The sequence below is a fragment of the Tenrec ecaudatus genome, chromosome 3, assembly GCF_050624435.1.
Source record: "Tenrec ecaudatus isolate mTenEca1 chromosome 3, mTenEca1.hap1, whole genome shotgun sequence".
Lineage (NCBI taxonomy): Eukaryota > Metazoa > Chordata > Mammalia > Afrosoricida > Tenrecidae > Tenrec > Tenrec ecaudatus.
The window spans coordinates 44,462,473-44,534,561 of record NC_134532.1 but is presented as its reverse complement, the minus strand read 5'-3'; the positions used below and the strand labels follow the sequence as shown (position 1 = coordinate 44,534,561).

General features: G+C 41.8%; 1 protein-coding gene, 1 non-coding gene and 1 pseudogene across 2 annotated transcripts; 1 reads left to right on the top strand and 2 right to left on the bottom strand.

Annotated features, from left to right (window-relative positions):
- Positions 1-23,638: 23,638 nt before the first annotated feature.
- On the bottom strand, positions 23,639-23,829 carry LOC142443896 (U2 spliceosomal RNA). The gene has a single exon (XR_012783622.1). It is a non-coding gene; the product is annotated as a U2 spliceosomal RNA (small nuclear RNA).
- Positions 23,830-40,589: 16,760 nt separating this feature from the next.
- LOC142442253 (uncharacterized) lies at positions 40,590-47,977 on the top strand. The gene is given in 3 exon segments (XM_075543517.1): positions 40,590-40,631; positions 46,564-47,921; positions 47,923-47,977. Coding segments are annotated over 3 exon segments (1,455 nt in total).
- An 11,317-nt stretch (positions 47,978-59,294) lies between these two features.
- Positions 59,295-61,374, bottom strand: LOC142442252 (xylosyl- and glucuronyltransferase LARGE2 pseudogene; annotated as a pseudogene).
- Positions 61,375-72,089: the final 10,715 nt, after the last annotated feature.

Genomic DNA, 72,089 nt, shown 5'->3' with positions numbered 1-72,089 from the left:
GTTTCTCCCCACCCCAATTCTCCCTCCACCTGCCCCACTTCCCAGTCTTACTCTCCTCTCTGTAGTTCTTTATAAAGATAAAATTTTAGTGTGTTTTTTATGTTAACTCAGCAAATTAGATTCTTATTTGACATTTTTCTCACACATATTTAGGGACACTAATTATATAAATTATTACCATGTTGTTATTGTTTCTTGCTAATCTCCACTTGCTCTTCTCATCTTTTCCTTATAATAATCACTTGCTTTCTGTACCCATGTGTGTACATATCATTTTAGATTTTAAATGGAGTCCTGTACTAAATAGTAATATTCTTTATTTTTGTGCCATCTTTGTTTGTTTTTCAACAAAAGTTGATTCCAGGGGGCAATTTCTGTTCAAATTCGAAAGAGAATTTGAGAAAACCATATCAGTGTCCTCCAACTTTAAAGAGAGGTGAAATAATTCTGAAAGTGGTAAAGAAATTGATTTCTGCTATACATTTTTCTCTCCCATCCTGATCCATACTGATCTTATCAGGGTGTTTTGTAGTGATATTCAGCATCATCAGTTTTCCTCATCTTTTTATTGTTTTTATTGACTATTGTTCCTGTCAATTAGTTTCTTTTCTGAGACTTTCATTTGCTCCTTTCTCAAGCAGTTACCACTAGTTCCATCTCACAGGGCTGCTCAAATGCTCTTAACACCACAGCCTCTACTTATCCATATCATGCATTTTCCTATTATAATCTATCAGTAATGGATAAGGGTCCCACTATTAAGTCATCCTTTTCAAAACTTGTAATCACGTTTTAAAAAGTGATTGCCATTTGAATTGGTGTAATATGATATCTAATCCCTGATTTTGATTTATATTTCTCTAATGACTAATGAAAGGAGATCTGCTGTCTTAGTGGGTTAAGTCAAAAACAGCCAAATGAGTGGGCTAAACACATCAGCTACTGTAATGAAGGGAGATGAGGCTGTTTGCTTACAGAAAGACAGTTTTGAAAGCCATAAGATACTATCCTTTAGGATCCTATGAGCGACAATGGATTGGACAGTATTGTCTCCACTTTAACAAAGGCTGACTGTGAGTCAGAACTGAGGATAAGGATGAGTCAGGACAGAGTCCATGGCTCTTAACAAGAAATGCATAAAGCACTGTGTCAGAGATAGGCATTTTAGGATCCATAAATAGAATTCAATATATGAATTATGCTTCTAAATGAAATATTCTCACCACATTAATTCAAATTTCCTAACACAATTCTTATTGGGTTACACCTACCCAGATTCTAATGTGAAAATTCTATCACAGTGTCTTATTTAAGCCTATGTTATCTCCACCCACCTTCTAATTGATCCACTCTTATGCCACAGCTAACAAGCATCTCAGAAACATTAGTAAGAGCAAACTGAATGCAACGTCTTTTTCCTAAAACCTTAGAGAATTTTACTAGACAATCAAACAAATATAAATGCAAACACAAAAATCTTAAATGGAACAACTTTGTTAGAAAAAGTTAACACCCCCTTCAAATTAAAGCATCACAATGTTTCATTTTCCTTCTTGAAATAAATTTGAAATTCATAGTAATTCTTTAAACTTGGAGCCCCTAATTATTCAAATAGTTACCATATTTAACAGCTAACTGAGAAGTTGGTGCATTTCTCCTCAGAGAAAATTTAAAAGATAGGTCTGGTGAGTTATTTTGAAAAATCAACCTTTGAAAACACTATGAGGCATGGTTCTTCTCTGACAAACATAAATTAAAAGCAACTGAATGTCAAATGTTATCTAAACACTCTTAAACTGAGAATACGAAGACAATTGCCTCTCACAAGCAAAAGGTGGCCTGTGAGAATGTCACTAGAACAACCAGGGGCAGCGAGATGAAGGGCCAGGACTCCACCGTGACTTCCACTGTCTCCCTATATCTCTGGGCAACAGCTGCTATGAACAATGGTGGGAAAGTTCTATGGTCAGCCATTCCAGAGAGGCCATGGGTAAAGCCTCATTTTTCAACAAACACAGGATGGCAAATTCCAAAATACTGGGTCCCTGAACTCATTCTGATGAATCTGCTCCAAAAGGAATCCTGCCTGTGAATGGTAAGTTGTGTCTTCTGAGACCTCAGAGAGAGCCAAGCTGGTTACTGCGGCCCTCCATAATCTTGCCCTCAACATCCTTATTCACTCTATTGAGTCAATGCTTACTCATAAAAACCCTATAGAAAAGATAAATGGCCCCATGTGAGTTTCTGAGCCTCTACCCCAAAACAAAGCCCTGTTTTCTCCTGTCCTGCCATGCCTACAGAGTCTCACAAATAGGAAGAATTCTATTCACAGTACTCACCTTTTCAATTCACAGTTGTAGAGGCCAGAGAGGCTCAGATATCAGTCTGGACCCTTGTCTTGATTCAAGTAAGTCCAGTGCCTCATGAACCCAAAATGGGTGGATCAGGTGGCAGGCTGCTTCCTCTTGGGTTGTGCAGATGGATGAATCCAAGCTAAATAGGAAATATGGCAAGATGCTGTCTCATGTCTGGAGATCCACCCATCTGGTGAGGTCCTGGACATGGCCAAAAGCTACACAGCTAACAGAGAGGATTCACTTACCAATCTACTGGGGAAAACCACACCCACCAGGATAACACCTCCAACTCTTTGGCTGCTGTCAGAAAATCTCTTCATTGAAGTGATGGCATTATATCAAGCATAGTCACCCGGGCTGCTGTTATCATAATTGCTAACTCTCTGAGAATCCTGGCCTAGAGAAGTTGATACCCAGCCTCAGGCATTACACATTACCAACCCAAGTGGTTTAAGTAACAGAAAAATGTGAAAGAGAAGGAGGTGTGAGCAATACCCTTCCAGAAATAGCTTTATCAAACTGAATCTCATGCCATATGCTTTTGATATTTTGAATATTTATCTATCTGGCCTCTGCACTTAGCACAAATTTACTGCCATCTTGTCTATTGCTAGTCAGAGCAGTTTTATAGAAAGTAGGAGAAGTGTCCCTTTGGTTTTCAAGAAAACTCAGATTCTCAGCTACTCATTCAATTCTCCAGCAAGACAACCCTGTAAGACAGCTGTTCTCAACCAGTGGGTCATGACCCCTTTTGGGGGTCGAACGACCCCCTTGAAGGGGCCACCCAATTAATAACAATAGCTAAGTTAGTTATGAAGTAGCAACAAAAATGACTTTATGGTTGGGGATCACCACAATATGAGGAACTGTATTAAAGTATCGAGGCATTAGGAAGGTTGAAAAACACTGCTATAGGAGGTGTGATAGTTAAGGTTTATTGTTCCAACATGCCTATAAACACAAGTGGGATTAAAGGGTACTTTAATTGAAGGGCAGAGAGATAAATGGCTTGGTGATCCTAGCCCATCTTGTCCCTTGTTCTCTGATGACCGGACAAATGTGCAGCTGCCATACCTAGTTCTCTGCCTCAGCTGGCAAGGCTCACTTCCTGAGATATCCCTGAGAAGCCACATGGACCTACCCTGATGCAGTTTTCATGCTGGAGAAGCCTCATGGAGACCCCTCCCAGTGCTGAGATGCTTACATACTCACTGATTTGGCTTTCTTCCCACATTCGGTGTCATTAGGTGTATTTTGTGAGATTAAGGAGAACTTTGTAGATCGGTGTTGGACATATGGGCTAATGTCAGACTTATGGGCTTGGACAGCACTGGGTTGGGATGTTTTCTTAATGTACACTTAACCTTTACATAAAATTCTCTTATACACATATGAGTTTCTGTGGATTCGCTTCTATAGTCTACCTAGACTAAGTCATTATGGTTTCAGGAGTGGGATACTGGAGAAACAAATCATAAAGATGGAGAGTGGATGTGCTTCTACTTTAGTTAGCCAGAAGTCATATCAAAGCAGTTTACTGAATCGTTTTCTGGAAATATGAGGTTAAAGTTTTGATTATTACATTTGGTTGTAGCCTTTGGTTATTCCTGTGTGAAATGGCAAAATATGAATGTTAATATATATATTGAGCTCAGAAACAATGCTGCTCAAGGAAAATGGCTGATAGAAGATCAAAATGCCTGACAAAAAGCCTGGATCTGGGCAAAAAGCGATCCTTGAACTAACTACAAGCTTTTCTTTCTCGATGTCTTTTGTTTTGATCGTCAGTGGTTTGTTGTTGTTTTGTTGTATACAGTTGCGTTGTTTTCCTCTGTCTTGTTTCTGTGCATGTTATTATCTCTACAGGTCTGTCTAAATAAGATAGGCTGAACTATCTGGAGGAAAAACAACGGAGCCGACAGTTCCGGGGGGACTGGGGATAGGGGATAGTGGGGGGTAAGGAAGTGGTGTTAACAAACCAAGGGACAAGAGAACAACAAGGGATCCAAATTGGTGGTGAGGTGGGAGTGGCAGGCCTGGTAGGGAGTGATCAAGGGTAAGGTAACGAAGAGGTATAGCTGTAACCCAGGTGGGTATGGAGCATGCTAGTGGGGCAGGAGGAAAGTCAAGGGAAATAGAGGAAAGAGCTAGGAGGCAAAGGGCATTTATAGAGGACGAGACAAAGACATGTACATATGCAAATATATACATGAGGATGGGGAAATAAATCTATGTGCCTATATTTATAGGTTTAGTATTAAGGTGGCAGAAGGACCTTGGGCCTCTACTCAAGCACTCCCTCAATGCATGAATACTTTCTTCTATTAAATTGGCATTCTATGATGCTCACCCTCCCTACACAACCGCTGAAGCTAAAGCAGGTGAACAAGCAAATGTGGTGAAGAAAGCTGATGGTGCCTGGCGATCAAAAGAGATAACATCTGGGGTCTTAAAGACTTGAAGATAAACAAGCGGCCATCTAGCTCAGAAGTAACAAAGCCCACATGGAAGAACATACCAGCCAGTGTGATCACGTGGTTCCAAAGGGAACAGATATGAGGCATCAAAGAACAAAAAAATCATATCATTGGCTGCACACCTCCATGATACGATCGTCATGGACAAACGGGTACATAAGCGAATGAGGCGAAGAAATCTGATGGTGCCCGGCTATCAAAAGAGATAGTGTCTGGGGTCGGCTTGAAGGTGAACAAGTAGCCATCTAGCTCAGAAGCAACAAAGCCCACATGAAAGAAGCACACCAGCCTGTGCGATCACAAGGTATTGAAGGGATCAGGTATAAGGCATCATCAAAACAAATGTTACCATAGTGAATGAAGGGGGACGTGCAGAGCGGAGACCCAAAGCCCATTCGTCAGCCACTGGAGATGCCCTCACAGAAGGGTATACTGGAGGAGATGAGTCAGTCAGGGTGCGATGTAGCACAGATGAAGAATACAGCATTCCTCTAGTTCCTAAATGCTTCCTCCCCGCCCCCCCCTGCCCCCCCAACTACCATGATCCGAATTTTACCTTGCAAATCTGGATAGAGCAGAGTAGGTACACTGGTGCAGATAGGAGCTGAAGGCACTGGGAATCCAGGGTGGATGATACCTTCAGGACTAGGGGTGTGAGGGGCAATAAGGGGAGGGTAGAGGGTGAGTGGGTTGGAAAGAGGGAACCAAATACAAGAATCTACATGTGACGTCTTCCCTGGGGGATGGACAACAGAGAAGGAGGTGAAGGGAGATGCCGGACAGGGCAAGATATGACAAAATAATAATTGATAAATTATCAAGGGCTCATGAGGGAGGAGGGAGAAAAAGAGGACTCGATACAAAGGGCTTAAGTGGAGGGCAAATGCTTTGAAAATGATGAGGGCAAAGAATGTACAGATATGCTTTATATAATTGATGTATGTATGGAATCCTGGAATGATTTTTTAAAATGTGCCAAGCAGAAAGATCTCCATGTGATTTTAGCAAATTCCCACACAGGACCTTTGTTGACAACTAAGGGTAGTGCAGTAGCTAGCCCAGGATCCAATCCCTAAGGTAGTTTACCCTACTCTTCCCAGGGAGTCTGACCTTCCCCAGCCTTATGTTAAACCCTGCAGGAAGGAAGTGCCCCATTGACTCCTGGAGAATCAAAAGACCAGGGTTTGTCTCCTCTACACACCCATAGTGAGGCCCCTCACAATGTCCAAGTTCAGTGCCTGAAAGAGGCACTACCCAGCACCAAAAACACCAACCCTTGTTAGTTTTTTTCCCTCCAAAAGCTAGGAAAAATTAACTTGCCTTTGCCTTTGTAAAAGGAGAGTCGAGTCCTCAGCCTCTCCCTGCTTACCCACTGAAAGAAACGTAATACCCTCAGCCCCTCGACTGCCAAACTGGCTTTCGGAGACACATGGATCTTCCCAGAGCTCACTGGCTAGAATAGTCTCCCAATTTAGACATAAATAAATCACACCACTTATGCGCATCAAAAGACAGCATTAGAAGAGTGAAATGGGAGCCCACGGATTAGGAAAACGTTTATTTATTTTTAACCAAAGACACATCAGACAAAGGGCTGATTAAGAAAATATACAGATTTTTACAACATCTCAAAAAGAAAATAACAAGAGACCCAATCAAGTAATGTGAAAAGATATGAACACAGTTCACTAAAAATGAAGGACAAATGATTAACAGATGTAAAAAAAAATGCCCATGATCACTAGCCTTCAGTGAGATGCAAATTCAAACCACAATGAGAGCACTTAACACCTAATTCCAGCCAAAACCAAAGAAGCAAAACGACAAATGCTGGCGGATATGGAAGGATTGGGAGTCATATATACTGCGGGTGGACTTATAAATACATACAGACACACACAAGTACCATGCAGCCACTGTGAAAAACCATCTCACTACTTAAAACAACCAGTACTTGAAATCCCATATAATCCAGCAATACCACTAGTAGACATCATGGAAGTCTTATACCGAGGAATATATTTTTAAAAACAACAAAGGAAAAAAGATAAAGGTCCATCAAAAAGGAATATTAAACACTACATATTTTAAATGAGTCAAAAGGATCTCAAAGGATAAAGGTTTATATTTTACCTTAACTGCATCTGAAATCATCCAATTTCCAAAGAATTCTGCATGACAACAAGGCCATTCACATTCTTGTTTAATAGTACAGTATCTCTCCAATTAACGGAATTAACATGGGTCAAGAGAGATCAAATGTAAAATCAGACATTGGACTTGGTACATATGCACACAGGATGAGTCCATCAGCTTTCCCAGTCTCTGTACTCATGTGGTTTCCTGGAGGATTTACATTGTACTCAAACAATGTGGCAGACATTTTGTTCAGGCCTTTTGTCCAATTATTACATCACAGTTTTTCCTATGGGCTTTCTGGAACATAAAATAAAATGTAATTGGATACTGGAGGCACTGCCAGTCACCAAAAGCATATGCATGGTAACGTTTCATGTATTCATGAGGTGTCTGCTATACAAATCCCAAACCAGAACTATGTCAGTTAGAATCCTAATGTAGTTTACTGACAGATGAGGCCAAAAAATTTGCAGTCACTATATTGCCAGAGCTTTCCTCCTGCATGGGATCAGTGTTATGTGATGTCAAGTGATTCCCTGTGGGGAGTTTTCCCATCTTGACTGAACTTAAGCCTTTTCACTGTCGTGTGTTTATGTCAAGAACACTGGTAAAAGTTTACCTACACTCACTACAGCTACATGGGACTATCCTACAAGAAATAATTGATGAGACATGAACTCTTAATTTTTAAAAAAACTTTAGAGAGTAAATTGGTTTTCCATTCAAAACTTCCTATGTAGATTGCAATCCCCAAGATGTACCAGCATGCTCCCCACTTTCGCCCTCCATGTGTTTTACCATCATTATTCATCCTTTTCTGTTCTGTCTTGCTTTTAAGATTTTTTAACCATAAGCAAATGCTGTTCTTTTTATTTGGAATGATTGATTTTTTTAAGGAGTGTATACTTCTTGGATATTATTCTTCCCCTCCAAGCGTGTATATTGTTGGGTTTAAACCTGAGTCAGAGGAGTGAGGACAGTTCTAGGAGTGAAGGGCTATAGTCTTGGTATTCCACTACTTTCCATCAGACCAGTAAGTCTGGTCTGTTTTATGATACTGAGTTTTGTTCCACTTTGTTCTCCCAGTCTAACAAGGACCCTCTTTTGAGATCCTCTTCAGAGTATTTAACAGTGGTAGCTGGGTACCACTTAGTTCTTCTGGTCTCAGGGTCGTGGAGACTGAGGTTTGCTGTAGTCCATTCAGCCTCTGAACTAATTGTCCCATACATCTTCTATTTTCTCCAGTCTTATTTTATGATACTGTTGTGCTGTGTCTGGGTGGTAACAAAGAGCATGCAGATGGAGTGGACACTACTGACATCTGGGAGGGCACTCTGCTGCTTGGCATAGCTGTGATCCAGAAACACCAAATTCAGCTCTCGTTTGGGTACTGAAAGCCTGAAGAGCAAGGAGGTGCCCATGCGCTGTGCAGAACTTTGGAAGACCCTCTCTCCACAACAGTGGGCCATGTCAGTAAAGTGACAGCCATTCAGAGAATGTGTAGTCACATGGTAAGTTACAATTATCTGGTCCCACAATCAGCCCAGACCAAGCCCTAGGACCTCTTTGTTTGGGAAGATTTGTTACACTTGCCCCATTGAAAGGTTTTCTCATTAAGAATTTTCTCATGTTGAATTATACTTGACTTCTGCATATTAGATATTCCACATTTAAAGGTTTTCATGTGTGAAAAATCTGATGTATTGTAAGGCACAGTTTCTGGCTGAAAGATTTACCACCATCACCATATATATAAAGTTTTTAAGCAGAATGAATGCGTAGATGAGTTTTGAGATGTGATGTCTGGATAAAGGCTTTTCCACATTCACCACATGCATGGGGTTTCTCCCCAGTATGAGTTCGCTGATGAAGAGTGAGGCCCTTCTTCCAGGTAAAGGCTTTTCCACATTCACCACATACATGGGGTTTCTTTCCTGTGTGACACAGCTGATGTGCTCTAAGGTATCACTTCTGGCTGAAAGCTTTACCACACACATCACATACATAAGGGTTTTCTCCATTATGAGTTCCTAGATGAGTTCTGAGATGTGCTATCTGAATAAAGCCTTTGCCACATTCATAGGATTTCTCTCCAGCATGAGTTCGCTGATGAGCAATGAGATCACTGTTAGTACTGAAGGCTTTCCCTCATTCACTGCATACACAGGGCATCCCTGCCACATGCATTTTCTCATATTTCTTGAGGTATGATTTTCTATGAAAAGTTTGGCCACGTTCCAAGCATTCATATGGTTTTTTTCCTTTATCAGTTATTCGATAATGTGCAGTGAGTTTGAATACTTTGTCGAATTCTTGCCCACACTGACTACATTCGTAATTCTTATTTAGTATATGAATGAACTGATGCTCACAGAGGATAGACTCCTTGATGAAGGTTTTCCCACATTTATCACCTATGTGTGGTTTCTCAATTTTGTCAGATTCCTGATGCTGAATGCATTGTGACTTCATACCACTGGATTTTTCACACTCTGAGAATTTCATTCCAGTACAAAATTGCTCTTGTTCAATTTCAAGAAAACGTTTCTCATCCCCATTGAGCACAACTGACTTCTTTATTTTGCTGCTATTCTTCAGATTTAATGCAAGAATGATTAAACCTAATTCTACATTTTTTTCATGTAAGCCAAATATCTCATAATTTTCCTGTAGAGGAAAATTATTTTGTGATGAAAAATATTTTCCAATGTATTAAATTTATAGCATTTTTGGTTTTGTCCAGATTTCTTTTATGTTGCGAGTGCTGCAGCGCATGATCATCAACGTTTTGGATCTCTGTAAAGGAAAAGAACATTGAATCTTTTCATCATCTCGATTTACAATGGAACCTAAAACATGCATTGATGCAAGGTAGATCTTTAGTGACAACGCTCATATGAATGTCAATAAAATACTATGCTTAATGCTTCTTGCCCACCATTACAAATGTAATTGTGTAAACAATCCAAATTGTAAAAACAGTTACTGTAGAAACCGGGTTAAATTTGAAAATGATGAATGAACCGATATTTAGTAGTTGCTTAAATATGCCCAAGAAAATATACAAAGAACGTAATACAAGCATGACACTGAGACCCTTAGACCATAGGGGTGGTAAGGACTGCTAATTTCAGTTGCTAGACGTCAGATATTCATTCTACCAATCTTTACTGGAAGACAGCTAAGTACTAGACAAAGTTGGGAATGTGAAAAATGGAGACTGTTCTAGTTAGGAGAAAAAATTTTATAAGTATATATGAAAGTTATTATAGTACACAAAGATATTCCTTATGTTAATGGAGAGCCTACACTCTAGCTTACAAAACTCAATTTCCAGTGTCCTGTGGTGTCTTGCATGTTGCTGTGATGTTGGAAGCAATGCCATCCAGTATTTCAAATTCAAGCAGGATCAACCATGGTGCCCAGGTCTTAGTGGAATATCCAGAAAGACAGACTGGGAGCAGGAACTGGTAATTTACTTCTAGAACATGAGCCCCTCGGGTTTACTGGCACCAGAATAACATTTTAGAAGTACTAACTTCTCAAAGTACAGTCAACAGCAATGATGTGAATGGAGTAACGCTTTGGGGACCTTCAGTGGGTGACATGGCATCAAAGAAAATGAGAAAAAATGAGTGAAAATAATTAGAAGATGAAATTTATGAAGTATTATCAAGAATAATTTTAAGTTGTCAAAAGCAAAATGAAATGTTCAAATGCTTACAGTATATGTATTATTGGACATTAAGTTGTAGCCATTTTAATTAGATAATCAAGTGGTTTATATGGCTGAGATTGACAAATTCAAGAAGACTAGTGTTATACTCAACATCAAAAAAAACATTGCAAAATCTTTCCTGAAGTTCAATGTTGTCAGTGGTAGGTTAAGAGTTATGTGCCTGCAAAACCAGTTACTACAAGTGTTATTTAAATTTTTTCACCAAGTGTTAAATCAAAGTGTGGGATCAAGCCCCATAGTCAAATGAGTCCTTAGGAGCAGCATGTGAAATTAAGGAAGACGAAGCAGACAGCAAAGACAGGGTACTGAGGCCTCATCTGCAATGCCGAATAAGTGATTGAGTTCATTTAATGTCCGGAGCCATGAGGCCTGGCCATTGCCTGGAATTTATTAGGACTTGCCTGGAGCCATGAGGCCCGGCCATTACTTGGAATTTATTAGCCTGAGCTCTGGGCATTCTTCTACCCCAGCCTACGTGACAGAGCACTGCAGCTGTAAAGCTTGAGCAAGCAAGGGGTGATGCTCTTTAGATAAGCACCTGTGTCCTGCATCCCTTTGATTGGGCAAAAGATCGTCTTCCCCTATGCTTGATTTGCATGTACATGCCACTCCTCTGCGTACCTAATTGAAGACTGTAAGCCCTAACTGACTCATGGGCAGGGCATGCTCCCCTGAACTCCCTGATTGGCCTGTTGCCACTGTAGCCTAATCTGCATGTGCAGCTGAGGCTGCCCCCTTGGCTGGCCCTTATAAGCTGTGACTCTTTGTTCATTAAAACAGGACTTGATCAGGATATTGTCTTGTCCTCATTCTCCGTGCCTCTTGTACCCCCCAATTCCCACTCTCTCCTCCAGGACCCACAGTGAACGTCCCGCGGGATGGGACAATTTAACAGTGAATTTATACAGTAGCAAGGCATGCAAGCCTTCAGCAGGCATATACAACAAAATGGGCAAAATATGAATCTGGGATAGACTGATTCTTTTAGGAGAACGCTTCATGACAAGTATCAAGCTGTGGGAATTGAGGACCAGGAAGAGAATAGAAGCAGACAAATTCGCTATTGTCAGAATTAAAGAAGCCTGTAAGACCAGGATTCTGGGTGGAGGGAGCCTTCGCATTGGTGGGCTACAGAAGACTCGCAGTCATAATTTTTCTATTAAACTTCATCACCATCATCCTCACAATATCTTCCCATTAAAGTGATACCTTAATGATTTCTCATAAAAGCGCATGGCTAATCACGAGCAGCCCCAGCTTTTTCTGTAAGAACAGAAGTGTTATTGTTCTCCCTGTTCAAGGAATAAGTCACTCCCCTCTATCTGCTCTCAGCACTGGGGCTAAGTAACTCAACCAACTAGTTCAGGGACCTCCATGGTCAGACACTGACCACCTTGTTAGGTATGTATGTGTATGTAAGTTTGTATAGTAAACTAGTTTATATATGGTTGGGGGAAGGGAGACACCTGTTTTGGGGTGGGGGGATGGCTTGCATGGCCCTAGACTATGTAAATTGGTGATAGAATACAGTCTCTTTCTCTATCCCACTCAGACCAGGCATCAAGGAGGTGGGGAGTGCCTACATGCTTTTGTCTGCCTTTTTAGAGCTGCGGTTCAATTACACAACTATCCCTTAGCACTCATCCAGAAGGCATTTAAGAGACAAAGAAACAGTTGACTCCTAGAGTGACAGCAACAAAGGGAACCTGTTTAGTCTATTACCCAGGTTCTGTTTTCCACAAAAAGGAAATTTAAGGGGTGGGGTGCGGTTGATAAAGGTGAGTTGATATCAAGGAGTTCAAGAAGAAATTGTTTTGAAACTGATTGTGGTATCAGTTGTAAAATGCTGCTTGATGTGATTTAACTATAGAATGTTCTGATATGTATAAGAGCTCCCAATAGAATGATTTAAAAATATAATCAAAATTTGACCTGACTTTTGCAGACTGAAATTGCAGACATGCATTTAATGACAGAACCAAGAATACAGGATTTTTAAAATGTCTCATTTTCACTGACAAAATTATCAGAGAAGTAAACAACTTTAAAGATAATCTCACAGGTGGAAAAACATTGAAGGTAGAATGCTAAGGGATAGCCTACATTGATAACTTTTCTGCTGGGAAGATGGCCTTAAATACCTTAAAATAGTATATCAAACCAAACAAAAAAAAATACCTTAAAATAACACAAGTCATAAACGTGTTGCATCAAAAGGAGTAAAATATAGAGAAACGTGTATGTTAAGAAATCCCAACAGTGAAGGCAATTTGACCATCTCTATTCAAAAAAGGAAAGAATAAAGAAAACTTTAAAGGGACAGGAGAACCAATGAGAAAATGGAAATGAAAACCTTTAGGGAAAATCCAAGTGGGGAAGCTAAGGAAGCACAAGAGAGACCCATTTATGGCGGGAGCTCCAAGCTGGGGGTGGAGAGATACTACAAAGGGAAATCCATTCTTATTCAATGGGGGAGGAATGTGCTGTATTTGGAGGATGGTTAAGAATTAAAAGTTCTAAAAAAAAAAAAAAGACTTAAAAGTTCTCTGTTTGGAGAGAAGCTTGCAAGTTAAGACTTTCATAGTAAGGTGGGAGAACATAAAAAAGGGAAAGGTCTGAGAATCTCCAAGAAAGAAAATTGTGTAACCAAACATACAAATCAATGGAAATCTAATCTCACAGAGCTAGAGGAGTTTTTCTCTGTACAGCTCTGAAAAGTGAGGACTCACATTGAAGCATGGAGTTTCAGTGTATGATCTGATACCTAGCATGGATGCGAGGCCTTATGCCAGTTGAATCAACTCCCCCAGAAAATTCCCCTTAAGGTTTTTTGCTCACACACCTGAAAAACTTCCACTACAGCTTTTTTCTCATACCACAGTTGTTCTTGTTCCAATTGAGACAAAGCTTCTGGGTTGACAACAAAATAACCAATTCATAAGAAATTGCAAAATATTAGACACACCAAAATTAAACATAGGTTTGTGAAGCCTGTAGTGGTGTATTTCTGGGGAAATAATATTCAAAGCAACAAAGCAAAGGGTGTTCGTTCAAGTGTATTAGACTGCACCCTCTAACCTAGGACCAGAGGATGCAATGAGAATCTACCTCTTGAGTTCACTACAGACACTGCAAAGATTTTAATACGTAAGGTGGGAATTCTCCTCACCAATGCAAACCAAGTTGCAATAGTTCTCTAACATCACATCCTGATACAGGGTCTTCTAAGCAGAGTTCAGGAGCTGCCATTCCTCCCAGGTGAACTTTACAGCCACATCATTGAATGTCAGTGATTCCTGTAGAAAGAGGAGACTATTTAATGAGGTATTTTCCATTTGAAGATTTAAAAGAGTGTATCTTACATTAAAGAAAGCAAGAGAGTAATAAAAACTATTCTGTGATAGTGCATTCCATAATTTGTGGTAAACTGAAGGTTGGGAGAAACTATTTGAACTTATCGCTAAACTCGCAACCACGGGCACAAAAAACTAGCCCTATTTTGAGAAAGATCTCATTGTTCTGAGATAAAAATGGTTTCAATACACGTTCTTCAGGCCAAATAAAGTGCCCCTGCAAAAGCACTCCATTACGGAGCAGTCTTAAAGGAGCTACCATAGTAGATGCCTCATTTCTGTCTCTGGAGAAGTCGCTATGCCTGAAGGCTGTCTGCAGATAAGAGCAATCTTGTTCTATAGCAAACAATCCATAATTGTAGCAAAACCTGGGAAGGTTTGGGAGTGGGGGTGGAAGGTTTGAGGTCAGCTACCACTAGGTCAAAGTGGTGACTCACCTCCATTTTTTTATTGTTACCTGCTTATATTACCCATTGACTATATAAGTTAACTGTAACATGTACTTGACTTATGAGAGATTTGTAAGCCCCTTTATTTATACCCATTGGAAAATATATTCACTCTCAGTTTTGACATGGGAAGAGGAGTCCCTGTGCCTGTTGTCTGTCTTGTCTTTAATATTTTCCACAATCGCAAAGTTGCTCCTGAGGACCCGTCTGAGTGTTGGGGCCACCCAAGCCCCAACAATAATGCACCCACTCATAAAACTAGAATTTTCAGAAGTGAAATTATCTGAATGATCTAGAAAGAGCTCAGATTTATACTCGCACACAGTAGATAAACACAGACCTGTTTATATTAACAAGCATGTTAACAGTATATGTGAAATGGAATTAGGAGTCCTAACAGCATCTCAATTATGAGATGTTCTATACCTTCAGTGCTGACAGGTATCTGGCTCGATTCAGAACTGATCCCTATGATGGAAGTTCAAAGATACCTCAGTTGTCCAAAATTTGTTGTCAATTCTTACATAAGTCATTCTGCCCATAGCATTGTCTCTCTTCTGGGTTTATTAATCCTTTGCTATGGTCACACAAAACTCAAAGATAAAAGTGATTTATTAATGAACAAGGTACAACTCAGGATCAGGAACAAGATGCTATAACTCAGGACCAAGAACAGAAAGTTTATAGGCAATATCTACCTTCCTGAGTGCAGAACAACGTTCTATACTCCTAAAGGCCACTTTAGAACAAGGTCCTCTTGCCTACCTTCGGACAAATTCTTCTCAGACACCTTTGGAGAGTATTGCCTTAACTTTAATTACAATGTCCTCTTGGACCTCCCATCTTTCACTATATGCTCTCCAATGGGCCTCTCCTAGTTCTGTTGCCATTCTAATCTTGCCTAGGCGGGAAAGGTGCTAGATGGGCCCAAGAAGCCATCATGTCAAGATGGAGAGACAGAAAGAGTGAGGGGCGGGATAGAAAGAACTGCCTGCAGGCATGGTTGAGAAGAGACAGTGGAATATTGGCCTGTCATCTGACCTGCTGGTTTGGTTTTGTTAGCTCTTGCAGGCACATGGTTCAGCTTGAACTCTTGAATTGGGAATTTTCCAGCTTCCAGAAATGCAGGAGCCATTTCCTTGACATCCCTGTAACTGGGAGTCACCTGTGTGACCTAATTTCAGAGTTTCCACCACTCTGTGAACCAAAAGCCTGCTATGTGACCTTCCCATTTGGGTTCCTCAGCCTGCAACCTATTAGCTGACCAGATTCAACAACTTCACTTTGCGAGGCAGTGGACTGTGGTCTCACCTGATGATCTGGTTCATCAGCCTTTGTAAACACATCAATGAGGTGAATCCACCAGACCAGCGGTTCTCAATCTATGGGTCTCAACCCCTTTGGGGATCGAATGGCACGTTCACAGGGGCCGCCTAAGACCATCAGAAAACACATATTTCCAATGTCTTAGGAACCAAAACACCGCTCCTCTATCTGTATCCAGGCAGGTCCACCCACGTGCAGATACTCCCACATATGAGTATCAGGTGTGAAGACTATTACCCATACTACACATTGCTTCAAAACAAAATTTCATTTATTTGTCATTAGAAACAAATATTTCACAATATCTAATTACATATTGTTTTGTGATTAAACACTATGCTTTAATTATGATCAATTTGTAACAATGAAAACACATCCTGTTTACATTATGATTCCTAACAGCAGCAAAATTACTCTTATGAAGAAGGAAGGAAAATAATTTTATGATTGGGGGTCACAACGTAAGGAACTGTATTAAAAGGTTGCCGTATTAGGAAGGTTGAGAACCACTGCTCCAGAGTGATAACTGACCTATGGATTTGGGACTCACCAGCTTCCACATCTTGAAGAGTTATTTACTTGGTGGCTATTTAGTTTTGCGAGATACTGCAGGGCAAATCATGGAACATCCTGAACCTCTACCTCATAGGGACAGGTCTACTGCTGGTCCTGCAAAATGAACTGTAATATTCATGGCGCAAGAGATATACAAATGAAGATAATGACCAGGGCAGATGGGACACAGTGACAGAGCCAATGGTGAGAGATCCACAAAGAGCTTTTCAGCCAAGATTGTTGGACAGGCAGGAAAGATCAAGAGGACCATATCATCAAGGAGCTGAGAGGAGACTGTAAAGATGGAACTAAGAAATGAGCCTATATTGAGAAGGCACAATGGCTGAGAGGGGCAGAAAGAACAGGCCTGCTCTGAAGAGGAGCAAATCTGCCTACATGTTTCCTTAATATGAATCCCAATGTCTATCCTATTGATTCTGAAAGCAAGTTACATTTTGTTACTTAATAAAACTTGTACCTATGATTGTGGACTGTAATTTATATGTGCCCACTGCAAAAAATTAATGAACTGAGAAGGAGATAACTGTGGTAAAGATAACTGCTGTTAGAACTGGAAAACCATTGGAGAGTACATGTATGTTTAAGTTCTTCCTCACATGAATCAGGGCTGAAGCTGATGGTTGATTCTCTCTCCTACATCTAGAATTAGAGGAGGTAAAAAGCTGTCACCCATTTTTAAATTAGTATTGCTACAAGGCCCATTCAGATGCACTAATGAGAATGCTGCAGTTTGGGAGACTATTTAATACCACCTTCAGAAAGAAACTTACTCAGACAAAAAACCCATGGAATAATGGACTTTCCTAAAGAAGTGATCTTATTTCTCCTTAAAAAACAAAGCATAGTGTTAAATTTGAATGATTCTCATGGATTGCCCATAGAATAATGAATTATCAGTTGAAAGCTCATATCATCCAAAGAATCCGTAGTGATGTATTATGTTCAATGTCAGTAGTTTAGTGTTACTCCTATAATCAATATATTCCTAATCTTCTCCATCCCAATGTTGAAGTCAGAGTCAAAGTTCATCTCTAACTTCTACTATTTCAAATTTCCACTTTCCAAGGAACCGAATCAGTTATTATACAGGTTCTGCACTTCCAGTAGGAAATACAGAAAAGGATAAAACACATCAGAATTACCTGAGCCTTGGTCATTTTCTTTGGTCCTTGTAACACTGCCAGGAACTGGGATGCTCTATGTTTGTCTTATGTGGATCAGCTCCAATGATGCTCACGAATTTCAGTCTCTCAGGAGGACATCTCAGAAATAATAATACCCAAACCAGGCACTTCTTCCTCCTGCAGGCTGATGGGAGGATACAATGTGAGTAGTTTAGGTCCAGATGCTGTAAGTGTTCCTGTCCGGCTTCTTAACACAGTCCCCAATACTGTTAACGGTCTCCTACTGAGTGACGGAAAACACGTTAATACCATGAGCAATAAAAGCTAAAACTCATAATTTTCAGACCTATGAGTAAAAGATGACTTTATAATAAATAGAGATTGGACAACCAAATACACATGTCAAAAAGAAGAAACAATAAAGCTGGACCGCTACCTCAAAGCACATGGACTATCAATTCCTTACTGTGGGACTCTCAAGGAGAATGACAAATCAATGAACCTTTATGATGATGGTGTTAATTAAAGCATCTGGAAAGTTTGAAATGGGCTATATAAAGAACTATTATAAACGGAATGCTATTTTTCTACAGGAGCTGTAAATTGTACAATCACTTTAGAAACACTTTCAAAGTCACCATCAAGTAGAGTTACACATATAAGCACCGATAGGACAGAGGAGAACTGTTCTATAGTTTCTGAGACTAGAAAGCCACGGCAGGCAGCTGATGAGTTTGTACCTCTAACCTTGAGGTTAGCAATCCAACACTTAACACATGTCAAAACCAGGGCTCCAAATTAAACACTTATACATCATCTATTAGTTTAAAATCTATATACATGTATGTATATAAGAATGAAGAAGTAAATATCCCCCCATAGTGAGTGCACTTTTGAACTCCAAGACAAATGACATTTTAATTGTAGTATTATTTGCAGTAACCCAATGCAGTTAGTTGACCTGTACGTCTTTCTAGCGATGGTCCCTTAACTCCTTCCAAATGTTTAGGTGGGTGTGTCATCTGACAATGTGAATGAGGAAAAGGAGATCTGGTGGCACAGTGGTTACTGTTGGGCTTCTCACAGCAAGGTCAGCAGTTGGAAACCACCAATTTCTCCTAGAACGAAAGATGGGGATTTCTTCTTTCACGAGTGACATGGCTTTCTAGTCCACTAAAGAGTGACAGTCTTGGAAACCCACGTGGGGCAGTTGTACCCTGTCATACAGGCTCGCTATAAGTCAGTGTTAACTTGATGGCAGTGAGTTTGGTTTTTTTGGTTTAAGAGAATGGTGAAAATTGCCAAACAATAGATTGGTACCCTTGAGACTTGGGCTATGCAAGTAAGCTGCCTGAAAACCCAACCTGGAAATGAGTCACATTGGACGTCTGTTAGGTTTAATTGAGGCATTTCTCAGACAGAAATTGGGATCTCACTACCATCAAAAAAAGAGAGAGAAAGAGCCAGGAGTAGGGGCCTTTGAAACTCAGATTCTTGACTGAAACTCTTCAATCCAGCAGACAGGCAGCTGTGACACAAGAGAGGAAGTGATGGGGAGAAGCAGCAACAGAGACATGGTGGCTGCAGAACCAAGAGACTGAAACAGAGCAGTGCAATTCCCAGACCACAGAACAAGAGAGCTGAGTGCCTCTGGGCAGGAGGTTAATACGTGAAGTGGCATACATCTGAGTATTTATCTGGGGAACCAGATCTGCCAACCTACATAGAGGTCCGTGAGGCTAAGGGACAGAGTGGGCACTTATCTGCAGAACTAAAAGACCTTTGTAACACTTGCCCATTCAGGACAGAAGCCAAGGGGCTGCAGGGCCGCATTTTAGCTGCAGGTATGGCTGTCAAGATGCTGTCCCAAAGTAGAACTGTATCTTGAGTCATTTAGGATCCACATTGTGTATTAGGGTACAAAAGTTACCCCTATGCCAAATATAATTTAAGGAGAATATTTATGGAACTTTAAGAGACAACAAAAGACACACACCATATGGATAAGGGAGACCACTAGCACGAGGTCAAAATAACACCTGAGGATTCACAGCCTGGACCCTGGATAACAGGGCATAGAACAAAAGGCATGTCGCAGATCATGACTGGAGGCAGATCAATACATCACAGGTACAGGTGGGACTTCAGAAGCAGGAAAGGGACCATGAGTAGAACATGCACCTCATTCAATAGAAGGACTTACAAGACTGGTCCAGGGCTTTCATACAAAGCCAGTCAAGGCAACAGTCACGACAATGTCCCTTGTTCTGTGCTCAGTAAGGTGACCTGCATCAGGCATACACCGAGGCAGGCCCGCAAAGAGGGCTGGCTGCAAAGTTCAGACGATCTACTTTCTAATGCATTTTCCCAGTGGGAGGGATGATCTATATACTTCGTTAATGATCAGAGAGAATTTAATGGCGGCTTAATCAAAGTTGGGTGCAGCAAATGGACACTGTTATCACTGTCATCAGCAATAGAAACCTAAAACCCAATTCACTGCCATTGAGTGGATTTCAATTATAGCGACCTTTTAGGAACAGTTGGAACTGCCCCGGGTGGGTTCCTGAGACTGTAACTCTTGACAAGAGTAGAAACCCTGCTTTTCTGTCCAGGTGTGGCTCATAATCCTGAACTGCTGACCTTGCAGTTAGCAGCCCAATCTGTAACCACTGAGGCCACCACTTTTTGCAAATTGGAGCGCTCAGAATTTAAGAAGCTCTCATAAAATTATAAACGGTTGTCCATCCAGTGAATTCTGTCGTTCAGGGAGAGGCGCAAAGCCCTCTGGCCCTGACGGGCAGGACAGCCCGGCGATTGCAGTGGGTGCTCTCCCTGTCGGACCCCAGAAAGCATGGCTCCCGCCTGCTGCCCACCGAGCTCCTCTGCCCAGCCTCGCCCTCAGGTGCCCGGGTCCTGACGCTGCCCGTCCCCGCGTCACTCACCCAGTTTCAGACAGAAACGCACTTGTTCTCCTCACTCACCACCGTCCCGACAACTTACACTTACTTCCCAAAGGCTCCACCGCCCCGCTGGTGCTCAGGACCCTCTTCAAATTCCTGCGGCAGCTCCGAGTGTCCGGGGATGGTGTGTGTGACTAAGGCGGCCGCCAAAGGCCAAAATACACGCCAGACGCTGGTGACACGCACTTCCGGCCCTGCCCTGCACAGACTTGGAGGAGGGCGCCATGCTTAGATTGTTCTAGCTTCATACACCTTATTTGCATGGCCGTAAAGGGGTGGTGGTGTGTGTGCGCGCGCGTGTGTGTGTGTGTGTGTCCCACTTGTTCTAGTTTCGTATACCTTATTTACATGGCCTTACGCATTCATTTGGAGGGAAAGACAAAGTGTAATAGCCTGAGTGGAACCATCTTGTAGCAGTCTCCATTTTGTGTCAAGCTATGGGATTCCCCAGAGGTTAAGGTCAAGCAAACATTTGCCAGAAAAAGCAGCTGCAAGATAAGACCACACATCTATCTCAAAGGAAAAACGACGTTTCAAAATGTCAAGGCTAACTGCAAAGTCTGCTTCTGTTCTTGCATATTCGCACAGCTGAAAAGGCCCCATTGTTTACCCCCCCTATAAAAACCCAAGTCCGTGAGCGATGGAGACCAGCCATTCTCCCTCTCTTCAGGGAGCTGGTCCCTGCGCAGGTTTTTTCTCTTTTCGGTCCCCCTTAAATAAACTGTTTAGCTTCTTACCAGAGACTGAGTTGTTCTTGTCCGGTTCATGTAAAACACCTTGACTTCCACTAATGATCTCCTTCATCCGGGTGACTTCTGTTTGTGTCTTTGTATTCTTTGTCTCTATTATGACTTAATAAATGTTCTCCTTAAATTATGTTTGAGATTGGAGTCGCTTTTGCAGTTTGTAACAGGGCACAAGCTAGTTTCTGGTGGCAGAAATGAGTGAGGAGGCTCACACAGGACAGATCTGTTCTGGAGACCCATTTTCAGTGTAGTTTAAAGGGAACACTTGTTAACTCTTAAGAGATACAGGCAGCACAAAGACACAAACACATCATCTGGGTGAGGGAAGCCACCTACAAGTGGAAATGGCTTCCCAGGTTCACAATTGAGATGTGAGCTAAAGAGGGTGTGGGGGAGGGGCAGGGCAAAGGAAATGGTCATAAAAGCATGATTGGTGGCCAATCAATACTTCACAATGACAGACACTTCTTTAATATTGGTCCAGGGCCTCTGAGACCCCTGTACAGTCTCGTTTGGTTACCTCCATCAAGGATCCACAGGCTTGTAAGCTTATAAGCAAGACCGCCCTCCCCAGCTGCCTGGAGAGAGGTGAAGGTAATCCACACTCCAAAGCCCTCTGCCTGAGGGCCATGTTACCTACAACCTTGCTTCCTAGACAGAAAGCACTCCATGGAAGCTTCCTCTGTGTGGGGTTCTGCAACCTATGTGAGGACTAAATCTATCCGGGGATCTGGGGCTGTCATTGCTACTGTGCCCTTTTGCAAAGCAAGGTGCTGAGAAGTTAAGCTCTAATACAGACCTCGGCCATAGGGGAGTGGCCTGATGGCTGCAAGGCTGGCCTCTCCTTGCAGTAAAGGCCACGCTGGGGTCCCCTGCTCTCCTGCCTGATGATTGACAAGGAGGGATCGAGCCCCAGGCAAGAACCCACCCTCAATCAGGCCTTTCTGGCGTGAGATGTGAGGGTGAATGAGGGGCTCTGGGCAGGAAAAGGGGACCGGCATATTCCCAAGACCTAAGGCAAAGAGGCTTGTAACCAGCTCAGAAAGGATTTAACTGGAAATATGCCAGGGGGTCGTGGCGACCTGGAACGCAGGCAGACAGGATGCAGGAATAGTAATATCCGTGGGGATCGGGGCACAGCTGGGGATGCAGGGTCTGTAGGGGACTCAGAGCCTGGGTTGAGCATAGAAACAGAGACTCACTTACTCTTGGGGGACGCTCAGGCTGCACCTTCTCAGTCAGAGGAAGTGAGTTCTGCAGGAAATTGTGTCACCTGGGTAGGGGTGGGGTGTTTCCCAAGGGGCGGGGTCTGGAGGTAATGAGGGCCTCTTGGAGGGAGGGGCCTGGAAGTGAAGCTCAAAGCCTGGAGTGGCAACCATTCCCTTCTTAGTATCTTCTTAGTCTGGAAGTTCTGCTAAAAGCTCTTCACTCTGGGTGACCCGGCTTGCATTTGAAACACCTTGCATTTGAATCACAATAACACACAAGCCTGGAGAGAAAGGCAACCTGACAGAAAAGTGGTGGGTGGAGGGCTTGCTTCCCAACTTCTTAGACTTTTGTTAATTAGCAATTCAGGAAAAGTACATCATATTAAAACAAAAAAAAAATGAATGGGCTAAGGCTTTCCTTTAAGAACAGTTCTAAGTAGACAGAGGTAATAAAGTGAGCACAAACCTGATAAAAATGGACCTTGTCTTAGTGACAATAGAACACATCACTGAGTGATTGAAATTAGCAATTCAGAGAGAAAGAACACCTCATTAAATTAGCTGAGGAGGTTTCTGATCTATTTCATTGTTTCACCTATAATCACATGGGTTGTCTTTTCTTTATCTGAATTCATCTAATGTCCCATTCAATACCTTATGGACATTGGTCTGTCCTTGATAGTCAATGATCCACAAGATTTTTACTTTCCCAATCTTTAGTGTGGCCAGGATTGTTTATCATTGCTATTGAAACAGCAAGTGAAAAAGCAGAATTTGGACTCACAATGAAAAGTAGTCAGTGATCATCAGGCAACCACGGAAAAAAAGGACTTAAAAGACTTTTGACAGAGGACAATTTCTATTGGACACTGAGATAGAATGAATTTCTCTGCCATGGGAATGTGTTCCTTATCAACTCTGGAAGAAAGCATATTGCAATTTAAAAACCAGCAACAACAGTTTCTTCCCTCTTTTCTCTTGTCCCAAGTCTTAGTCTGCTTCTTAACTTATGTCTATTTGTCTAAGCGTTTTACTATGCTGCTCTCAGTTTCCAGCATAATTGATAAAGTGACTTATGGGGAAGGTCGGTGGGGTGTGGGGGAGGTTCTTGGGTTCTTGAATCAAAATTTGGTCTATATGGAGCAACAAAAATTTTCTTTCTTTCTTTCTTTTTTTTTTTTTTTTGGTGCACCGTTCCTGGAAGCACTGCAATACCAGGTCGATGCGTGGAGTGGACGGAGTAAGCTCCTATTCCAACTCCCTGCTCCAAAAATCCATTTAATATATTGTCCTCGGATAGAGAACATATCAGATATTAAACTGATAAGAACAGATACTACACTTGATCTTAGCCAAAAGGCCGAGAAGCGATCATAGAATGCAAAAACAGTATTGTAATATATTTTTTCAAATTTCAACATAAGTACAATTTACAAATATAACACATTAAAATTATGTATAGTATTATTTTTTTCTTGGACACATTTCTCATTTGATTGAAGTTTTTGAGTAGATTGCTGTCGTTGTTTAAAAGGTCATGAAATTTTTCCCAAGAATTTGTAAAATTATGTCACACATGAAATTGCTTTCAAAGTCTCAACACTTAATTGTGATTTTTCTGATGTACACACTTTATTTTAACATAGAAAAAACACATTCAGTCGCAGCATTAGTTCCTGGTAAGGACAGCAGGTATTTCACAATTTATAGTGCATTATTGTATGGAACATGGTTTGTTTCAAAATGTTGAAATATTTCTAACCATTTGTTCTCTATTGTGAGTTTTGCTGATGCCCAAGGTTTAAACTTTTCCTTATCAATATATTTTTAATAATAATACCTCATTAAAAAGATCGTTTTCGGAAATAATACTATATGGGAAATTTTGAGTAATATGATCGAATGATTTTTGCACATAATTCCATTTAAGTTCTTGTTTTAATGAAACCCAATGAAAATGTTCAATATCATTATAATGTACTGTCCACTCTTCTAAATAATCTATGCAGTTACTATAGAACTTTTCAGCGTGATTCATGATATTTGCACGATTTATCGCACACCGTGCTCTTCTAGTTGGCTTATACTATTATGGATTGTTAACGGAAGAAAAATATTCTCTAACTGCTCTTGCCACTGAAATTCTAAATTATTAACTTCATTTGCTACTTCGATTACCAAAATTTTGTCACCTTTAATAAGTTTTATAGTATTTTGAAAAAGAGCTGCTTGATTGTGTGAAAACTCTAGCCAAATGTTTGAAGATTCCTTTTAAAAAAATTCTTCTAAAATTCTAGGACATTTATCCTGTGATAGAAAGTAAGATTTCAAAGGATCATATATTTTCAAAATTCTTTTGACAGCGGGCAAAACAGCTAACCAGCACGTTTTACTGTATCCAAGTATTTTCAGATATTCGACTTCTGCAGTTTCACAAAACCCTTTAAGCATTTTAATGTGCACATCGTATATATAGCAATAAGAATATATTTTATATATATATATATATATTTTTACATATTTTTAGGGGCTCATACAACTCTTATCACAATCCATACATATACATACATCAATTGTATAAAGCTATAAAGCACATCTATACATTCTTTGCCCTAATCACTTTCAAAGCCTTTGCTCTCCACTTAAGCCCTTTGCATCAAGTCCTCTTTTTTCCCCCTCCCTCCCTGATCCCCCCTCCCTCATGAGCCCTTGATAATTTATAGATTGTTATTTTGTCATATCTTGCCCTATCTGGAGTCTTCCTTCCCCCCCTTCTCTGCTGTCCCTCTCCCAGGGAGGAGGTCACATGTGGATCCTTGTAATCAGTTCCCCCTTTCCAAGCCACTCATCCTCCACTCTCCCAGCATCGCCCCTCACACCCCTGGTCCTGAAGGTATCTTCCACCCTGGATTCCCTGTGCCTCCAGCTCCCATATGCACCAGTGTACAACCTCTGCCCTATCCAGTCCTGCAAGGTAGAATTCGGATCATGGTAGTTGTGGGGAGGAAGCATGCAGGATCTGGGGGAAAGCTGTGTTCTTCATCGGTACTACATCACACCCTGACTCCTCTCCTAACCCTCTCTATGAGGGAATCTCCAGTGACCGACAAATGGGCCTTGGGTCTCCACTCTGCACATCCCCCTTCATTCACCATGGTGTGTGTGTGTATATATTCTTTTTTTTTTTTTTTTTTTTTGCATGTTGCCTTATACCTGGTCCCTTTGGCACCTTGTGATCGCACATGTGGGCATTGTTTCTTTTGAGCTAGATGGCCGCTTGTTTATCTTTAAGCCTTTAAGACCCCAGACGCTATAAGGTGATTCCTCAGTCACTTTAAAAATGGGTCTCTTACAATCCTTGTCTTACAATCCTCACAGCTGTGCATAGGGCCAGGAAAGACAATTAATATACATCAACCATATCAACACTGTGGGGGGAGGTCAGATGCTTACAGACATCCTCCCTGAAGAAAGTCAGTCACCAACCAGTAAGCCCAGCTCCCTGCTATTAAAGACAATGGACACCTGCAGTCACCTATTTGGTTCCTGTAGGTGGAGTTCACACCCTACTGATAATGGTTCCTATGGAGATCCAGAGAACAGATCATCCTAAATCTAGGATCCGCCCATCTTGTCACATGTATACCCCAATCCCTCTCTTCCTGTCTCTTCCTGTTGGGTGTATGTCCCTAGACCACCCCTTCTCACTGCTGTATAACCTATAGGGCAAATTCTTCCTGTGACGTATGTCTTTACCTGTAATCAGTGGGCTTGCATGCCCCCAAAAGGTATATAGGCCTGGATTAGCAGTGATCTCTCTCTCTCTCTCTCTATGTCTCTCTCTCTCTCTCTTTCTCTCTGCTCTTCTCTTCTCTCCCATCCTCCCTCCCTTTCCCCTTGTCCTTCTGTCTTCCTTCCCTTCCCCCTCTCTCCATGTGGATCACCAAGAGGCACTGAGGTGAGCAATGCTACCATGAAATGTGTGTCTGACTCTATTATTTGACTCTCTCTTCTAGCTCTCATGTTCTTGATGACTTTAATATAATACTTATATATCTCAACCATGCAATTGTTCTTACTGAACCCATGATTACTTGTGGGGGGCTGGCACCCCCCAACTCATACCATACAACACAATTTTAATTTTATACAAAATAAAAGGAATATTTTCTTCATCTCTTGGATACTCAAGTACAATTTAACTTCCATTTGGAGCTTACCCACGTGTGAGGACCACGAAAATAAACCACTACAGCACCTGCTTGCTTTTGGACTATTTTTATAAGGACACTACCTGCTGTGGTAAAGATGAAACATTATGGTTTATAAAATATAAAAAACAAAAGCCTAAGGAGCTTTTACTCTGCTCCCTATGGTTCTATGAGTCAGAATTCACATGACAGCTCTGACTTTATTGTTCTTTTAAATGCATTCTCTTATGCCATATAAGTAAAACCTTAGAGTTTTTGTGTATTTGCAAACCAGAGACAAATACAAGAGATAAATCACTGCAACCGTGGTGCTTGGTAGAGGGGAAGCAAACAAGAGGAAAACTTTTTAGATTGACAAAGGCTAAAACAACGGGCTCAAATATAAGAACAATCTGAGGCTGATCCAGGACAGGACAGTGTTTCTCCCTGTGGCACATGGGGTCACTATGATTTGGAACTCACTGAGTGACCCCTAACGACCACCTCCCTTGTATAAGTACTGAAATGTTAGAGTGCTTCTTCTTTAAATAAGCAATAAAGTAATAATCATTCTAGAATCATTGTTGAAAATATATAATCATGATTTTAATATATATACCTGCAAGATGAAGCAATAATCAAGGACAAAATTGAACAAGGGTAGTAGATTGGTATGAGAAACTTTATTTATTTATTACTTTAATGCCTGAGGAACTACAAAAGAAAATTTTAAGACTACAGAGTATATAGGGTAAAATTATTTATAAAACACACCACAACAGGATATATTATACTGGTGTTTTAATACTAAAGCAACATATTTCATGATTACACAATTTTATTGGATTAGAAGAGTGATTAGATCATATATCAGAGCAGTGTATATCTACATTTGTGGAAATGGGATGGATTGAGTTTGAGAGCACCTGTCCTTGACTTTGAGTTCATATTTCAACTTGACTCAGTGGGATTATTACCAGGGACGCAAATATGATTCAGTATTATAAAAACTATTATGTAACCAACTACATAAACAGACTAAGGATAAGAAACATACGATCATATTAATAGGTGCAGAAAGGGCATTTGACAATATCTAACACCCATTCCTGATAAAAACACTCAATGACACAGAAGTAGCTAGGAGAGACCTCAACATATGAAATGTATTAAAGGAAACACTGTCCGTGAAGGACAATTTGTTGACTGGAACTTGCTGAAAATAAGACACTTATTCACACAGAAAGTTTCATCGAAAGAGTCATACAGAACCCACAGATTATGGGGAAATAGATCTTTAGCAGTGAGGAGAGGGAGAGAGCTGGGGAGGAGAAGGAGAGGAAGAGGAGATGACAACTGGACAACTGTGGCATTTTCAGGAATTCCCATCTTGATGCTCACTGGGCATGCATCAAGGGACAGGAGTCTCGGGTGCGTGTTGTAGCACAGGGAGCAGGACCTGAAATCCGTGTCTGAGGATGAAGCAGGTTGAGAAGGGTCTCCCCGTTGTGCCTCTTGATTCTACAGGGCTTAGGCCTGTTCTTTGAGTTGGGTGGTTGAGAGGCGTTCAGGTGGACGCCAGAATTGAGGTGGTCAAGTGCAGCAGATGGAATCAGATCCTATCAAGTGAAGTGGGTGTCTCTGTGGCCCTAGGTGCTGGAGTGTCTCTCAGGGGTAATTTCCACTTGGAAAGTATGCCTTCCACCCACCACTTTTCTTACAGTTTGTCTTTCTGTCTGGGCTTGTGTGTTGCTGTGATTCAAAAGCAAACGCGTTTCAAATACAAGCAGGAGCACCCAAATGGCACAGGTTTCTGCAGGATTTCCAGACTAAGAAGAAACTAAGAATGGATCCTTAGCCCTGAGCCTCACCTCCAGGCCCCTCCCTCCAGGCCCCTCCCTCCAGGCCCCTCCCTCCAGGCCCCTCCCTCCAGGCCCCTCCCTCCAGGCCCCTCCCTCCAGGCCCCTCCCTCCAGGCCGCCCTCATTATCTCCAGGCCCCGCCCCTTCGCACAGACACCACCCCACCCCCTCCCCAGGTGATAAGAGTTTCCTGCTGACTCCATTTCCTCTGAGTGAGAAGGATCCTGTGAGCATCCATGAGTTTCTAAGGGTAAGTGAGTTTCTGTGTTTCTGGGCTGATCCCAGGCACGGAATCCCCGCAGGCCTGGCGTCCCCAACTGTGTCTGGGTTCCAGGGGAAATTACAGTTCCCGCACCCTGTCCGCCAGTGTTCCAGCTCACTGCGACCCCTGGGACAATTCCTGTTAAATCCTTTCTGAGCTGGCTACAGGCCTCAGCCTTTGGGGCTGGGAATACTCGGGCGTCTTTTTTTTGCTCAGAGCTCCTCCTGCACCCTCAGCTCTACCCCAGAAAGACGTGATTGGGGGTGGGTTCTTGCCTGGGGTGGCTCCCTTCCATGTCAGGTCGCGGGCATGAGAGCATGGGGACCCCAGAGTGGCCTTTACTGAAAGGAGAGGCAGCCTTGCAGTCATCAGGCCACCCCACTGATGACCGAGGTCTGTATTAGAGCTTAACTTCTCAGCACCTTGCTTTGCAAAAGGGCACCAGAGCAGTGACAGCCCCAAATCCCCGCATAGATAAGTCCTCATGTGGATTGCAGAGCCCCACATAGAATAAGCCTCCACTGAATGCTTTCTGCCCAGGAAACAAGGTAGTAGGTAGTCTGGCCCTCAGGCAGAGGGCTTTGGGGTGTGGCTGACCTTCACCTCCCCACTCAGACCAGGGAGGGGCAGTCTCTCTTGGAGGTTTGCCTGTGTGTGTGCCCTTGATGGCGGTCACCAAACTGGAGACAGTACAGGGGGTCTCCTAGACAGGGAGCCATGTGCTATCCCCCTTGCCTGGACTGCATTGGTCAGGAGGCCCTGGACCCATCTTCTAAACCCGCTATCTAAGGATGGAATGTCTGTCAGTGTGATGGACTGATTGGCCACCAATCATGCTTTTGTGACAATTTCCTTTGCCCTCCCCCTCCCCCACACCTTCTTCATCTCACATCTGAATTGGGAACCAGGGAAGCCATTTCCACTTCCTGTTGGTGGTGAATTCCCTCATCCAGAGGATGTGTGTGTGTCTTTGCGTTGTCTTTGTCTCATAGATTTAATAAATGTTCTCTTTGAGCTCTATTTGAAGAGGATCTCCTCTTTACCCTGATCTTGACTGCATGTCCCTCAACCATTTCTGCCCATCGGAGGCTAGCTTGTGCTCTGCTTTAGACTGTAAAATGGAATTCCAATCTCAAATATCATTTAGGGTTAACATTTATTAAGTCTTACAAGAGACAAAGCCTCTTCCCCCAGCATTCTGGGAAGCAGGTCTGCAGAAAACCAACATGATTTATTCACAGAGACATCCTGACTCAAGGCCTTGCAGCTGTAGCGCTAAAAGCGTTCCCCTTATCAACACATACTCCTTGACCTAGCTCCTTGGATTGTGGAATCTGCCTGCAATTTCTTTCCCTGCCTAAATAAAGCCTTTCTTAACTTCACATTCCTGGCTGAATTCAATCTCTGCTCTGCAACTCAGTTTTCACCTCTCAGGGTGCTCTATCTCTAATAGAGCTCCTGAGATTTGTGTGCTGCTGCTGTAGCTTTCTTTCCACTTGGAGTGTGAAGAGTCCCACGTGGGGATGTTTCCCCTAATAAGCCTCACCTCAGAGATTGGTTGTGTTAATGGCTCATCTCTCTAACACTGCGCTCTTCCACCCCTGCCAACACCCCGTTATCATCCCTCTTCGCTCTTAGAGTATTGCTGGCCCAGATTTAATATCCACTAATTTTCTTAATAGAGAATTTTGGTTTCCCTTGTCATCCTTTTGATTTGCAGAATCTAGCAATTATTTTATTTATTTTCAGGTCCTTCTCTGTATTAATCTGGAGAAATAATAGATTTTCTTCACCTGTAGTGTTTCAGTGTTGAAAATCCACCGGGCAGTTCTACACTACCCTATAGTGTCACTATGTGTGAGAATTGGTATATTTTAGTGGCACATGCCCTCAAGATCAGCACTTTTTAAAAAATTTGAGTTATTTTCACAGTTACATAGAATTTAAATCGGTCATTTGTCCTAGTGGATACAGAAAACGTTTTGAAATATCCTGGTGTTTATTAATTAACCAGTTGAATTTAGCTTTGTATTTTCTTGCTTATGCTTAATTGAGTTGGTCCCCATCCCCCACCCCACCCCTCTCCCCACATGACTGATTTTGAAATCATTAATGGTGGACATACATCCACATCCTAAGGGCTGCATACTTAAGTCTCATTTGCTAACCTGCTGACACTCATCTCTCTACTTTTCCATTACTTAAGCTTGCTATTTCTACATTGGTCCCCAGACCCACTAGATTCAAAATTTTAGTGGGCTGTTGCCTATGCCCATATTGAATACCTGCAGGAAGTTTCCTAGCTGCTCCATCCTGCCTCGTCAGCCTGTGTAGTTGTGATTGGAGGCGGAAAGTGTTCCCACCTGTCCAGGGTTTGTTGCTTTATAAACCAGAGTTCGAGTAGTGTGCTTGGGGCCCGGATGTATGGAACCCTAGCTGTTTTCTGGTGGCCAGCTCCAGTAAAGCTTTTGATTTCATCCTTTTCTGTGTGGCCCTGATTAGTCTTCAGACCTGGATATAACAGTTTCTTGGAACCAAATTCTAAGTATATAAATTATTTTTATCCTTTTGATTTATTTTTTTCATAAGTTAGCTGTCTTTTCAATCTGTTTGCATTTCTGTACAAGAAATGTGTCCTACTAGTAGCTCTTCATTTTTAAAATTGTGTCATAATTATTTCTAATATAAGGCAACATCCAAATATATAACTCTTATATATAGTAAGATAGGATCTTATTTGAAATAAGATACCATTTTCTATGTGTCCGTGCATGGTAATGCTTAAATGTTCTAGTCTTTTATCCATATGTTCTTGATAAGAGGCTTGTTTTGTCCACTGCACTACGGTGGATTCTGTGAGTGATGCCATAGCACCTTAAACTCCTCCTTGGGGTTTCTAGACTATAATCGTGTGTTACCAGATGGCCACCTCATAGAACACAACTGCTTTCATTTCATGGACCTCCCAGTCCTTTAACCACTGGAGCAGTGGGGCTTCTTCACGGACTAACTTAGATAGGCCACACTGACATGCTATTCATTATAGACATGGTGATTCTTAATGGGAATTGTGTTTGTTTCTGATTTAGTCATATTTTCAACACAATATCCATGTGCATACATAGACAGGATATGCGCTCATCATGTTCCATTTCCCCTTTGGTTAGGTGCCATGGATTTAGTTCCATATCATGGCTATGTCATGTGTTATAGAGCAGAACAGTTCCATATTGTTTCTCGAACATCATGATAGTGGAGGCAGATCTGTTCTTACACCATAATGCAGGCTGAGTTTACCTCATCAATCCTCAGTGGAACAGTCCAATCTGCTGGTGCCACCTAGAAACATTCATTGTCCCTAACCCCCCAAAACTAACTCACTGCCACCAAGTCAATTCTGACTCATAGTGTTCCTCTATAGGTGTCTGAGATCTATAAAGGAGCAATCAGCCTCATATTTTTCTTTTAGATCTGCTGGTGGGGTTGAACTGCCAGCCTTGAGGGTAGCAAATGAAGCCAGAATTCATTTTTCCCCCTGGGAATGAGTCAAATCAAGCAGATGCCATCAAATCCACACCAACTCCTGGAGACTCCTGGTGTGTCAGAGCACAGGGATGTTGCAGAGGTGTTTCAGTGACTGGTTTCTCAAAGTGCCTCACTCAGACTTTCTTCCCTGGAGACTCTGATGAGACACCAACTTCCAATCTCTCCATGAACACCTATCCATGTTAACCATCTGTAATGCTCAGGGACATCAAAAACGAAGCAAGGCACACATGCATGCATGTATACACACTTAGGAAAGCCAGAACCTCTGTAAGTTGGAAATCTTTTAGAGAAGAAAAACTCTAAAGTAAAAAATGAGTTTGAGTTTCTAATTATAACATGAGAAACCACAGAGTTGAATTTGTAAAATTTGCAGGACCCAGAAAAATAAAGTCATTCTGTTAATTTTCAACTATCAAGTTTGTATGTGAATTCTACAAATATACTGTAACCTAACTGGTCTCTTTACCATAGCTAGAGATTAAAATTAATATCAACTTTAATAGATCTTCAAGAGAGGTGTTATATGTAAATAGCTTAATATTCTTCCTGAATTTTCATGGAAGATGAACAGGTATCCTAAAGATTTTTAAGATGTACAATATTTGAGAAATTATTACAAATGTATTACATTATTCTGTTTAGCATAATCTATTAGGAACAGCTATGCAGTAGCTTCAAAAATTTCATGGATAAATTCCATTATCTTTATTCCATTTTTCATGACCTTTTTGAAAGCCCCTTGTGCTTTCATGAATATGGCATGAATGATTGGCTACCAATGAGCTCCTTGTATCTCAATTAGGTAATAGTTTGGTAAATATCAATCATTTTGCCTACTATATGATTCTATATGGTGACCATATGTGGTTTCAGAGTAAAATTATATTCCATAAGATTTTCATTGGCTAACTTCAGAAGTTGGCTGATTTCTTCTAAGGCTGCCTTCAGTCTCTAATCTTTTGTTTGGTAGCTGAGCACTCAGTTGCTCTCACTACTCAGGGACTGCATTTAAGGACCTGCATCTTGAAGTGTGAGTGCTTGCAGGCAGAGCCCTGTGTGGCCTGATGTCTCAGGAATTAGCTTCCCTTACAAATTGGTGGGCCTTTGTGGGGCTGCTTTTCTTTTTCTGTAGGTCTTTCATGTGTTCCTATAATGATACTTTATTGCATATGGGGTATATGAAGAAAGGAACGCTTTTGTCACAGTGGGTTAAAAATTGGGCTGCTGACTGCAAGGGCAGCTGTGCACACTCACCAGAAATGTGCAGAGAAGATGAGTCTGCCTGCTCCAGAAAAGATGTGCAGGCGTGGGAGTCCTACAGGGAGTTCTGCTCTGTGTGATAGCTCTGCTGTGAGTTGGACCAGATGTGGTGGCAGGGAGTTATGTGTGGACAACGCCAGCCCTTGTTCTTGACCCCTTATTAGCTATTTGAGGCTAAATGCAATTAGATTCATGTTTTTGTGGACTCTTGTGAAGTGCAAAAAAAATTTGTGACAGTTTTGGGAACTGATTATTTGTGGAGGAGAGTTGTTTTGGAACATGCTACTTTTTTATTGATTTTAGTCTTGTTTGCATTTCTTCATTGAAGTATCAGTGATACACCTTTCTGACATCTTTATCCTTATTAAAATTTATTTGGTCAACCTGGGGTTTGCCTATCCTTAAAACATAACAAGTACACCCCCACCTGATGCCCTGTGGTCTGGTATTTTGTCCTCCTGGAGCAAAGTCTTTTGGGCTATCCCTTAGTTAAGTCCATCACGTCCTTCAAATCACTGTTAACAATGAATTCAATTGATTAGACTAGTAAGGGCAGATGATTAAAACCACCACTGAACAAAAGGGCCCCATAGGCAGGTACAGAGAATGATTTCACAGTGGAAATCAGCTGAGCGAGTACCTATGTTCACCTCCCTTCTGTTTTGAGGACAGATGTTTGCTCTGGGCCCTAACTAGACTAATTAATTCGAGGCATTTAAGAGAATGCCTTTCTTGATGTTAGTTGCCATCTAGTTTTCTCACTGTTGCTTTATAACAACAGTGTGAACCCATGGTGAGGTAGTGGGCTATGTGTTGAGTTGGTGAGGTAGTGGGCTGTGTGTTGAGTTGGTGATGTAGTGTGCTATGTGTTGAGTTGATGAGGTAGTGGACTATGTTGAGTTGGTGTTGTAGGGGGCTATGTATTGAACATGTACCCACATGTTCAGCCATTCAAAGCCACTAACTGGTCCACAGTAGAAAGGTGAGACTTTCTACTCCCTTAAAGGGTTGTGGTTTCAGAAAAACACAGGGCCTGTTCTAGTCTGCTCTTTAGGGATGTTTTGAGTCAGAATTGACCCAATGACTGTTTTTTTTTTAAATGTGCAACAGGAAGAAAAACATGCCCTGTGACATACTCTGACTTCAACATGGTCTGCTTTTTTTCTCTGAGACTGGAATGGTGACTTGGGGCTCTTCACGTATTGGTCATAAGTCCTACTTTGAATTTCTTTTAAATAGTGCACTATTGTTTCTTTTGTTTTACTTTCTTGCTAGTGCTTCTTCATGCTCCATTTATTTTTCTTGTGCAGAATCTTCCATGAATGCTTATTGCTAATGAGCTTTTCATTTGGTGGGTGACCATGGAGCTTCCCTCTCCTGCCCATGAAGACCTGGGTGCTCTTTGACTCCTTTGCTTGTATGTTTGAGGAACGGAAATCTAACTGAGCATTTGCAAACTCATCACAGAACCGTCCCATGTTGTTAGAATTTACTTATCATACCAGGGTTTTCTGGCTAGTGTTTCCTAAAGTGATCATTTTATTTCTCCTACACTAGCTCACGAAATGTAAATATGCATGTGTTAATGCTCAGGCTCCACCTTTGTTGCATTTCTCATACAAGTTGTTACTATTTGACCTTGTCCTTCTGTTCTTAGTAGTTGCTGTGGAGTCATTTTTAACTCATAGCCACCTCCTGTGTCCAGGGTGGAACTCTGTTGGTTTGGGAATGGTGTGCCCTCTCTGAGCAGATTGGTCTTGTTTTCTTTTGATTTCTTCCATGCTTTGCCAAGGTGTTATATTATTTCAATCAGTCTAATAAATGCAAGAGCCAGCTGTATGGGCCTGAGGTAAGCTGTATTGTCTGAGAGTCCTGGCTTTTCCAGGAAATTGAGTTCCAGTTACCTGAATTGAATAGATTGTTTTCTTTGTCTCCTCTTTGTGCTATTCAGAAGATGTCTAGATCATCTCTGTAACTGATGACTTACAGAATATAAACTATTGGCATGTGAACAGAAATGTAGTTGCCAGGCACTTAGTTGTAGGTAGACACATGGACCTGCATGCTGACTTGATTCAACAACTTACCATTTGAGCAATACAGAACATGGACTTAATGGCTCGTGACTTTCCTCAGCTGTATCCCATTGGAAGCCACAAGAGACAAGAGGACTAAATGAGCCAATGTGTCGAAATCTCTTTGGAAATTGCTTCAGAATCGTGGTTGCTGAATAAATGCAGTGTTTATAATGAACGTGTTGTGTGAAAGAGACCCTAGTGGTTCACTGGTTTAATCGATTCCTTGCTGGTCAGACCCTCTGAGACTCCAGCATACCACACCCATCAAGGGAGGGAAGTGAGACTATTTGTGCTCATAACGATTTACAGTGTTGGAAAAACTAATGAACAGTTTCATTCCCTGTTAGAAGGTCAAAATGAGGTAGAATTTAACTGACAGCACTGCACTTTGTTTTTGTTCATCATAAAGGAATGAAATTTTGGCTTTAAAACATGTCACCTGATGCATTGCTATAGATGAGATTTTGAAAGGCTTATTAGATCGACATTATGTTACACTGTTGTAGCAGAATTGTAGATTGACCATGCAGTTCATGTGACTTTATATTATAGCTAGTTGGCGATGCTGTGAAATATTAGCATCCAAGTGCAGCCTCTACCATGTTGTTGTTAGGTGTCGTTGTGTCCATTCCAATCCCCTAAAACCCTCTATATAACAGCATGACACACTGCCCTGTCCTGCACCACCCTCACAAATGTTCCAATGTTTGAGCCCCTGTGTCGATCCATTTTGTTGGAAGGCCTTTCTCTTTTTTACTTCTCTCTTCCTTACCAAGCACAATGTCTGGAGGGGAACAGAGGATTTCTCCCAAGTTGTCTCCCCCAAATAAATGCCAAACTTAGTTGCTTGTTACATCTGTCAAATGACTACACTTGGGGGTCAACAGAAATAGGTCAGGGGATATTCTCCCTAAGGGTTATCAGCCATTCAGAACAAGCAGACACCACTGTTTATCCCACAACAAGCAGAGCCAAGTCCCTTCTGATAAGGAGAGTAGTAAATTGTTTCTCTCTGAAGGAGAACCCAGGGAGGTCAAGCCACTGAAGGGAGATCAAGGTTAGGCTACCATATTGAGTCTAGGGAGCTGCCTTTCTTGTCACATGTATACCCTTAGTCCCTCCCCTTGCCATCAAGTATTCACCCCCAGCTTCTCTGATAATCTGATCAGAGTTTTGTTCGCGTTTGATGTGGTTCTCTGATTCCTCCAGTCGCTTCTCGACATCCGTGAGTTTGCTACTCGTTTTTGTTATCTCCTCCATAAGCTCCTGTATTTCTCTTTGATTTATGGCTTTTATCTCTTTTGTCATTTCACCCTTTTTCTGTATTGTTTCAGTCATATCCTCTATGACTCCAAGTAGCATTCTGAAAATTTCTTTCCGTGGCAGCTCAATGCCTGTTTCCTCTATGCGTGTCATTATGTTTAGGACATCTTCTGGCATTGCCTTTAGTTTCTCCCGTTTTTACATTGAGGTCGTTGGGGCTAATGGCTGTTTGCATTGTGCTGTTTTAGATGAGCCAGGTGCCATTTTTCAGGGAGTCGAAGGCCACTGGCTCTCTCTGGGAGACTTGTGGGAGTATTTCTTTGAACTGCTTATAGCTTATTTCACTATGGAATTAAACGACCACTTTATCCTCCTGTGGCTTCCCTCTCTGGGGAGTGACCCAGAAGGGTTCCCTGCTTTTGGGTTTCTGCCTCAGCGTTAAGGAGTGTTGGCTGTGCTGTCTTATGTCCCCTGGCACACAGGCAGTAATTCCCCAGTAAGGAGTTGAGCAGAGTATCCCCTGGTGGAGGTCACCTACCTGGGTGTGTTGCAGCATAGGCTAAGGGGGGTGGTCTGGAGGCTAGCAGTAGTGTGTGAGAGACCAAGAAAGAGACAAAGAGGAGAAAAATAGTTAAAAGGCAAGCCCTCTGGGCCTGTGTGGGGTGGAGGAAGGGGGATATAGGGAAGAGATGGAAACAAAACAACAATGTATCTGAGTTGCAATCCCCTCCAATGGAGCTGCACACGCTTTGTCCCTGCTCCTAAGAGGCAGCTGGCAAGCCATGGCTGTGTTTAGAAAAGGTCCCTGCACAGCCCTACAGCCCTCCAAGCCCGAGGGTGGGGGACAGAGAGGAGCCGCAAGGGTCCAGTCCTTGCCGCAATCCACCCTACATTATCCAAATGGTCCTGGGCTCCAGCAGAAAAAGTGGTAGGGCCTAGGTCAAGCCCCAGCTGGCCTCCACTGAGTTAAGCCAAAATCCCCCAGCCCCTCAAAACCCTGTGAGTCTGTGCCTACTTTTCTTTATGGTGTACCACCTGAGCTCCAGCATTGTTCAATTTCCCTCTAAGCAACTCTCTTGGGCTGAATTCTACATAGTACCTCTGGTCAATCTTTAGTTCATAATAGCTCTTTATATAACCCATTTAAATGTTTCCAGATGCTTTAATTAACAATCATCTTCAAGGTTCCCTAATTTGCCATTCTCCTTGAGAGTCACACAGTAAGGAATTGATATTTTTGTATGCTGTGAGGTAATTGATCTTTTTTCTTTATTTTGCTGACGTTTATATTTGATTACCCAATCTCTATTTGTTGTAAATTCATCTTTTATTCACATGTCTGAAAATTATTAGTTTTAGATTTTATTGCTCGTGGTATAAGCATGCTTACCCTCACACAATAAGGGCACCATTAATGGTATTGAGAACATTGTGTGTTAAGAAAGAGAGAACAGTAACAGCATCTGGAACTACAAGTTATGTGTTACTCACATTGTATTCTCCCATCAGCCTGCAGATGGTGCATCACCAGCAGCTTAGAAGAAGGAGGAAGAAGTGCCTGGTATTATTACTTTTGGGATGTCCTCATTAGAGATTGAAATTTGTGAGCATCATTAGACCTGATCCAGATAAGACAAACAGAACATCCCAGTTGCCTGCAGTGCCCTAAGGACCAAAGAAAATGACCAAGGCTCAGGTGATTCTGATGTGTTTTATCCTTTTCTGTATTTCCTACTGGAATTGAAGAACCTTTATAATACTGATTCGGTTCATTGGAAAAGTGGAGACTTGAAATATTAGAAATTAGAGATAAACTTTGACTCTGACTTCAACATTTTGCTAGAGAAGATTAGGAATATATTGATCATAGGATTAACACTGAACTATTGATATTCAACATAATACATAACTGAGGATGCTTTGGATGACATCTTCCAACTCATAATTCATTATTCTATGGCCAGCTCCTGAAAATCATTGAAGTTTTATGCTATGCATACTTTTTAAGGAGAAATAAATTCACTTCTTTAGGAGAGTTCACTATTCCATGGGATTTTTGTCTGATTAAGTTTCTTTAATGCTTCTTTCTGGAGGTGATATGTTACATACTCTCCCAAACAGCAACATTCTCATTAATGCAACTAAAATGGGTCTTGTAGCAATACTGGCTTAAAAATAGTTGACAGCATCTCACCTCCTCTAACTATAGATGCAGCATCAACCATCAATGAGGCAGAGCTTAAACATACCTGTATGAGGCAGTGTTTAAACACACTTGTACCCTACAGTAGTTTTCCAGTTATGACACCAGTATCTTTGTCACAGCCCTCTCCTACTCAGCTCATTAATTTTATGCAGTGGCCATGGACTAATTACAGTCCAGAGTCACAGGTACCAGTTTTGTTCGGTAACAATGTAATTTGGTATCAGAATTAATAGGCTACACATTGGCATTCATATTAAAGGACCATGTAGGCACATTTGCTCTTCTTCAGGGAAGGTCTGTTTTCCCTGTTTTCCCCTATTAGACATTTTTCCTTCTAAACATAGCCTCATTTGTTAGTTCTATCTTTATAGGCTCCTCTCAACTCCTTTTGGATATCCTCTTCTTGATCTTGCCTGCCTGTCCCACTGAAAAGCCCTTTCTGGACCTGTCACCATTGGCTCTGTCACTGAGTCCCTTCTACCCTGGTCATTGTCTCCATTGGGGCAGCTCTTGACCCATGAATAGTACAGATCATTTTGAAGGAGCAGCAGTAGACCAGTCCCTACGAGGTAGAGGTTCAAGATGGTCCATGATTTCCTCTGCAGCATCTCAAAAAACTAAATAGTCACAAAGTAAATAAACCCCTCTTCAAGATGTGGAAGATGGTGTGTCCCAAATCTATACACAGATCAGATATCACTCTGGAGGTTTCTCCTCATTAATGTGTTTGCAAAGGCTGATGAACCACATCATCAGATCAGACAACAGTCCACTGCATCACAAAATGAAGTTGTTGAATCTGGTCAGCTAATAGGTTGCAGGGAGTGAGGAATCCATGGAGTGGAGGAAGCTCTCAAGTCAGGTCACACAGGCAGCTCTAGATGCCATTCAAGAAAATGGCTCATAAATTTTTTGAAGCTGGCAAATCCCTAATCCATGAGTTCATTCTGAACTCTGTGGCTGCAGGGGCTAACAAAACCAAATGTGGCTCACTCTCTCTCACCACAGCATGCCTGCAGGAAATTCTATCTCTCCCTCTTGAGATGATGGCTTCTTGGCCAAATCTAGCACCTTCCCTGCTTAGGCAATATTATGAGGGCTCCAGAGGTCCACCCAATGGCATTAGAGCTAGTAGGGGACTCTTGGAGAGAATGTGGTCAAAGATGGCAGGTTCAAGAGGAAGTTACAATTAAAGTTAAGACAGAGTTGTCTGAGAAGAATTTGTCCTAATGTTGTCAAGAGTAGATTTTGCTAAGCTGTCCTTTAAGAATGTAGAAAGTTGTTCTGCATTCAGGAAGGGAGGTATTGCCTATGATTATTCTGATAATGGTTCTGAGTTATAGCTTCTTGTTCCTGATCCCAGATTATACCTTGTTCATTTTAGACGACTTTGATCTATTTGGTAAAGTTTTATTTGGTAACAACATGTAATTTGGTATCAGACAAAGAGTGGAGTGGGAGGAATGACTTGTGTGAGCATTGACCAAATATGTGGGAGAGCTGAGGTATGGTTGACCACCCCCATCTGAACTGTTCCTGATACCTATTGCCACTGAAGGTACAGAGCCTCTTATAATGGTGATACTGCTAGAGCTCCTCATTCCATTTCGCAATGTACTGTAAACTTGTTTGTTAATATAGAGAATATAAATCTACGTTGTGTGAAATAAATCTGAGGCATTTTTATCTACTTTGTGTGAATATAAATCTGAGCCATATCTAGCTCATTCAGATAATTTCACTGGTACTCAACATTCTAATTTTATGAGTGGGTGCATTATTTTGGAGCATGGTGGTTCCAGCACTCAAATGGTGATCCTCAGGAGTGATATTGCAATTGTGGCAAATATTGAAGTCAGAGAGCAGACAGTGGGGTACAGGGGCTCCTCATCCATGTGAGGACTGAGAAAGTGAATGTATTTTCTAATGGGTCTATATAATTGAGCTTACAGATCTTTCCATAAGGAATGCACGTCATGGAATTAGTGTATACGTTGTCAATGGGTAATATCATAAGTGGGTAACATAATAAAGAAGCAAGATGGTGAGTCACCATCTTTACCTAGTGTTAGTTGACTTCAAAACCTCCCTGAGCCCTCCCCAGGTATTTGCTACATTTATGATGGGTTGGCCTCAGAATCTGATTGCTCTGATCTACAGATAACCTTGAGGCGCCATGAAGTAGCCAGGCACAGAAATGATTCATCTACTATGGGAGCTCCTTTAAGACTGCTCCTTAATGGAGAACTATTGTTAGGGGAGCACATTATTTGACCTGGAGAATGTGTATATGAAAACATTAATTTCTAGAACAATGGAGATCTTTGTGAAAATAGGGCTAGTTTTCCATCCCCATGGTTGCCAATGTCGAAATAAGGTCAAATACACTTTCTACCAAGTTCTCAGTTTACTACACATTATGGAATGTACAGTTTTCATTACTGTTTTGCTTTCTTTACTGTAAGATATTTTTTTAAAATCTTCAAATGAAAAATACATCATTAAATAGACTCCACGTACTACAGGAATCACTGACATTCAATGATGTGGCTGTAAAGTTCACCTGGGAGGAATGGCAGCTCCTGAACCCTGCTCAGAAGACCCTATATCAGGATGTGATGTTGGAGAACTATTGCAACCTGGTTTTCATTGGTGAGGAGAATTCTCAAGTCGTTGATCTCGTCACTGGCTTTTCCTACCAATGTCTGTGGTGTTCCCAAGGAAGTAGATTCTCATTGCATTCTCTGGTCCTAAGTTAATGGGTAAGGTCTTCTATCCTTGAGAGAGCACCCTTTATTTTGTTCCTTTGAATATGAGCTTCCTAGAAATACAACATTCTTCAGGATTTACAAACTTTAGGCTAATTTTGGTGTGTCTAATATTCTGTAATTTCTCATAAACCTGTTATCTGGTTGACACTGAGAAACTTTCACTTCCAACAAGGAGAAACTTTGGTCGGTATTAGAAACAAGCTGTAGTGGAATTTTTCAGAGGTGTGGTTAAAATACCTTAAGGGAAATTGGCTGGCAGAGTTGATTCATCTGGCAGAAGGCCTCACATCCATGGTAGGTATTGGAAAATGCATAAAAGTGTGTGCTTCTTCAAGCGTGAGAGGTCACTTTTCCTAGAAGTTGAGAGAAGTACTTCTGTAGCTCTTATGAGATTAGATTTCCATTTATTTGATTTATACTATTGTATGTTTGCTTCTATAATTTTCTTTTAAGATTCTCAAAACTTCCCCTTTTACATGCTTCTACCTTATTATGAAAATCCATCTTGCAAACTTCTCTCCAGAGATCTCTGAATTTGTAACTGTCCTCTGAATACAGCACATTCCTCCCCTACTGACTAAGAACAGATTGCCCTTTGTAGTATGCAGCACCATCTTGCATCTTGAGCTCTCACCATAAACGGGTCTCCTTTGTGCTTCCTTAGCTTTCCCTAAAGGTTTTGGTGTCCATTTTCTCATTGGTTCTCTTGTCCCTTTAAAGTTTTCTTCATTCTGGTGAAATAAGTTCTTTCTGTTTTCTAATAGAGATGGTCAAATTGCCTTCTCTGTTGGAATTCTTTAATGGACGTATTTCTCTATATTTTACTTCTTTTGGTGAACCAAATTTATAACTTCTGTTATTTTCAAGTATCTAAAATCATCTTTCTAGCAAGAAAAGTCTTATCAGCTTAGGACATATTTTAGCATTGTACCTCAAATTTTTTTCTACTTGTAAGATTTTTAAAAAATTTGTTTCTCCAATAATTTTGTAAGTGCAAAGGGCATTTTTAATATCCTGCATTCATGTTTTTTTTATTAAATGCATGTCTGCTATATATTCCTTACTGTAAAGTATGCCTTCCTTAGGCCCACCCCTTCTTCTTAACAGGTCCAATGCCTGAAAAATGACCTCTGCTGCTTTTAAAGAGCAGTTCGGCTGTATGTCTTCCAACAGATATTTTTGGTTGTTATTCATATAATGCACAGTATATTCAATATTGTCCTCTCATTTTCTGTCTATTCAACATTGCTCTCATTTTCTATCTTTTGAGTAGTCTTTCTGTTTCCATATGTGTGATGCTGTCCTTGGTGTCATCCCACAACTCACCTTGTTTCAGTCATTAGTCTTCAGACATCAGTCTTGCCTTTTTTGACTAATGAGCTTCTTCATCATTTCATTCAATAGATGTGGTTGATTTGATTTTTGTTTGTTCCATTCAGAAAGATCCATGTGTTCAGTTTCCATTTCTGTTGTTTAATGAGGAATTTTCTGTGAATTCATCATTGGTCTCAAAATTTTATCAGTAAACTTATGTGTCATTTCTGTCAGTAAGGGCAAATTTTCCAATTACTAATACCGGTCCCAAATTTTACAATCATCAGTGTACATGATTGTATGGTTGATCAATGTCAGCCTGCAAAAGTTATGTGACATATTCTAAACATACATATATATTTATGTATGTATATATTATACATAATGTATGTATTATATGTGTATATATTTAAATCTTAAATATATATTTTAATAAATATATGTTATATATATATTTAAATCTTAATGATATCACAACATTCCACAGTTCAGTCACATCCAGCAGTGCTGTCCAATTGCTACCACAGTTTCAAAACATTTTCTTCTTAAATTCTTTGATATTAGCTCCGCTTTATCCCCTCTTTCCCCCACGTTCAATTTATTTATTGTGGAAAACAACCTGGATCAAAGTGTAAGGAGCCTTATCCCTATATCCTGACCACAGGGCTTGGACAACCAGTACTAATGTTAGAAGAAAACCTCCACAGCCCCAAGGATAAAGCTAGAGCTGATAATGCACAATCTCCAGATAGAGTTTTCACTATAACTGCCCTCCAAAAAAATGTTAGTATACAGCCCCTACAGGTGCCTTTCTTATTGCTACTCAGCTAAAAGATGCCTAGTTTTAAAAGTAATCAGATTCCCTTTGTCGCTATCACTCAAGAAATCAACTGTCCATTTGTCTCTTTAATGCCATCTGGATGGGTCCTAAGGGATGGCTGTGGAATTGAAGGGCAGATATAGAAAGGCTTTGTATTATTTCACCAATTTATATAGTCTCAGGGCATGCAGCCACCTCCTGCACACACACACACACACACACACACACACACACACACACACCCCTACACCTACAGACACCTACCTATATAACAAGGTAGGCAGTATATTTACCCTGCAGGTCCCTGAACTAATTTGGGTGAGCAGCTTAAGACCAGTGCTGAGGCTGAGGGCAGGTGAAGGGGAGAAACTGGCCTCTGAGCAGGGAGAACAATAACAACATTTCTGTTCTTGTAGTTAAAGCTGGTGGCAGATAGCAATGATGCTTGTATGAGGCATCATTAAGGTAGCACGATAATGAGAGGATATTGTGAGGATGATTTTTAATTAAGACAATGTGACTGGGACTCTTCTCTAACTTACAAATGTGAATGCCTCCCTCCAACCAGATACCGGGCCTTGCAATCTTCTTTAATTCTGAGAATAAAGAATCGGTCTGCATCCATTCCCTTCTTGGTCTTCAGTTTCCCACAGCCTGATACTTCTCAAAAAGTGTTCTAAAAGAGTTCAACATATGCCCACATTTCCACTTGTCCGTTCTGTTGTGCCTGTGCCTTTTGGAGGCTTGCACACCTGGCTACTATAAGAACTCACTGTTAAATGACCTCGCTATCTTACTCCGTCATCGGAGATGAAGCCACTCTACCCTGTTTTGCTGTCTGCTTTATCATCCTTAATTGCACACGTTATTCCTACGAGCCATTTCGACTGTGGGGCTGGATCCCATGCTTTATGTTTGCTTAAACAGTTGGTGCACAAATGTAATAACACTTGTAGTAACTGGTCTTCCTTGCAGGCATATGAGTATTAAGCGTCCACTGACAGAATGGTACTTCAGGGAAGATCTTGCAGTGTACTTTTGGATGATGAATATGATGCCAGTCTTCTTTAATTTGTCAGCCTCAGCCTTATAAAGCACTTGATTATCTGATTAAAAATAGCCAATTCCAGTCTATTTAGTTGAATAACTCATACATTATCAATTTTTAAACACTGTATTTTGTTTTGACAACTTGACTTTTTTCTTGATACAATTTCATATATTCCAACTTCCAATTATTAGAGGATGTTTGTAGCTATTTTTTTTCTCATTTTCAGTCAAGGCATGTCAACCACTGAGGGTCCCCAGAGCTCCCCTCCATCCACATCATTACCGTTGACTGTAATTTGAGGATTTAGTACTTCTTCAGTGTTATCCCATTGCTATTAAATCTGAAGGGTTCATGTTCCAGAATTAGATAAATCACCAAGACTTCCTCCCAGCCCCTATTTCTGGAGATTCCACTAATCCCTGTGCACCATGGGTGGTCTTGCTTGTATTTGAAATACTGGGTGGCAGTGCTTCTGGCATCACAGAAACATGCAAGCCACCACAAGATAACACTGAAAGATGAGTGGTGTGAGCTAGAATACAGGCTCCATAAAAAAAGAATGTTTCCGTACCATAATAACTTTCACATATACCTGTGAAAATTGTTTTCTCCCAAGTTGAACATTCTGCGTTTTTCACATTCCCAACTTTATGTAGTACTCAGTTGTCTTTCAGTAAAGAGTGATGGAGTGAATATATCTGACCTCTACCAACTGGAATTATCAAGCCTTAGCACCCCTGCAGTCTATTGGTCTCCTTGTCTTCCTTGTATTACGTTTGTTGAACATTTTCAAGTACTTCTTTAAGCAAATACCAAATCCGTGTTAATTCATCACTTTCATATCCAAACTGATTTCTACAATAATTTTTTACCATTTGAATTGTTATAAAATTGTGTTTCTTCCAGTGGGCAATAACATTAATCATAGCCTTTTATTTATATTAATATAACAGGGATGTCACTAAAGATCAACTTTGTTTCAATGCATATTTTTAAGGTGTCCATTGTAAAGATGTTGAAAAGAGTCAATGTTCTTTCCTTTTATAGAAATCCAGAAAGATGATCATTTGCTTGACCACTTGCAATGTGAAAGACGCATGGACAGAACGGAATGGTGCTATAAATGCAATACATTGGAAAGTATTGTTTCTCAGCACAAAAACAATTTTCTTCCAAAGGAAAATTATGACATGTTTGGCTTACATGAAAAAATCTTAAAATTAGATTTAATCATTCTGGAATCAAATCAGAACAGAAGGAACAAAATACAGAAGTCAGTTGTGCTCAGTGAAGATGAGAAAACTTTTCGCCATATTGAACAAGAGCAATTTTGTACTGAAATGAAATTCCCTGAGTGTGAACCACCCAGGCTCATGAAGTCACAATGCAGTCAGCATCAGGAGTCTGATGAAATTGAGAAACCACACACAGGCGATAAATGTGGGATAACCTTCATCGAGGACTCTGTGCTCTATGAGCAGCAGATTATTGGTATATTAGATAATAACTATGAATGCAGTCAATGTGGGCAAAAATTCAAGAAACTGTTCAAACTCAATGCACATTATCAAAGAAGTCATGGAGGGCAAAAGCTAGGAAAATCATTGCAATGTGGAAAAAGTGTTCACAGTGTATCATACCTTAAGGGACATCAGGAACCTCATGTGGCAGGAATGTCCTGTGTATGCAGTGAATGTGGGAAAGGCTTCACCAGGAAGAGCGATCTCACTGCTCTACTGCAAACTCATACTGGAGAGAAACCCCATGTATGTGGTGAATGTCGAAAAGGCTTTATCTTGAAGAATCCTCTCACTGTTCATCAGCGAACTCATACTGGAGAGAAACCCCATGTATGTCGTGAATGCGGAAAAACTTTTATCTGGAAGAGTAAGCTTACTGTTCATCAGCGAACTCATACTGGAGAGAAATCCCATGTATGTGGTCAATGTGGAAAAGCCTTTCTCAGGAAGGATGGTCTAACTGTTCATCAGCGAACTCATACTGGAGAGAAACCACATGTATGTGGTGAATGTGGAAAAGCCTTTATCTGGAAGAATGCTCTCACTGTTCATCAGCGAACTCATACTGGAGAGAAACCCCATGTATGTGGTCAATGTGGAAAAGCCTTTCTCAGGAAGGATGCTCTCACTGTTCATCAGCGAACTCATACTGGAGAGAAACCTCATGTATGTGGTCAATGTGGAAAAACTTTTATCAGCAAAAGTAAGCTTACTGTTCATCAGCGAACTCATACTGGAGAGAAATCCCATGTATGTGGTCAGTGTGGAAAAGCCTTTCTCAGGAAGAATGCTCTCACTGTTCATCAGCGAACTCATACTGGAGAGAAACCACATGTATGTGGTGAATGTGGAAAAGCCTTTATCTGGAAGAATGCTCTCACTGTTCATCAGCGAACTCATACTGGAGAGAAACCTCATGTATGTGGTCAATGTGGAAAAACTTTTATCAGCAAAAGTAAGCTTACTGTTCATCAGCGAACTCATACTGGAGAGAAATCCCATGTATGTGGTCAGTGTGGAAAAGCCTTTCTCAGGAAGGAGGGTCTAACTGTTCATCAGCGAACTCATACTGGAGAGAAACCACATGTATGTGGTGAATGTGGAAAAGCCTTTATCTGGAAGAATGCTCTCACTGTTCATCAGCGAACTCATACTGGAGAGAAACCCCATGTATGTGGTGAATGTGGCAAAGCCTTTATCAGGAAGGATGTTCTCACTGTTCATCAGCGAACTCATACTTGTGATAAACCCCATATATGTAGTGAATGTGGCAAAATCTTCATTCAAAAAGGAAATCTCAAAACTCATCTACAAATCCACAGGAGAAAAACCCTATGTATGTGGTGAGTGTGTTAAAGCTTTCAGCCAGATGTGATGCCTTACATCACATCAGAGATTTCACAAAGGAAAAAAGCCCTTTGCATGAATTAAATGTGGAAAATCTTATATGTAAAAGTCTGAGTTCGTTAAATATGAGAAAATTCCCCACAAGAAAAACTTTCATTGGGGTGAGTGTAACAAAGGTTTTAAAACCGAGGAAGAGGTGTTAGAGTTTGGCCTGGGCCAAGCATAGGAACAGACAATTGTGACTTATGGGTACCCATGTTTGGCACTGCTGGCATGACCCACCTTTGTGGGGAGAGGATCTTCCAGACTTCTACAGGGTACATGGGGACCTCATTTCTCTTCCAGCTTTCAGTGCCCAGAAGAGAGCTGAACCTGGTGTTTCCAGATCACAGCTATACCAAGAAGTAGAGTGCCCACCCTGATTCCACTTGAGCCTTCCCCACCTGCATGCTCTTTGATGTATGGGAACAATTAATCCAGAGGATGAATGGACCACAACAAACCTCAGCCTCCACAACCATGAAACCAAAGAACTAGATGGTGTTCAGCTTCCACTACTAATTACTCTGAAAGGGATCACAAAAGAGGGTCCCTGAGTCGAGTGGGAGAAAAAAGTGGAACAAAACCAAAATCATAAAATAGATCCAGCTTACTGGTCTGAAGGAGACTTGGAATCCGCAGATTATGGCCTTTAGTGGCCATTCAGTCTTGGACCTGCACTCACTCCTCTGCTTCAGCTTTCAGCCAAACAATATACAGGCTTGGAGAGGAAGAATAACATCAAAGAATAACATGCACTCCCTGGAAGATGAACTGTACAAAATCAAAGGAACAGCAGTTGCTTATGGATCAAAACTGTTGCACAAGAAGGAACAGGAAAGAAGGATGAATAACATAAAAACTAAGGGAGGGTGGAAGTGGGAAGAAGGCCGATGTATCTTGGGGATCACAGTCAATGTATGAATTGTTGAATTGAAAACCAATTTACTCTGTAATGTTTCAAATCATAAAAAAATGAAGAGTTCATGCCTCATCAATGATTTCATGTAGGACAGTTACCATGTAGCTGTAATGTAACAAACTTTAACAAACTTTTACCTGTGTTTCTAAATTTTATTAACATAAACACACAAAATTGACAAGCCTTAAATTCAGTCAAGATGGGAAACTCCACAGGAAGTTATGTGGCATTACATACCAGTGAACTCATGCAGAAGGAAAGCTCTGGCAATATAGTGACCTTGCAAATACCCTCTTTCGTTTCTCTCAGTGTGTCAGTAGACTGCATTAGGATTTTAACTAATGTAGTTCAAGTTGGCTGGCCTTTAGCCTGAAAGTAGTCATGTGACAATAGAGGATTTGTACATCAGAGAAACCATATGAATACAGGGAATGTGGCAGTTCATAGGAATTCAGTGACTGGCAGTGCCTCCAGTATCCAATTTCATTTTCTTTTATGTCCCCCAAATTCTATTGGATAAACATGCACTAATTGGACAGAAAAGGACTGAACAAAATGTCTGTACTTACATTGTATGACTGCAATGTAAATCCTGCAGGAAATCATGAATACAGAAACTGAGAAAGCCTGATAGACTTATCATGTGTGCATATGTACATTGATGTCAAGACCAATATGTAATTTTACATTTGAGCTCTCTTTCGACCCATGTTAACTACGTTAACTGGAGAAACACTGTGACCATAGAGCAGGAATGTGAATAGCCTTGTTCTCATGCAGAATTCTTTGGAAGGTGGATTATTGCAGATGCAGTTAAGTTAAAATCTATCCCTTTATCCTTTGAGATCCTTTTTGACCATTTTAAACCTATTGTAGTTTTTAATATTCCTCTTTTGGATTGAGTTTTATCTCTGTTTAACTTTGTTGTTGCTTTTTAAAATATATTTATCTGTGTATGAATTCCATGATGCTTAATCGTGATATTACTGGATCATATGGAATTTCAAATTCTGTTTCCTCAGTGGCTATATGTGTTTATAAGTCCACCAGCAGTATGTATGAATCCCAATCCCTCCAGATCCTCTCCAGCATTTGTTTTGATTCTTTGGTTTGGGATGGCATTATAGGAGTTAAGTGCTAGCTCATTGTGGTTTGAATTTGCATCTTCCTGAAGGCTGGTGATCATGAGCATTTTTTATGTTTGTTAATCATTTGTACTTCATTTTGGTGAACGATCTGTTCATATCCTCCCATTTTTATTGGGTCTTATTTTCTTAATGAGATGTTATAGAGTTCTTTATATTTTTGTGTTTAACCCTTTGTCTGATGTGTCGTTGGTAAAAATCATTTCCTAACCCATGGGCTCTCATTTCTCTCTTGTCATGCAGTCCTCTGATGGGCATAAGTGGTGTAATTTCATTGTGTCCAAATTTGGAGTCTTTATTCTAAACGGTGGCTTTTGGGGTGATTCAATTCTCTCCAAAATGACTCAAGGCCCAATGATATTCAGGTGGGTTTATAAGGACAAAAACCAAAGCTGGTTTGGCTATCAGGAGGGGTTGAGAATTTTACATTTCTTTCGTTGGGTACGCAGGGGAGGGTTGGGGTTCTACATTCCCTCCAGCAAACTTTTTAGACAGATAAGAGAAGCATTAATCTTTTTAACTTTTTGAGGCAGGGTGGAATGGGGTATGGGACAAAAGGCACATACTGAGAGCTGGAGGATATTGACATTTGGGTAATAATACACTGCAATGTGGGAAAACTAGGTGTGGAGGAGAAAGAGGTTACATACTTTAGTGAGGAAAGAGACCTGGACAGCATTTTCAAAATTCTTTAACGGGGCACACGAGTCAAGAGAAGTTCTTACAGCACTGCACTGCGAACCAAATGCCTGGTGATTCAAACTCACCCAGATGCCTTGGAAGTCAGGCTTAGTGAATGAGTTCTCACAGGTCTCAAGCCTTTAAAATAGAAATGCAGTTCTACTCTTTGCACAACATGACACAGTGAATCAGAATCACCTCCATGGAATCTAAAGCCGTACATAGTTGGTTTTGGTTTGTTTAATAGCTATGAACATACAGAAACCCTGGATACACAGTGGTAGGGCATTGACTGCCTGAAATCCAGCTTCCAGGAAGAATGATAAAAGGGTCTGCTTCCCAAAAATTTACAACCCATACTCTAAAATGCCCCTGTGAGTTCAAATTGACTTGGTGACTGTGCTTATGGCCTACTTGTATGATTTGTGTCAAAGAAGGACAGCAAACAAATTGTCAAAGTCATTCCCTCTGTTCCAGGATTCTGGCATTTTCTGGATGTGGGTTTTCACTGTTTCTTACATAGTCATAGGTGGCAGTGTCCTCAGACTGCAGTCTGATAATCTGAAGATGTCCTGTGCTGACTGAATTAACCATTGAGAAGACCTTTCCTTCTGTAAAGTCCTCAAGGAGATGCATTGATACAGTGACTGCAGTGCTAGCCTCCTCAGACATAGCAGGTCTTGTTTTGATGATGCTGTGTCATTGCTAGGGGTCCTGTAGTCAGTTCTGATTCCCTGTGAACCTGCATACAATAGTCATAAACACTGCTTGGACTTAGATTAGGTCAGGCATCCTCAAGGGGCACTAAACCCCCCAATATTCTGAAATGTGGAAATGATGGTAGGAAATATGATTCAAAGGAAAATACAATCCAATTGGCTGCAGTTGTGTCCTGTTAATTGGTAAAGAAGAATAAAACTTAGTAGGTTAAAATTCTAAATACTTTGTTATTGTTTTGTTTTTCTGACTGTATGACTAAGAGATGGCATGGAGGAAAAGATCCCATTCCAGATCTTATCTAGTGCGTGATTGAAAAGCTCAACAGATGAATGGAGCCTTTCTTCCAAGATGGCTTTGCCTTAAGACTGGCATGCTGTCCTGGCTATAAGCTAGGAATACATACAGGGTTGAGGGCCAGGGCCTTGACCTAAAACTTGGATCTCTCTTTTGGACTGAGATTCTGCCCAACATGGTCCCTGAGTGTCTCCTGAAAATCATGAGATAAAGAAAGTCAAAGCCATATAAAAAGTGATTGATTTTCATTTAAATTAAAATTATGACATAAAATTATTTAGGTTAATATGGTCTACAACAGTAGTTCTCAACTTGTGGGTCACAACCCATTTGGGGTTTGGATGGCCCTTTCACAAGGTTCTCCTGATTCATAACAGTAGCAAAATTACAGTTATGATGTAGCAAGAAAAACAACATGAACTGTGTAAAAAGTTTGCGGCATTAGGCAGGTTTAGAACCACTGCTCTAAGCGATCTATAATTATAACTCAATTCTGAACAAGATCCCAGCCTCTATCTTTAAGGACATGGAAATTACTCAAGTTTAAAAAAACAGTCAAATAGACCCAGGATAAATAAGGTCAGAACAAACATTAAAGGACCCATGGGGCTTTGAATCTGTGTGACCCACTGCATCTCCCTGCCACTGGCCCGATGGGAGACCCAGCACCATCAGGGGGAGGAAGAAAAGGGAGGCAGACATTTCTGTATCAAAGGATCCCTAACTCAGATGGCTCTGGATTCCCGATTGCAGCGCGGTGATAGTGGTGGTCTCATTAAGTAAGAAATCACAACAGGCATTTGCCGAGGAGTGTTTCTGGCTTTTATAAGAGGTGGGGGACTATCAACAGTGTGCTAATGCACAGGCACCACAGCTCCACAACAAAGTGTCTCCAGAGCTGGTTGTTGAAACAAGTTGGATGACAGAGATGGGAGTGATGTGACCCACAAGTATGCCTTGAATTAGTAAGCTCCTTAGATTCCAATATTTTCAATGAGAAAATTATGAATTCCAGTGCAGCATTATGGTTTGAGTTGAACATATGCATCCACTAATTCATGCACTAATTTATTCTTTGTGGGATCTGAGAGTTATGAACACACCAAACATTCTTCTGCACTGAGGGAAAACCAATAAGGTAAGCAACCGAGCTAGGAAATGAACAAGCTCCTCCTCCAAAAACAAACCCACTGTGATGGCATCTCTTCTGAGCCATGGGAACCCTAGAAGACTGATGAGAACTGCTCATTAGGCTTTCGCTAACTGTAATTATTTACAGGAATAAACGTCATCTTACTCGAGGAACCGTTGACTGGTTTGAATCCCTGACCTTGTGGTGAGCAACCAAATCTTATCCCACAGCACCACCATAGCCCTTTATATCTCTGCACCAAGGAGCCCATATTACAGGGTTTTCTAAATGTTACTTTTAGAAGCCAAGTCATAATTTTTAAAATTATTATATGAATATGAATAAGGAAGGCCATAAAATGATGACCCTTGACTTATAGTGTTGTAAAAGAATGATGAAAGTACCGTGGGACAGCCTTTCAATAAAAGAAATATGTTTGAGTGAAATACAGCCAGAGTTCCTTAGAATCAAGGACAGTGAGACTTTGTTTCATGCAACGTTATCATGATCCCAGTCCCTTGAGAAAGACATCCTCCATGATAAAGTAGGGGATCAATGAAGAAGCTACATCATGAGATGGATTGACACGGTGGCTGTAACAATGGGCTCAGGAGGCATTATTTTGTTCTGTTGCACATTGAATCACTTAGAATTGGAATGGACTTTGGCATTAACAACATCAAAACAAATCAAAGCACACAAGATTCTTTCAGGTTGAATAACAATGCCGGGGGAAAGGGTAGATGTTTTATGTGGGGAAATACACCTAACAAAGAAAATTTGTAACAGAATACACTGTCTTGATCATTGCCCATATGTTGAAGCTCACTGTGTCTTAGCTAATTGGTGGTTGAAAATGTCTTTTCAACTTCTATAGAACTTTGTTTGGGTTTAAGATGGTGGTTAGAAGCTCCAAGGTTGTCTGGGTTCAGGATGGTGGTTAGACGCTCCATGAAAGAGAAGAACTGGCTGAAAAGGATTTTCTTTTCCATAATACTCATGGGAGAAAGTAATCATGTCTTTAACAAATTGAATCAATTTTAACAAATTGAATGGTCACCCTTTTGGCTAAAAGGTGAGCATTTAATCATTGTGCCAAATAATTTTGTGGTCCAGGTTCACCTAAGTATAACTTACATGCATCGACCTTTATTTTTTGCAGATGAATGTTTATCTTCTTGTTGGCCCATGTTTAGACATGATATAAATTTCTTCCATGTCAGCACTATTGCTATTTTCTGCTCCTGAGTGTTTATTGAGTGGTGCTGCCTTATGCATTGCATGATTTTAGAAGCACCCTGGACTCTATCTGTAGTGCCAGAAACAGCTGCTGCAGTTGTGAAAACTAAGAGTGACTCCAATAATGGTCCAGACCCTGTAAGAAATATCAAAGAAGAATTGATGCATCTGGGTTATGGTGCTAGGGAACACCATTAAATATATCATGGCGGCCTGAAGGACAAGCAGGTCTGCTTTGAAATAAGCATATTTTGAATACTTCTCTTTTAAAAATCATTTTATTGGAGGCTCGTAGAACTCTTATCACAATCCATACATACATAGTCTGGAACACATTTGTACATTTGTTGCCATCCTCAAAAAATTTGCTTTCTACTTGAGCCCTTGTTATCAGCTCCTCATTATTCCTCCATCGCTGCTCCCCCCCTCCATCATGAACCCTTGATAATTTATAAATTATTATTTTGTCATATCTTACACTGTCTGACATCTCCCCACCCACTTTTCTGTTGTTCAACATCTTGAATATCTCTTGGAAGCATTCGAGTAAGACTTCATTGCACTTATTTGGTCATGTCATTTTGAGGAACTAGTCCCCGGAGAATGGTCTTCTGCTTGGTAAAGTAAAACGTCAATGAAAATGAGGACCTGAGGCAAAGGGCTTAAGTGGAGAGCAAATGCTTTGAGAATGACTGGGGCAGGGAATGTATGGATGTGCTTTATACAATTGATGTATGTATATGTATGGATTGTGATAAGAGTTGTATGAGTCCCTAATAAAATGTAAAAAAAGAAAAGAGGAGAAAAAAATGATTAGGACAAAGAATGTACAGATGTGCTTTATACAATTGATGTATGTATATGTATGAACTGTGATAAGTTGTATGAGCCCCTAATAAATTGTTTTAAAAAATAATAAAAAAATATAAATAAATAAAAAATAAATTAAAAGAAAATGAGAGACTTTCAATGAGAAGGCTGCAAATGATCAGTCCAAACAGAGGAATGATTGTTAGGATAGTGTACATCGGGCAGCATTTCATCCTGTTGTACATAGGACCTCTGAGTTAAAGCTAACTCAAGCGTACCTAATAATATCAACACATGCAATATTATCCAGGTCACGGTAAGTTAAAATTATTACATAAATATACATGTGTGAGCATGTATGAATAAATACATCTGATTGCTTAGAGAAAATTTGGGACTCATAAGAGATTTTCCTGCATTAAGGTTTCTATGATGATCCCTCTTGATTAAAGTAGTTATGCTTTGGGCTGAGATCTCCATGTATACAGTTTAAAACAACCAGATGTTCCATGGAAGAGAGGGCTTTTTACTCCTGTAAATAGTTATAGTCTCAGAAACTCACAATGGCATCACTGTGAGTTGGCATAGACTCTGTGGTAGTGTTTGGTGTTTTGGGATGTCTCTGGCTTTGACAACAAATACTTCTAGTTAGTACAGTCAATTGCAGACATATCAAGACATCTAAGTGTGAACTCTGTTATATATATGGTCAAAGATAGACAAAGCCCATTCCAATGAAAAAAAAGGCACTTTCAGATACATGAAGATTTCCCAGAGTGTATACATGACAATCCCTAGAGATGTGCTGAAAGTGTGGGGGAAACTGCAGCTTCTGAGAGGAAAGTATCCCTGACTCCTCTCTCGTGCATGTCCTGGAACCATGGCCTGTTGCAGGGGGGTTTGTGTCTGGGCTCACACTGACTTCCCATCACTGTGTCTCTAGCACAACAATACATGCTGTGTTCTCAGGATTCACAGAGCTGTTTTAAATAACTTGGCTCTTGGAAATGCCCTTGGTGATACTCGTGACTGGAGAGTTGGATTGTAGTATATTTTCCCATCATGCTATTACCTCAACTCACCCCAGGCCCTTTCCTAGAGCTTGGCAATCCAGTGCACATAATAGCTACAGAGAATCCAGATAGCACAGGTGAGAAACAAGGTCTGTGAGGGCTTCAGCACTCCTGGGCCTGGCTCCTATACCTGCACCTGAGCCAGAATACCTAAGGACGTAGAGAAACAGAGTCATGTGCTCAGATGCTGCATCCCTAGACTTCATGTAGGAATCCCTGAAGCACTCACCTCCCAGAGTTGCCACCAGAAAAGAAAACCCACACATGCTTCATGTTCATGTGGGTAAGATTTAGGACACCCCAAAATGCTCTCCAGAAAGATGAGGATTTTGAATTTAAGTATACACGTGTTGTGGCTTCATGTGGCTGCCAACAAGGTATTTGGGTGTTGGAGGTGCATTTGTACATCAAGGTGAACAGGATAAAGTGAGGGCCCTGGGTCTGCTCCCCCTCCCACTCAAAGAATGCTGCTGGCAGCGCCTTTAGGGTAACCCAGATTTCTTCTGAAGTCTTCACTTTATCTGCTGCAGAGTTCTCTTAATCCACACAAGAGTGTAGTCTGTTCTGGGAGCTATAAGCAGCCACATATCGAGGACATTTTTATTCCCAGTGATAGGCAGAGACAGATATCAACACAGAGAGAGAAACAAACAGCCAGACAGAAAGGAGGATAAATGACTATGTAAATAGATAGCTAATGAAAATATCACCACACACCAGGGCCAGATCTCTTCTGATTCATGACACCTACGTTAGTCTATATTTAAACAATGGAATGTTGTAGTGTGATCACAGAACATCCAAATCACCAAAAAAAAAAAAAAGCTAAATTGGGTAACCATGTCTTTACTTCAATTTACTGCCATACGTCTTCATACCAAGTTTAACTCAAGTGGTGGTATTTTCAATTGCTTCATATGCTTGTGAAAGTTGAGCATTGAATAAAGAAGAGTAAAGACTCATTGCATGTGAATTGTGGTGCTATTGAGGAAGACTGGAATTACCATAGACTGCCAAAGGAACCAAACATGTGGACGCAGAGTAAAGGTTAACTGATGAACCACCAGCAGCAGAAGCTCCGCAGGAGAAAGACTGGACTTTCTATTCCTGTAAACCGTTACAGTCTTGGAAACTCACAGGGCGGTCGCTATGAGTCAGCACTGACTTAATGCTAGTTGTTTTGGTTTGGCCAAAGGAACAAACAAATCTTTCTTGGAGTAGTATACCAGAATGTTCCTTAGAAACCAGGATGATGGTACTTCATCTCACATTTTTTGAACATGGTATCAAGAGAGCCCAGTACTTGGAAAAGGGTATCATACTTGGCGAAGTACAGGGCAGTCAAATAGAGTAAGGCCCATGAGGAGATGGAATGACAATAGCTTTAATAATGGGCTCAGAGTTATGAACCATAATGAAGATGACTCAATATTGTACGTTGGTTTCTTCTTTTGCGTATAGGGTTGTTAAGAGTTGGAAATGAATGAACTGACCTAACCCTAAAAAAACAAAAAGTACATACTTAAGAGTGAAAGGGGTGGAGGTTAGCCTGTCAATCAGGTAGGAGCTTGATGACCTCTTTGGAGGTGCTAAGGAGACAAAATAGATCACTGGCGGTGGGACCTACCCCTCCCCACCTCCAGCTAGACATCGCTTTTGACAAGCCACATGGAGAAAGGCTGATGGGAGCCAGAACCCTAGGAGTTGTAGGAGTCATGTGGAGACCCCTGCCAGCGCTGAGGTGGTTCTGCTACTGGATTCACAAGACGTTTCACACATTGGCCTGCGATCTTTCTGCATCCATCATTACTTGGCTGTGTGAGTGTAACAAGGAATTTATGGACTAGTATTGCACATCTTGGCTAATATTGGGCTTATGGACATGATCTGGACTGGGCTGGGATGTTTTCTTAATACTCAATTGCTCTTGTATATAAAGCTTTTTTCAAATACACATGAGTGTCTATGAATTTGTTTCTCTAGTCTACACAGACTAACAAATATGCTGAAACAAATACCTATTGATACTTATATCCTGGGAAACTTATGGTTACACAAAATTCATACAAAGTTTTCACACAGGATATTCATACAAGGATTGTATATGAATGAGACAAATAAGAATTGAAGAGAGATTGAAAATATTGAAGCACACGATGACCTCCCTTTCATGGTTCTGCATTTTACTAGGTAAACTAACTGAATACAAGCTCAGTGTATATACTACCAGGATCATCACCTACTTGTGTTCTCCTAAAGGCAGGCTGGCAGTTATTCACAAGGCGTTTGAAGGGGCTGAGCTTGGAAATCATCCCAGATTTGTGGTCTCCGGATTAACATACTAAATAAAATGTGGTCTTCAGTGATGTCTTCTAAAGTACCACCAAGCTGTATGTAAAGATGGATAAAAAACAATGAGCCTGTTAAGTGGTATGTTCCTGAATGAAGAGATAGAAAAGGAAGTTAGTGGTGTCCCTCTTAAAATAAGTAATAATAATATCTTCAAAAAGACCTGTTGCAGAAGCAGGACATCCAGAATTTTCATTGGAAATTAAGAGACAGGTTTTTTTCAAATCATTTTATTGGGGGTTCGTACAATTCTTATCACAAACCTATCGTGGATAATGGAGCAGTGAGCTAATTGCTGGGTCAGTACTTTGAAAGTATCAGTCATTTCACTGGAGAAAGACGAAGTTTCTATGCCCACACATAGTTACAGTGCAAGAAACCTCCGGGGCAGTTCTACCCACAACTTTAAAGTTACTCTGTGTTGGAATCATTGCTGTTTTGTTTCTTTTTAGCTGATCAATTTGTATTTATTTTAACATTTTACTAAATAAAGCCAAATAAAGTCTGTTGGCCTCAAGGTGTTGGGTTTGGGGCAGGGGAGGGCAGGGGGTGGGTGGCCTCCGTCCTCTTTGGCCCCCACACTGCTGCCCCTCCCGTGATTGCAGTTGCACAAGGCTTCCTGAGAAGTCCACACCCCCAAACCAAGAGAGAGGGGCATACGAGGGGTTTTTACAAACATTCATTATAAAGAAGAGCTATAGGTCTTTGGGACGGGGCACCAGCCCCAAACCGGCTGGGGCAAGGGGAGACTGGACCCCAATGGGGGAGTAGCAGCATGGGTGGACCTCAGGCCCCACCACAGATGGCCCTGCCCCAGCCCTCCCTATGAAGACCTTAAATAACTTAATAGCAATGTCCTCGGGAGGGGCAGGGGCAGCTCCCGGCATGCAGTTGTGCAGCTGAGCCAGGCAAGTGCAGGCCTAGCCCGGGGGCAAGGGGGATCACAAGACACCCCGGGGCTGCTTCAGGGCAGTGAGGTACTTGAGGGCAAAGGCCCCATAACAGGGTGGGACAGGTCCTGGTGGAATTCCTCCTTCAGGGCCCGCAAGCAGTGGCGGTAGGTGGGGTTGGAGCGGAAGCGGGAGATGCCCAGGCTGGGCGTGTGGGGCACGTGAATGGCAAACGCTTCCGGCAGGACCAGGAACTCATATTCCTGAGCGTCCAGCTCCTCCATGTGGGCCACCTTGTTCCAGCCAAAGCCCACAAAGCAAGCATTGTAGCGGGGACAGTCACGTGGCAGCACCACGTAAGGCTCGTAGTCTGCTGCCCACTGCACTGGGTACGGGGCCTGTGCCGCCCTCCAGCGGGCGTAGTCTGTGGGCGCATGACCCTGGGGCCACACGTCGCACCTGAAGGTGAAGAGAGCGCCGGCGTCCAGCAGGGCCAGCAGCTCGGCCTCGGAAGTAGCGAAGTGGAGGCGGTAGTGCAGGCTCTCGAAGGGCGGCCCCCCAGCTCCAGCTGCTCAAGGGAGGCCCTGAGGGAGTGGGCCAGCAGGAAGTCTATGGAAGATGTGGGACGTGAGGGCCTGGGCCAAGGCCACGTTGCGCAGATGGTTGACCGGGTAGAGGGGCCCCTCCGGGTACACCATGTGGTAGGCCACGTCGCGCCACACCAAGCCCTACACAAAGCGCAGGAACTGCTGGGCCTCGGCGTCGGCCAGGTCAGTTGCACAGGACTTCCAGCATCTGCAACCGGTCCATGGAGAGCTGGGCCACCAGGGTGATGTCGTGGCGCCTGGGCGGTGACAGCTCAAAAGGCAGGAAGGTGAGGTGCGCGCGGGCAGCAGTGAGCCGCTGCTGCTGGAACTCAAAGCAGGCTGCGTCCTCATCTAGCTGTGCCAGGGCGTGCTGCAGCTGCGCAGCCTGAGGTGGGGGCTGGCTTGGGCAGCCACAACAGTTCTCTGCGCAGCAGGTTCCTGTCGTACTCCAGGAAGGTCAAGTGGAGGTTGCGGAAGAATTCCACATGCTTGTTTTTCACCCGGAACTTCTTTGGCGAGTTCCAAGCATCACCTTCAGGCCTGACGCCTCAGAGTAGCAGTGCTCAGCCAGCGTGTGGTCAGACAGCTGCACGTCCCAGGTGCAGGGCAGCAGCAGCATCAGCCCTGGGTGATCCTTGAGGACAGCATTGAAGATGCCCTGGTGAGCCAAAGAGGTGGCCAACAGGGTGAGAAGCACTCTTCTCGCAGCTGCTTCCACATCTGCTCCCAGCCAGCCTGCCAAAGCCGGTCTAGTCTCAGGAGGATGACGCCTGTGTTAAATCCAGGCCCAAGGAGGGCCAGGGCCTGTGGTTCTTCCAGAGGTTGCCCAGGTACCAGTCACTCTGATTCTCCACAAGACCAATCATCTGCTTGTCAGAAAAGTGAGCAAAAACTGCCCAGAGCTCCGTGATGTCAGAAGCGAAGGTGACGTCTGTGTCGAGGACAATGACCCGGGCCAGGTCAGAGGGCAGGGCACCGGGCAGCACTGGTTTCAAGAGTCCATAGAGGCCAGAGTAGTGGGTGTTTGGGATCCAGGAGTCCTGGGACTGGAACTCATCAACGTTGTAGAATCTAACTCAGATGGCAGGTACCATCCACGTGTGTAAGTGTCTCCAGGATATTCCTGGCCACCGCGTCTGTCACCAAGTGGAGGTGCAGGGGGTTTTTCCTGTAGAAGAGTAGGGATTTGACCGGGTGACCACATCCCGGCTGGAGTTAGAGCCTGCACATACGATGGCCACCTGCAAAAGCTCGCACTTGGGCAGCAGCGACCGCAGTGGGACACAGGCCGAGCTGTTGTGGTCCCACGGCAGGGCTCCGTCTAGCACAGCAGGCCCTCGCAGTCGCCCGTAGTCCAGGTCTGGGTCAAGAAGGTAGAAACCGAGCAGCAGCAGCAGCAGCACAGCAGCCCCCAGGGCGGGGTGCACACCCCCAGGCTGCGGGCTCCAGCACGGGCCCTTGGGAGCCGGCGGGGATAGCTGGGGGCCAGCCCTGAGCAGTGGGGCCTGAAGGGGCCGCCCGTCCTGGCCTCTGCACCGCCTCATCACCCTCATCTGCTCCTGCAGCCCGACTGGCCCAGCGGTCCCTCCCGGAATCATTTCTATGGCAGTGAGTTTGTATCTTTTGTTTTTGGTCTCTTGGAAGAAGTACAGGACAAATGCTATTAAAAAGCAATGATAATGATGTATCATCCTCAATACATAGGACATATTATGAATGGGATCCTCTGAAGAAAGAGACACAATTGTTTGTTTTTTTTTTTAAAGTTCAAGAAAAATAAACCACCTTCAGTGGCTGTGTTTTTAATAATAGCACAATAATTGTGTTAATTATGTAAGGCAAGGTAAAGAAACTGCAAGCCTAGGAAGGATTTTATCTGTTGTACAAAGGGACATTACCAGTGAGGAATGTTTCTGCAGGGCTTTTTATCAACATAAATAAATATGAGGAATAGGAATTCCGGCTTATTGACCAACTGAACACATTTCAATCAGACTCATTCTTTTGATGAAGCCATGAGAGGATACGTCCAACAGTGTAAGAGCCAAATCTGCCATCATTAAAAATCTAAAGAAAATATTTCACTGCCTGATGGAATAAAGGAAACTGTAGTGAAGAAGCAATGGTGACTCTGAACGAGCTAAGAATTCATGTCCTCTGGTAGACCTTTATATCTGGACTCTACTCAGGAAGTTTATTGCACATTTCAAAAAACCAAGGCCCAGTCTGGTATACTGATACCTTATATAACAAGCCTCAAGGCACATAAGGAAGACCAGTTATCCAGTGCTTGGAACCACATATGCATTTGATAGCAATAGACTGCTTCAGAAAGCTCCATCCCTTGTCCCCCGCCCATCACACTTTTACCTTATAATCTGACCTCAAGGTTTCCAGTGATTCCTATCTGACCTTACTCTGTATAATGCAAATGCCCTAGGTGTCTGTCGTACTCACCATTTTGTAGTACAGCTTCAGGAAGTCAAATCGATGCACTCTCCAAATAAAAAGCAGACACACGAGGAAATTTGGAGTCAGGTGAATGAATTTGGTTCACAACCATTCGGAAGTTCAAATCCTTGTGATGCTTAAGTGTGCAAGACAGCAGTCCCAGGTTTCTGGCTCCCTAGACTGGACTGTATTTTGGTATGTGTGGCCAATCTGCAACCTGAAACTGAAGAGGAGTGATCACTTAGGTATGTCAGGGTGTTGGCCTGCACTTCTTGCCCTAAGGAGTGACCACCCCGTGCCCCTGAGCTGAAGATTAGGATAAAAACTGAGGTATTTGTTTTAAAGACAGAGCCCACGCTATCCTAATAGAGTCCATTCTTCTCTTCATCAGGTCCCCTTCCTTGACATTCCTGTAACAGAAGCAGGTATTTCCTAGTCTCAGAGGATGAATGGATTCCAGGTGTTCCTGAAAGGCAATTATGAACCTGGATTACTGTATAGCCTTGGGAGTTCAATGCTTAAGTTGAGTGTTGACCTAGGTTTTGAAAGGTTGACTTCAAAGAGGAACCCACACACTTTAATTTGTTATCAAAATAGGTGAATTTTCAGGAAGAATCTGTTTTCAAGCCAAGTCAGTAAACTCATTGCTATAATATTCTTATGCTAGTTTTATTGCTATAAAAACATTTACAATGTACTTTAAAATTTTACAGAATTATGAGGTGTGATCAATGATTTCAGTGCTGATACTATCTGTGTACCTTTCTAACAACAATTTCTTCCCCTTTACATTTTTTTATCCTTTCCCCTGATTATCTCACTATAACACCCACATCTCACCCATAGTTTTGGACATCTAGGGAGAGATAAAAAGCTAGTATCTTGGCACAACTTGTGAAACTTGCTCAACCAGGAGCCCGGAGGGGTAGGAACACAAAACGAATGTGATGGGAAGAGGCTAAGCTGTGATAAATTAGAGAGACATTAGCCTGACATGGCTAGTCGGATATCCTCCTTTGATGTCACTGACATTGCCCTTTTCAACCCTCAGAGAGTTTCTTAGTCAGGGAGTTGTGAAGTGGCAGTTATTTGACAGGGGTGTATGTTTGTGCCCCTATAAAAATAGTATGCAAGTCAGGTTACTAGAAAAATACACAATTTATCTTTGACTCTGTCATATCTAGTTGTTATAAATATTTGGAATATAAGGCTCACCATTCCCCTAGGTATTAAGTCCAGGTTTCAATCTCAGAGCTCTGAGGCAGGCTGGTTAAAGAACAAGGTTGGACGTACTTGATCAACATTCTTTCTTTTAAAAAAAATCATTTTATTATGGGCTCATACAACTCTTATCACAATCCGTACATACATCCATTGTGTAAAGCACATTTATACATTTGCTGTCCTCATTATTCTCAAAACATTTGCTCTTCACCCAAGCCTCTGGCATCAGATCCTCATTTTTCCCCTCCCTGCCCACTCCCCACTCCATCAGGAACACTTGATAATTTATAAATTATAATTTTGTCATAACTTGCTTTGTCCCATGTCTCCCTTCACCCACATTTCTGTTGTCTGCCCCCCAGGAAGGAGGTCACATGTAGATCCTTGAAATCAGTTCCCCCTTTCCAACCCACCCTCCCAATTCCCTCCCAGTATTGCCACTCACACCACTGGTCCTGAGGTGATCATCCGCCCTGGATTCCCTGTGTTTCCAGTTCTTATCTGTACCAGTGTACATCATCTGGTCTAGCCAGGTTTGCAAGCCCATTTGTAGGCCACTGGACATCCCCTTACAGAAGGGTCTTTGGGAGGAGACGGGCCAGTCAGGGTGCAATGTAGAAACAATGAAAAATAGAACTTTTCTCTAAGTTCCAAAAACCTTCCTCTCACCCCCCTCCACTGTCATGATCTGAATCCTACCTTGATCAATATTCTTAATCTAAGCTTGAGTAATTTTAACTCCTTCCAGAAAAAGTTAGTTTATGAAAAAAAATCCCCCCAAAACACCCATATGGTGATAGTAAGTCAGGAGATCTACAGCTACTTTGCATTGGATGAATCAGGGGAACAACACCTCTTTACAGTGTTGGAAATATATTACATTGAGGAAGAAAGCTAATGGTACCCAGCTATCAAAAGATATGGCATCTGTTGTGTTAAAACCTCAAAGATAAACAAGTGGCCATCTAGTTCAGAAGCAACAAAAGCCCACAAGGAAAAAACACATCAGCCTGTATGACCACGAGTTGTCAAAGGGATCAGGTATCAAGGAACAAAAAAAAACTCATATCCTTGTAAATGTGGGTGAGTACAGAGGGGACTCTCAAAGCCCATCAGTAGCCAACCGGACACCTCCTTACTGAAGGGTTGTGGGGGGCGAGATGAGCCAGTCAGGGTGCATGGTAGCAACGATGAAACACATAACTTTCTTCTAGTTTTTAAATGCTTCCTGCCCCCACTATCATGATCCCAATCCTACCTTACAAATCTGGCTAGACCAAAGGATGTACATTGGTACAGATAGCAACTAGAAACAGGGAATCCAGGACAGATGATTCCTTCAGGACCAGTGATGAGAGTGGCAATGCCTGGAGGGTGGAAGGAATGTGAGGTAGAAAGGGGGAACTGATTACAAGAATCTACGTATAGCCACTTCCCTGGAGGATGGACAGCAGAGAGGGTGGGGGGGAGACATCAGACAGTGTAACGTGACAAAATAGTAATTTATGAATTATGAAGGGTTCATGAGGTAGGAGGTAGTGGGGAAGGAGGGGGAAATGAGCAGCCGATATTAAGGGCTCAAGTAGAAGGCAAGTGTTTTGAGAATGGTGATGACAACCAATGCACATATGTGCTTGTAATGTGGTTGTGATAAGAATTGCATGAGCCTCCAACAAAATGATATATTTTTAAAAGATTATTACCTTGAGGATTGGGTTCACCTGACTAAAACATGCTATTGTCAATGGCTTCCTCTGCATGTGAAAGGTGGGCACTGAATTACGCAGGCAGAAGAATAATCAAAGCGGTTGAGTTGTAGTTCTGGCCAAGAACACCCCAAGTACCATTAATAGCCATGGTACAAACAAGTCTGTCTTGGCAGAAGCAATATCAGAGAAGTAATATCAGAGGACTGCTTAGCGGTAAAGATGGTGAAAGTTCATATAATATACTTTGTACAAGTTATCAAGAGAACTGTCCCAGGAGTAGGACATTAAGTTGGGTAAAGTAGAGGGGCAGTGAAAAATAGGAATCCCTCTATTAAATGGACTAACAAAGTGACTGCAACAATGGGTTCATCCTAAATTGTGAGGTTGGCACAGGAGAGTGCAGTGCTTTGTTCTGTTGTTCACTCGGTCCCTGTGAGATGGAACTGACTCCATGACAGCTAATATGACACCATTCCCAGAAACCACAAATAAACACCCAAGACATGCACAAAGACATGCTAGTGTGCTAGTTATGTTTACAAAGTTATTTCTCTTATTAAAAGAGGGAAGAGGTTTCTTTAGGTTAAAGAAAAGGAACAAACAAGGTGACAACAAAATCAGTGAGGACTTCCTACCCCTCATTATACCATTCTTTTGGAGGTCAGCTGAAGGCAATTCTCTAAGCTCCACACGGGATGCCATATGACAGAGCATTTTCATGAATGTGGGCTCTAGTGTAAGGACAGCACGCAGTCATCGGTTGTGACATTTTGTCTTTCAAGGGAAGTGTAAATCATATAGGCCTCTACATTGAGGGGTCAGCTGGAAGATCAAAGGATCCAGCAGAACAAGAGACTAATGATAGTTGAGTGGGTTTCAGGCTGCTTAAAAGGTCTATGTGCAATTGAATCAAAATAAAATTTCATGAGACCCTTCCAGCCTAATTGTAAGAGAAATAAAAATTAAAGATTCTGGCATCTAGAGACCAGATTATTCACATAGGATGAATACACACTTTCCCCCCCTGTTTTGTTTAAGTTATTGGGCTCACATATAAAAGTAGTTTTGAAAGAACCCTTACTAATACTTTCTAGGAGACAAGGAATAACCTGTTATCAATGTCCCTGTTGGCCTCACCTGCGACCTTAGGCTGCTCCTGTTGCAAAAGGTGGATAGACTGGCATCAGGTGGGGCTTTGTCAACTTTCTCTCCACCACTTGGGAGCTTGACCAGGAGGCCCATTCCGGGAACTGGCTGGAGATGCTGCGATGAGCACATGCGCCTTGGGCACCTCTATTAGGAGCCCTGTCCCCTTCCACTGGGACCGAGTGGGGACTTATTTTTCTCGTTGCCACTTGGGAGGTCAACTGGAAGGTCCTGTTAGGGCAGCAATAGATCACAGGGAGGGAGCTGCTGTGCTCCATAGGAAACCCCGACAAAGAACAGGTTGTCTACCAACAGATTAGCACCACGATCCCCAACAACATGAGGTGAGTGACAGGCGGGCGAGGGAGCTGCCACCTTTCTGGTCCCAGCATACAGTAGGGACTCACATCCACAGACAGCCACAGCCCAGGCCAACAGGGTTGGAGGTTATCCAAGCCCAATGGAGGCTCCCTGGTGGTGTCCTATCCTTCCTGCAGTTTAAGAATCTTTCTGTCTTAATCCCACAGAAGGCAGCTTCGCCTCATTGGCTCCTCAACTAAGCCCAGACACACAATGGAAACCTAAGGTTCCTCTCCTTCTGAGCAAGGTGACCATAGAAACAACACATCACCATTAGGGTAAAACTAATCTGTCTCAAGACAGTCTAAACCCAGCTCACGTATCCCATTAGTGGGCGAATCATCCAATGTTTGGTGAATTCTGCTTCACAGCAATAAAAAGAGCTGACATCAAAGGAACAAAAAGTGAAGTCGCTGTGAATGGTTGGCCGCAACAAGCCAGTTATTCCTGTGTTAACTTTGACACCTCCTGCTTAAAACTCAAAAGGTCAGAAGGATCGTTAGGTCCCGTTTTCACGGTCTGTATTCGTACTGAAAATCAAGATCCATGGAGCTTTTGCCCTTCTGCTCCACAAGAGTTTCTGTCCTCCCTGAGCTCGCCTTAGGACACCTGTGTTACATTTTCCAGGTGTTCAGTCCCAGTCAAACAACCCACCTGACCCCGCTAAGTCCCTGCCTGCCCGGGGAGGGGCCCCAAGGAGGCTGCAGCTATGGCTCAGAGGAAGCACAGTAAGAAATGTCAGCGAAGGAGCAAGGAGACCTACTTTGTGTATGTGCACAAGGTGCTCAATTAGGTCCACGCAGACTCCAGCATCTCGTCCAGGGCCATGGGCATCGTGAACTCGTTGACCATTGACACCTTCGTGCACATCACCCACCAGGCAGCTCAACGACATATTCCAAACTGCTCGACCATCACGGCCTGGGACATCCAGACAGCTGTGCACCTGCTACTACCTGGACAGCAGGCCAAGCGCGCCGTGACCGAGGGCACCAAGGCCAACGCCCACCACACCATCTCCAAGTAAATTGTCCTTCAGCCTCACAACTTTCAAAACCCAAGGGCCCGTTTCAGGGCCACTTCCGTTATCATCCCAGAGAAAGAAGTCAAACACGTTGGCACTACCTAGTGTTTGGTTTGATTGTTTCGCTTTAGTTTTTGACTCATGCATAGTTTATTTAGTTGGATAGTTTTCATGATGGAGACCTTCTTTTCTTTTTAAATACTTTTGGGCACTTAATGCTCATATCCCACAATTCAACAATTCAAACGTCTCAAGAAGAACTTTACAATGAGTACAACAATCAATTGAACATTGTCTTTTTTTCCCACCATGATTAAATCACCTTTAAAAGACTTCTGTTGTCACTATTAGTTCTAGTGCTCAGTTCCCTCCTTCCTTCATTGTTTGCCCCCCAAATGCCCTCCCTTTCCCCAACTCAGACACCACCACCACCCACCCCAACCGGACATCCCCTACAAACCCTCCCATCATTTCTTATCTGTAGGGATCCACTCCTGTGCTTCACAAACTGTGAGACCCAACAGAAACCACAAGGAACAGAAACAAATTTTAGTGGGAAGGAAAAAAAACAGTAATATATAGATAAAAATATAAACAAGGAGTAAGAAAAAAGGCCACTATCAATATTTTAAAGACAGGGAAGACGTTTCTGTCATGGACCAGCAAGAGATCTTGGGCCTAGAACAGACTCTGGTCGGGTCCAGAGGGAGGTCAGCAGAACAAGACCCCGGGACTCACCTTTGGGCTGAGGAGGCGCAAGGAGTCCGGGAGGAAGCTCCGCTGTTGGAAGGAGGGGAGTTAGGAGACCCGCAAAGAGAGAATCAGGGAACCCCGAAGGCCCAAACCCCAGCCGGGATCCCCTTTCTCCAACAGGGACTCCCACCATGAACCCCAACCAATCCGAAAGCAGGGAAATAGGACCTGCCTCAGGGACACCCGCCCACCTCTCACTAAGAGAAGCGCTGGCAGGGTTCCTGGGGGAGAGAAAGGGCGCTTGCACCCTAGTCAGCTGGACTAAAATGTCCTCCGCCCACATACATGTCCCGGAGACCAGCGCCTCCCACCTGGGAGCGCCGGCAAAAAGGTGCTCAGGCTGTGGGCGCTTCTCTGGCACCGTGAGGAGAGCATGAGACACGTGGATCCTCACGGTGAGAGGCATTTCAGTATAAGACACCGCCACTTCCGGCCCTTTCTGGGCGTGACCCGGAGGGGGAGGAGCTAGCGGGGTCAGGGAGCAGTAGGGTCTCTGCCTTCACTTCCTCTCAAGGCAGCTCTTGCCCCGCCCATTTCTGCTGAGGCACCAACACAGGTGTCTGACTAGGCAACAAGGCCTGGCGGGCCTGGGGCGGGGCTCGGGGAGGAGCCAGGGAGAGACGGTTCCCGCCAAAGGAACCACAGCTGTGGCTGAGACTGCAGCTGCAAAGACTCAGCGCGCAGCAGGCATCCTGAAGTGAGAATGTAACTGCTGAAATCTCATTTGATGCATGTTTTCTTCTTTAAAATGACCTGTGTTGATAGCTATTTTATATATTCAACCACACGTTTTTGGTCTTCATTAAACAGTTTAAATAACTGCAAATTAACCCCTGATTTTCCAAAAAGTCTCATTCAAGAAAGTATGTTATTCCCTGAAGCCAGCATTATTAGAATTCCATCACAATATGTATTCAGTATTTATATTAAATGTGCCCACCCTCCCTTATTTTTGTTATAAAAATTTTTTGGAAATATTTTGCCATTTACTAGAACCTATCTATATATTTTCATAATAATTATTTCTAATATAATGATTGCAGAGGCAGCTTTTGTTAGAAATCATTTATCTTGCCTCATCCAAAGTGAACATTAGCTTATAGTCTGATGTAAGTAGACTACTTATTGTACAGGATTGTTCAGTAATTATTTTTAAATTCTTGTATTTGGCATTGTTCAGAAATGTTGGAATGATATTACCTGTTATTCAATGAGACCTACCCATATGTGCCCTATACCTGCAAGGAATGGTGGCTTATTATTATTATTATTATTATTAAATTGATATCCTTCGGAGAACATTTTCAGTAGTAACGTGTAATTTTCCAGAATTAAGCCAATCTACTTTTTTTGAGCTAATAAACTCATATACTATTATCTCTGTATATTCCTTGGATTTAAGTGATGACAGGAAGAAAATGTGTATTAATATCCGGCTGAAAAATGATAGAAAAGAAGATCTCAATCCTTTTTCTGAATATTGCCAGGAAATGACCTCTTGGCTCTCTATTTTAAAGGTAAATCATACCATTCTGAGGAGGCCAGGGAAGAGAGAAGAACTTTTAATCGATTAAAAGAAGATAATTGAATTTCAAATAGTTCATTGAGAAATGTAATTAAAAAGTAACAAGATTTCTTTTTTTCTCACAACTTTTGGAAGACTATGATCCTGAGGGAAGGAGAAGGGGGGTATGTTGGGTAGAAATTATATTAACCATTTTGCATTTCAAGGAAGGTTCAGCATTGCCATTGGGTGTTCTAATTGGAAAATTCTCCTCTAGAGATGACAGACTATTTCTTGTGCTCCTCATTTTAAGTGGAGCTCCTCTTTGGGCTAGATATCTCTGCATAATATAGGCGATGTGTTCCGTGATCCTTTGTGTCCACTGCAGTTTGACAAAATGGCAAGCCATTCTTAGGCCTGGCACACTCTTGATAAATTTTTATGTAGAAAACCTAGTTTTTTATTTTATTTTCCCTCTTACCATACCTATAGATGTTTCAGATATAGCTCTAATATTGATTATATGGAGTTGGGTATTTCTCAACCTACTGACATTCACATGTGAGACAACTTCCAATACTGTTTAAGACCATTGCCTCTATCCTTTTCTGGGGATTTTATTACATACCCGGTAGTCATTCAAGACTCTTGTCTACATTATCTATTACGTATTTTATAATGAATGTTGGATTTTGAGTGTGAACATGGCAAAAGTAATTTCTCTTTTGTATTCAAACTAGGACCAACAAATCAGTTTTTTCAATAGATTGTGAATACATGTTCTCTTAATAAACAGTATGATAGACAAAATATTTCATCTGTTGAAATCTATGTGGTTCATTATGCATAAGCACAAATATAAATGTAAGACAGGTATAACAGTACTAAAAAAGAAATGAAAATAATGCAGTCATCTTTATGAATGTCACAGAAAGCAGGTTCTTCCTTTATTTCCGGCTCTTAGCTGTTGACAGAGGTTACTGTTCTCAGCCCAGATTAGGTGGAGGATAGGATTGAGATGGGAAAACCCTTGCTTACAGTTAAACATTATCCATGTCAATTAAAAGTTTCTGTAAACTGTGTTTCTCTATATATTTGTAAGTGATGAGGTAGCAATCCCTGGTGACACAAAGTTCAAGATCGTGGATGCTATTGGAAAGGTGAGCAGGTACCACCCACCAGCTGGCCCCTTGCACAATTAAACTGATGATCTGTGTCCAAAAAGATTACAGTTTACAGATGCTGATGGGGGCAGTTCCAGTCTCTATAAAGGGTGACCTTTAGTCAAAATGGGAGATATATATACAAAACAACACGTCATTCTCAAATATGATGCAGCCTGGATTCTCCCTAAAAAGATATTAAACACATGTTTCTTCCTGGGGCTCCTAATCTGAATTCTAGTTCTAGTGAACTCTTTTGGAAAATGGCAAGTTTGCTCTTTATGATGCTACTTAGTGGAATCATAAATAATTTTCATTTTGTCTTTTAAACTTGGAAGATTTTCCTGAACCTTATGGCTTCACATACTACTTTCATTATATTTTGAAATTAATTAATTGTCATTTATGTTTTCTTTATTCACTGCTACATCTCACTTACTCTCTATTAGAATGTGATCATCTCTTAAGTCTCCTCACTATTTGGAAAAAAAAAAAACATTTTGAAAGCTCTTATAGTTCTTGTGCCCACTCATCAATTGTATCAAGATAATTTGTACATTTGTCACCATCATTATGTCCTAGACATTTCTTTTCTTCTTTTAAAAAAATCAATTTATTGGGGGCTCATACAACTCTTATCACAATTCATGCATCCATCCATTGTATTCTTCTCACAGTTTGCAGATTTCAATGTGCTCTGCAGAGCATTTTGTCCCACGGTCTCCTCTTCTAGGAAGAAGGACTCTGTTTCACACAGCACTCCATTTCCAGACCCGTGTGTCCTGCGCACTTCTACTGGACAAGCTACAGCGATTTAACAAAGAATATTAATTGGTTGAGAGGTTGAAAAATACTCAGTTCAGTTTTCAACATAAAATAACATTTAAAAACCTTCAATACGAATAATGAGTTAAATTTGAGGTAT